Source organism: Prionailurus viverrinus, chromosome C1, assembly GCF_022837055.1.
Source record: "Prionailurus viverrinus isolate Anna chromosome C1, UM_Priviv_1.0, whole genome shotgun sequence".
Classification (NCBI taxonomy): Eukaryota; Metazoa; Chordata; class Mammalia; order Carnivora; family Felidae; genus Prionailurus; species Prionailurus viverrinus.
Window position 1 is genome coordinate 116,650,094 of NC_062568.1, and position 70,422 is coordinate 116,720,515.

At 51.5% G+C, this 70,422-nt stretch overlaps 1 protein-coding gene across 4 annotated transcripts; it reads left to right on the top strand.

Moving 5' to 3' along the window:
• Window positions 1–1,125: 1,125 nt before the first annotated feature.
• On the top strand, window positions 1,126–60,333 carry SYT6 (synaptotagmin 6). 4 transcript variants are annotated; one of them, XM_047872181.1, is made up of 7 exons: window positions 1,126–1,288; window positions 12,307–12,655; window positions 14,180–14,738; window positions 47,676–47,796; window positions 52,429–52,600; window positions 53,818–53,968; window positions 60,262–60,333. In XM_047872181.1, the coding sequence occupies exons 1-7, from the start codon at window positions 1,126–1,128 to the stop codon at window positions 60,331–60,333; spliced, it is 1,587 nt and encodes a 528-aa protein (XP_047728137.1). The 4 variants fall into 4 exon arrangements, with proteins under 4 accessions (XP_047728137.1, XP_047728138.1, XP_047728139.1 ...); XM_047872182.1 differs by lacking the exon at window positions 60,262–60,333 and adding an exon at window positions 58,562–58,579; XM_047872183.1 differs by lacking the exon at window positions 60,262–60,333 and adding an exon at window positions 58,562–58,579 and having other exon boundaries at window positions 53,818–53,947.
• The last annotated feature ends 10,089 nt before the right edge of the window (window positions 60,334–70,422 follow it).

Sequence of the window (70,422 nt, forward strand, 5' to 3'; positions counted from 1 at the left end):
AGGTTCCAGCTAAAGTTTCCTTCCCAGCTCCGGGGAAGCTGGAGCTTCGGGTGAGCCGCACACAGGAAGGGGCCCATCCGCCGACACGCCGAGGACGCAAGATTTTCGTGACAGGGCCCCCGCAGGGCCGCACCCGGTGGCGGCCCATAGATCGCCACGGCTGAGTGCGGTGCCTCGGAACCCCTCAGCCAACCTGCTCCTGGACCTCACGCCATAGTTCCTAGAAGGGAATTCTGCCTTAAGTCTAGCCTCAACCCTCCCGTTTTGTTTTCCGTCTTTCTGGCCCTTGTTATGCTTCATAGTAAGATACATTATCTCCGGTGGTGTTCCACAGCTGCGGGGAGGTGGGTCTGGCGGGAACAGAGCGCTCTCTTGAAATGCCCCCCATTCCTATTTGCCAGAAACTTTCCCCTCCCGTTGCCATGGAGAGAGACGGCCGCTGCCTCCCGTTGCCATAGCAACGTGCGGGTACCGTGGACCGCAGGATTGCGGGGCTCAGAAAGTCTTTCTGCAGTTCGAATAGCCCCGCAGTCTTGGGGTCTTCTGCCTCCAAAGCTGAGGACCTGGGACCAATCTGACTAACTTCTCCCGTTAGGAACCTTGACCGAGGTTCTCCCGCCCCCAGCCAGGTCACCCATCTTTCTGTTAATGGGTTTATCTATTTCGTTGCCATTTGTGTGGCATGTGGCAATTTACCCAGTGTTTTCGCAAACACTATCTTTGTATTCCCAGGCAGCCTGTGCTGCACTCGTTATCATTATACCCCTTTTACAGAGTGGGAAATTGAGGCTCAGAGAGGCCCAAGGTCACACCAGGCAGTACGTGTGGGGTCAGATCCCAGGTTCCACCCTCCAGGGTGCTGGACAACCGGGCTCCCCTGCCTCGAACCCGTGGGGACTCAGACCTGTCCCCGGGTGTGGAGGGGGCGGCCGTGAGGCGCCAGACTTGCCAGCTGCTGCGGGATACCACGTGAGGGGCGGAGACCCTGCGGGGAAATGATTAAAAGCTGAACGGAGCCGCAGGGGGCCGCTGCGGGGAGGGTCTTCTTGGGGCCGCCTTGCCCCGCCCCAGTCCAGCGGCAGCACGGGTTCAGGCGGCTGCTTGGAGAGCCGGGGTGTCCCGGGCATGAGCGGGGTGTGGGGGACCGGGGGGCCTCGGTGCCAGGCGGCGCTCGCGGTCCTGGCTTCTCTGTGCCGGGCCCGGCCGCCCCCTCTCGGGCTGGACGTGGAGACTTGTCGGAGCTTCGAGCTACAGCCCCCAGAGAGGAGTCCGAGCGCGGCCGACACAGGTAACGGGAACCCCGAGCCCCCCTCTCTTCCTGGGTTCTCGCCCTGACCATCCTCTGCCCCCAGAGCCCCGGCACTGGGAGCCCCTTAATCTAGACAGAGAACTCCAGCTCAGGATCCTGGATTCGGAATGAGCCTCAACCTGTGCCCCGTTCCACTGCCCACAGGGCAAGCGGAGAGACGTGAAGGGGACCTGGGAGGCAGAGGATCCCTGAGCTCCCTCCCGTGTGACTCTACAGGACTCCAGCGCAAAACCGCGCTCCTCGGGCGCGGTGCCCCTCGGGGGCCTCAGTTTCCCTGGCGTCTCTCCGCTCACCCTCGGGCTATATGCCAGGGAAGGGGTCTGTGGAGCGAGTAGGAGACCAGGAAGTAGCAACTCGTCTCTTGGGTTGTCAGGGTCCCAAGGTCCGTCTGTCGGTCCGCGCGTCCGTTTGTCTGTTCTCTCGGGGAACCCGTCCGAGCCCCCTGGTCTCAGGGAGAAACTTAGGTCTGCGAGCCGCACGAGGTCTTTGTGTCCGGACGTCTCTCCGGCTGCGTGCGAGTGGCTTTCTGCGTCTCCGCTGGGGGGAGGGGGGGACGGGGGGCGGGGTGGGGGAGGGTGTCTCGGCATCCTCCCCCACCCTCACCCCTATAACTCGCTCCCTCGGTCTCTCTCTGACTCACTCGGACTCGGGGCCGGTGCGCGACCGAGCCGGTGCCTCCCGCCGACTTTGCCAAACGGGCGCCTCCTGCCCGAACGGCGCGGACCCTGCGCTGGACGCAGCCCCCGGCGGCCGCCGAGCCCAGGCGGGAGCCCGAGCCGAGGCGAGCTCGCCGGAGCCGGTGAGTCGGGAGCTCGAGCCCCGCGGGGCCCGGGCCCGGCGCGCACGGCTGCGGGGTCTCTCGGGAGTCGCGACAGCGGCAATGGCGTGTCGCGCCCTGGCGGCGGGAGCCGCGGGAGGATAGGCGGCCGGCCGGCCCGGGTATTTACTTGCCGCACCAGCGGCGTGCGGCCGCGCTCGCCCGCCGCAGCCGGGCTTCTTTGTCCGGATGCCGACGCCTGGAGGGTCCTAGGCGGCAGGGAGCACCCGGTCGTCCTCCCTCCGGAGGGGAGGGGCTGGGGGGCAGTGCGAAGCCTCGAGAGGATGCAGAGTGGGGGTGGGGAGATCCTGCAGGGACCGTGGCGCCGGGATTACTTTGGCTCCGCAGACACCACCCCTCCTTGTCCCCCGGACTCTGACCCCGGTGGCGCTGGGCCTAGGGGTAAGCGAGGGTCGCCCCTGCGGTTCCGCACCAACAGCGCGGGAAAGGGAGGAAGGGGCCGCGGGAGGCGGGAATTTCGTCTCCAGGCGAGTCTCAAGGGACCAGAAGCCGGGGACTGGAACGGCGGTTCCTGGAGCAGGTACAGGTGGGGTAAGCTCCCCGAGGCTACAGCTCTCAGGGCCCTGTTTTCAGTTGAGGTTAAAGGTCAGAGCTCTTGGTAGGTCCTAGGTTAGCAACAGGGCCGCTGAGGGAGAGAAGGAGTAGGTGGAGGGTAGTGGCCCAGGGGAGGATTGTGTGTGTGAGGGGGTTGTGCCCAGCCTTGGGCGCATCTCAGCCCTGTGGGGGTTGTACGGGGCGCTGCTCTCGCGCAAGCGCTCTCTCTGGCCTTGGCAGTGTTTGATCAATGGGTTGATTACTGCAGCAGAAGGGACTGAGGTTAGACATAAAGAAGAACTTTCAGAGGGTGGTACAGGGATGGATGTTGGAGAGGTAATTCTCCGTCTTTAAGAATCTCCGAATAGATTTTAGGCCCAGCAAGTATTAGATTTTGGTTCTCTGGTGCCATCATCTACACCACCCAACTCCCCATACCCCCCCAGATACACAATTTTCCCCAAGTTAGGGAGTCTCTTCCTGCTTGCCTATCCAGGTCCCTTCCTCCTTTCCTGCAATAATTCATTTCCAGTGGGGCCCTCTATGTTGGTTCTGACCCCTCAAACTCTAAAGGGGATCATTCAAGGTGAGAACACACCTGTCGAGTTCCACCTGGCGTGGAGGCTGCCCCCCTCTCCTGTCCATCCAGAGCAGAAATACCACAGAGGGCAGGGGGCAGTGTGCGTTGTGGGGAGGGTGTATGTGTGTGAAACATTCTGATGCAGGTGTTCTGGTGTTCTGACTCCAGAGGGAAACCCCACAGTCTGGAATGACAGGTACCTGTGGCCAGGCTGAGGGTGAGAGAAGGTTGAGAAAGGTGAGCAAGCAGGCCCAGATGAATCAGTGTGCCTTCCCTGCAGGCTGCTTGAGAAAGCGAGCTTGACTTGTCAGCCCTGGGTACTTTAACTTTGGCTGCTGAGTCACAAGCCTCAGGAAGCCCCTGGGGGGCCAAGTTAGGGGGCTGAAAGGAGGAGGCAGAAGGAGACCCTTGGTCATAGCAAAAGAAAATGGTTGAGAGTGGCTTTGAGTTCTTGGGGTTTAAGTGAGCACAGGGTCTGGGGAGATGCTGTTCAGCTCAGGACCAGGCCCCCAGGTATCCTACTTCCTAGCTTAGTCCCTGCATCCCAAAGCCACTGCCTGGGTCCAGATTCTACAGTCAGAGAAATGCTGGATCTTTTCATTTGTATTTTAGTGAAAAATGCAAGTGACTAGAGCACGCCTAGTTCTCTTTACCTCTGTACGTTTTCCCCTGCCATCCTCCCACTCAAAGTCTCTAGCTCACGGGATCTCTAGTAACACCCCGAGAGTCAACAATTGAGATTCGGGCTCTGCTGTCATTTACTGGGACCCCCTCTGTATATGGTCCGTGCTAGGAGTTGCACAGGAAATCTCAATCAGATCTCCTTAGCTTTCATGACTTGGGAATACCTCTACACAAACTGTCCCAGATAAAAGCAAGTTCCATTTTTCTTTAAAAATTCTAAAGGCAAAGTGTCTGCTTTCTTCCTTAATACACACCCCCACCCCTGCCTCAAGTGGACACTGACAGGCAGTTCCCTACCTTCTTCATGCCATTTGCCTTGTGGAGATGAAGGAGTTTGCTCCACAGGCCAAATTGCAGAGTGTTGGGTGTGGGTAGGGAGAGTTCTGGATTTGAGGTAATAAGCAGAGGTTCAGAGGTATTCCAAAAAATTCAGGGGCCTGATGGGAGATCCTGAGCTGCCCTGCCCCTTCCAGGCTGGCAGCCAGGAATGGTTATTCTCTAGGTTATGTGTGGCCATGAGATGTATGTAATGTTTGTTCATTTCTCTAATGACTGGAGATGTTATGTGACTCAGCTACCTGGATTTTAAGTTGGCCTTTTGCAGCACAGATATTATTATTTCTCCTGCTTGTGATGGAAGGTTAAATGCATAGCACTTAATCAAAACAGGAAAGTCCTGTTTCTATAACTAATCAGTTACTCCCTCACTCCTTGCTGGAAGGAAGAAATTCTGAGGATTTTGCCTTCTTTGAGGAAAGGTGCAATGTACAATCCTTTAGAATGTACATCCTTGAGATAATGTTCTGATTTTATGGAGTGTCTTGAGCTTTAAGATTCTAGAACCAGGGGAAAGTATCTAGGAGTTGCAGAGTGCTTGGATTTACGGTTCTAGAAGTTTTCTTCTACCTCTGACTATGTTCTCTGTCCTCCATGTCCACAGAGTTGGGGGTATAATGTGGCTGCAAAAAATTAGGGCTAAGACTGAGCCATCTGTATCTAGCCAGGTTTCTTTAGGGTCTGTGGAAGGCTGTCTGGAGTGTACAAAAAGCAGGGTACGAGAAAGTCCTGCCCGAGCTAGCCAGCACCCCTGCTGGTCCTGCTTAGGAAAAGAGGTCTCTGAGCCCTGAAGGACTGAGTCACACTTAGGAACTTTAATCTGAGAGGGCTTTGAAAGCGGAGGTGAACAGGACTTCCAGCTGTGGACGCTCTAGGTATATGACAGTGTCATCCTTCCCTTCTCTCTTTGTTGATCTGTTTTTCTTGCTCCATGTGGACCCAGGCAGACCTCTCCTCTCAGTACTTGCAGGTATAAACAGGAGGGGGGGGGGTGGGTAGAGGGAAAGACTCTTTCTGGCTTTCTGTCTGTCCCCACCCCAATCACCCCAGCCTTGATCTCCACACATCTCAGAGGGGCCACAAGCCCTGACCAATCAAGCAAAAAGGTACAGTTACCATCTGCCAAAATAATAATACTAATAATTGCTAAATTAATGCCAACACTCTGTTAGCTATAGCACTCGGCATTAGCCTCCGATTTATCTCTGAATCCCCTAATGATGGTGGAAGCCGGTGCCCAGTCATAAAGCTTGTGCGGCCATAATTAGCCCAGCATTGTCTCTCCTCATCACAGCTTTTTCAGGAGCGTTAATTCCTTCTCTGTTTGGACTCTGCTAATTATCCCCATCGGTAGTTCAGCCTGGATCTCTGAAAGAAGGAATGGAAGCACAGGTTCTCTGCTCCCCCCTCCCCTAACCCTGAATTTTAATTACACCAGGTTCTCCTAATAAATTTACAAGCCACGGAAGAGTTTATTATTAATGGACCACGTCTGTAAGCCTTAGAACAGAATAGCTCCTGTTCCTGCAACACACACACACACACACACACACACACACACACACACTGTCAGGTATTTCTTTGCTACATCTCTGGATGAGGTGTTTCCAGGGGCCACTGGTTATTTGCCTGGTGCCTGGTGGGTAACCTGTAGTGTCTATACTTTCCAGGGAAGAAGGAAGAGATGGGGGGTGAGGACGTTGTTCATAATCCTCGTCTCTGGGTTTTTACCGAGGTACAGAGGATCAGGCCAAATAGTTGAGAATGCCTCCCACACTCTCCTGGTTATAACAAAGAAGTGCCTGCCCCCCCTCCCCCACAGCTTCCCTGCCCAGCTTTCCACTCAGCCCCCAGCCCCTTCAGGGGCCTGGCTCAGAAGCTTGGACTTTGGCATCAGAAAATCCCGGGTTTAAATCCCAGTTCTTCTGCTTAATGTGATGTATCCTTGAATAAGTTAGTTAATACCTCTAAACTGAGTTACTTTATCTTTGTGAGGTGCATGCTCATTTCTTAGGGAGGCTGTAAAGATTAAATGAGAAATGTAAGGGGCACAGTGCTAACCATGTAGAAATAAATAACAAATAATTATTAATATTAATGTATTAATAATATTAATGGTTACTAATATTAATTAATATTAATGGCTCTGCCGAGAGTCTTTTCCGTTCCCAGACGTGACACTATTCTTTCCAGTCTCTTGGGTCTCTGCATTTCTTGCTGTTTGCTCTCTGGGTTGTATTTGTCTATGTCTCTTTCTATGTCTAAATGAGACCCCCTCAGCCCAGGCAGCCTCTGCTCTGCACAGGCCAGCCCTTACACCAAATGGTTTCAGCAACCCCAAGCTCTGAAGCCAGCTTTCTCCAGCTCTGGAGGAAGCAGAGAAAAGGGTCCTTTCTTTTCACTTCCTCTCCCCAGTTTATCTTTTCAATTACAGTCTGTTAGCAAAACTGCCTGTTACTGTTACAAAATGGGTTTTCCTGACATGGAAACCCATTAGAAAAATGGGAACAATAGCAAGTTGTAAGAACTGCTGATGAATCTTAACACTATGGGTGGAGAGAAGGGGAGGGGGCGCCAGGGCTCTGTCTTTGGAGAAAGAAGTGTCAGTGAGGAGAGATAAGCAAGCTCTGGGTTGCTAATTAATAACCCAGCATTTTCCAGGGAGAGAGGGAGGCCATGAGCCATTACCCCTGCCGGACAGTCTCACTTAAGGTGACAAGCAGTTCCTGCCCTCATAGGCTTCAGGGAGATCTTAACTTCTCTGGAGAGAAGAGGGGCCTGAGGTGTCTTAGATGCTTTGCCCTGTGGTCTGGTGTCCCCCTTCCCTGTCTCTGCAGGCCCAGCTTTGGGTTCATTCTGCATGGAAAAACAAAAAGCAAAACATGAAATAAAATAGTTGACATTCGGGGGCATTTACCATATACCAGGAACTATGCTCAAAGTCTTAGTTTATTTCATCTTCCTAATGACTCTGTAAAGTAGGAATAATTAGAATCCCCATCAAATAAAAGAGGAAACCAAAGTTTGGAGAAAGTTAAGTAACTTGCTCAGGGTCACACAGTTAGAAATGTGGATGAATGCTCTCTGTGGTCATTCTGGTGCTGGCACTCACCTAAGCTATCTGCCCAGTGTCTGAGCCCTCAGTGAAGTCAGCTTCCCTGCCACGGTTAGAAGCCACACGCACCTGTGCCACGCCAGGTCCAGGTGTGTTTCCAAAGCCTAGTTCCACGGCTCCTTGCTCTCCCAGAGGCTGCTGGGTAATTGGCCAGTCAGATTTCCCAAACCAGGTGCCCATGGAATACTGGATTCTTCTGACACCTGAATAAAGATGTTTCACACCTAATGTTGAGTAATGGACCAGACTTCCTTTTCCAAATTTCCAAGAAAACTTTGCAGAAGCATGGCATGTTCTTGCAATTGCTGGTTTTTCTTCCATGGTTTTCTTTCTACTCCTTTGGAGCTCCCACCTGTGGACAGTAACAACGAAACTGGACACATAGCAAGCAAATGGGTATTGACAGAAAGACTTGGAGATGTGAGATCTTTAATATAGTACATGTTATGTCTTGAGATCTAGCTATATGTGAAATATTTATATTCTTTCTGCTAGTAAGATCGTCCCTAGTTTGTAAGGATAAAGTTAAAGCTATCTCTATTAGCGTTCGTGACTTGCAGAATATGCCTCATGCAGTTCTGCCAACAGAACTTTTCCAAACTAGGGTATATTCAAAGCTAGACTTGGCAGAATTAGGTGATTCTAATAGAACAGCTAATATTTATTATATTTTTTACTACTTTCCAGGCACTGTCCTCAGCACTTTTGATCTCTCTCTCTTTTTTTTTAATGTTTAGTTTTAGAGAGAGAGAGACAGAGTGTGAGTGGGGGAGGGGCAGAGAGAGCAGGAGACACAGAGTCTGAAGCAGGCTCCAGGCTCCAGGCTCCGAGCTATCAGTACAGAGCCTGACGAGGGGCTGGAACCCACGAACCGTGAGATCCATGACCTGAGCCGAAGTTGGATGCTTAACTGACTGAGCCACCCAGGCGCCCCTGATCTCTTTTAAACTTCACAATGACCCTATGAGGTAGATGCTATTATTATACCCATATGACAGAGGAGGAAATTGAGGCTTCATTGAGAGATTAAGTGGCTTGGTTTAAAGCCGGTGGAGATGGACATTGAATGAGTCCAGTCTGACCCCAGGACCGTGATTCTTTCCCTCCAGGCTAAAGAGGAAATAAAGAAGGAAGGAGGGAGAGAGGAAGAATACAAAGATTTAGGAAGTACTTTCTAATTTTCAGTGCTATAGTAAGGGCTTCCTCCCTTACTGGAGGGTTGCCTCTCTCTGGTCGTGAAGCTAGTGCCTGATAGTGCTATGAAATATGAAGAACACCAGATCAGGACTCAAAAGACGGCTGTGTTGCCATCAAAACACTGTGTTGCCATCTGCCTCACAGTGTCAAGGTTCAAACAAGATGAGTAGGAAAAAGGCTTTGAAGGCTACTTGTGCACCTGCGATTTGCTACAGAGCAACAGGTCCTGGTGGCCTGACCCCAGCAGGCCTGGGGTAGGAAGGCACACATCATAGCTGATCTGGGCCTTGGCACAGTCCTTAGACCATACAGGAGACTATGCCTCCCAGCCCCAGTGGACCTTCAACCAGGATATGTCGGCTGGCTGAGCTCAAGGCCACGTATAGTGATTTTACAGGGGCTAAATCCTGTTCAGTCACTCCCTGCCCTGGCCTAATTCTGCTCTTACCAGCCTTGCTAACCACCTCGTATCGCCAGTGAGGGTGAATCCACTCAGCAACAGGACCCGGTTCTCCTGCAGTCAGTCCTGCCAGCAAGGCATCCTGGAAAGAGCTTCTCCACGCAGAGGGAGGGCTTCTTGGTCTTACATAACCGGTATTGAGTGCTGGGTGCTGATTCCCAATAATCCATACCTCTGCCTGCCCTAATCACAGCTCCGAGGGAACTACAGCGGGGGTCACGTGCACAAGTATTCAAAATAGCAACCACACCGAGGAAAAACTGATTCCCTCGGCCCACCCCTTCCCCCACCTCTCTTTTCATTTATGAATTCAGTTTTTTGTCAGGCTGAACATTTAAATGCACTCTATGCTCTCTGGATTCCCCCATTTCTCCCCCTTTCTCATTAAAATTCTAATTATTACCAGAGCAAGTAAGATGTATGATCAAAGGGAAGCAAAGCCCTAGAAATACCTTTTTTTGTTTTAAGGTGACTCATATTGTAGAGAATGCCTCCAGAACAGCTGTAACCGAGAACAGGTGTGAGGGGTCTAGAGGTGGCTGGATACTCAGAATAAGGACCCGTAGGATCTGCGGTAGCTTTCCTGGTGAACCCCAGGGCCATAAAGGCCTAAAGAAACAGTCTCCAAACCATTTAGGTAATGAACTCATAACAGCACCAATTATTTCATTTAATGCCTCCAATGTATATTTGTTCCCATGTTGCCTACACATCTGGGCTGTAGCTCCATTCTACGGCTTCCTAGCTGTGTGACCCTGGGCAGTCTAATCCTCTGTGCCTCACTTTCTTCATCTGCAAAATGAAAGTAATAATTACACCTATTTCACTGGAGACTATTCAATGAGCAAATGCATAAAAAGCACTTTGTACCTTGGACATAGTAATGTTCAAAACTAAATCCAATAATAAAATGCTATCATTTCTATTACTATCAACCTGTATATTGCAGTTGTGATTTATTGTCTTTAAGATAATAAATAAATAAATATTAGAACAATCTGGTATTTTTTCTCTTGTGCCCCCGTGACTCACGCACACACACTAGAAACCTTTACTTTAGAAGCTAACTTAGAATCAGCTTTCTGGATCCCTGGCAGTCTCTGTGTGGAGGACTAACCCCGGCTCCTCTGACCAGGGAGAGGCCCCGATGTCTCTGTGCAGGGGCCTGGGGTAGGTGGCTGTAGTAGTTGGTTCAGGCCAGTACCCTGCATCTGGGGAGTCAGGAGGCAGTGCCGGCTCCCCAGAGAGGATAGCTGATGTTCTCGCTTCCTTCCCAGGTCCCTCTGGATGGGAGACAGCTTTTCCTGGTGCCTGTGTGCATGAGGGCACTCTGGATACCCCCCCCCCCCACCCCAGGAGGGTCTCGGCATCTCGGTACTCTAATCTTAGCTTAGCACCTGACACATGCAGGTTGCTCAGTAAATGCTGGTTGAGAGATCATTATAGCCCTTTTATGCGCCATTCATTCTTGCGCTCATTCATTCTCGCGTGTGTTTCTGTGCTAGGCCACGAGTCAGACAAATATAAGAACGCAGAGTTACAATGGCCTACAGTTTAATCAGGGACAGACAGGCTGGGACAGTGTGAAGAGCCCCAGGCTGGGTGGTGGGCATCTGCACCCTGGTCCAGGCTGTGTGTCTGAACTGTGAACCCAGGCAAGTCCCTTCTCTGGACCACTGCTCTTGTCTGCAAGAGCCCAGCCTGGCCCCAGTATTTCTAGGGTCACTTCTCACCTTCGATCCTAAGATTGCTTGGCCACTGGGCCAGGATAATCCAGAGCCTGCAAACCCACCAGCCTGCAGGGGCTGTGCGGGTAAGGTCATGCCCCTCCAAAGGCAATGCCGGTTGCCACCAGCCAGGAGCACGGGTCTAGTGACCAAGCCAGCTGGCCTCCCCCAGAGTTTCCAGAAATTTGATGTGATGATGATGGCGGTGGAATTGCTCAACTATTCAGTTGCCACGCAAGCCATGCAAGACTCCTCGGCTGGCTTGTTCACAAGTTCGCAAATGACCTGTGTGCACACCCTGCCAAGTGTGCCACTGGTTCAGAGCCTTCTGAGCTCTCTAGTCAGAGTGAGAAGAGACCTTGGGCTCTAAGGGTCATTCCTTAAGGAGGGGTAAGAGATCTGCTTCTTCATTGCTTCCAGAGGGAGGCATTGCCCACAGCTCTCCTGGGGTGATGGGCATCCTTCTGGAGGCAGGGTTGGCTGGGGGCGACGCAGTGAACGCTTGCCTCAGAACCAACCACGACATTCAAAATTACCAGTTGTACAGGGGCGCCTGGGTGGCTCCGTCGGTTGAGTGTCGGACTCTTGATTTTGGCTCAGGTCATGATCTCACAGTTCGTGAGTTCGAGCCCTGCATCAGGCTGAATCCCTGCTTGGGATTCTCTCTCTTCTTCTCTCTCTCTCTCTTTGCGCTTCTCTTGCTTACCGTGCTCTCTCTCTCTCTCTCAAAGTAAATAAATCACCTTAAACAAATTACCAGTTTTACAGCAGAGCTCTCAAATAGCTACGGGATGGGAAAAGACAGTTACAGGAATCACTTGTATGTAGCTTTGAAATACACCGTGTGGGTCAAATTCCAACTTAATCCAAGTATTTATTGAGCCTACTGTGTGCACAGTTGAGCGTACAGAAGGAACAGGAGACCCACTCCCGGCCTCAAGGAGGTTATGCTCCGTCTGATTCGCTTCAAGCTCCCGACTGTTGAGCTCCTGCTCTGGGCTCGATGGGGGTGGGGGAAGGGAAGAGATTGAGTTGGCCGAGCCTCTGGTCCCCAAGGCCGCACAGCCTGTTGAGGGAGAGAGCTGTATACCAAAAACGACTCCGCTATAAGTCTGGCCATAGTAACAGCTCTAATAGAAATTCAAACAGCATCCAAATGTGAACGCTTCACGAATTTGCACATTTGCTTAGGCTGCTATTTAAATTACTTTCCCTTCCCCGTGCACATGCCAATAGGCAGTAGGGGAGGCAGCGCAGGTGCTCCCCAAGCTGGCGGTGGGGGAGGGGGCAATGCTGGGGGGCGTCAGACCGAGGTGGGCGCCAGGCTGCAGATACTACACAAAGTGGACTGTGGAGCGTCAGCCCTAAAACCGCCTCTCCCGGCTGGCAGCTTTCTCATGACCATTCTTTTCTCTTCTTCCGTCTTTGTCCCTTCTGTGTGCCCCCTTCTCCAACCGCCCCTTCCTGCTTCTCCGCCGCCTCTGTCTGTCTCTGTCCCTCCCTGCCCTGGCTCATGCCGCGCCCAGGCACCTCTGTCAGCCTCCTCGCAGTGGTAGTTATTGTGTGTGGCGTGGCCCTGGTGGCAGTTTTTCTCTTTCTCTTTTGGAAGCTGTGCTGGATGCCCTGGAGGAACAAGGAGGCCTCCAGTCCCGCTTCTGCTAGCCCTCCCCCGGAGGCCCCCCAGAGCCCCAGCTCCGGAGGCAACATGGCGGACAAGCTGAAGGACACCAACAGCCTGGGCTTCCTAGAGGCGGCCGTGAAGATCAGCCACACGTCCCCAGATATCCCGGCCGAGGTGCAGATGTCGGTCAAGGAGCACATCATGCGTCACACGCGGCTGCAGCGACAGACCACAGAGCCAGCATCGTCTACCAGGTGAGGGTGGACGTCTCCCTTCCCTAACCTCCACGCCTCCACATTCTCTTATCCAATACATTGATGTGATTCCAGCCTGTGGGGTGCAGAGACCGGAAATGAGAACACCTATGGTTGGACTGGAGACTATAGCAGAGGATGTGCTCTGTGATGGGTAACCGACAAGGGGGTGGGCACCGGGAAAGGCTGCAGGCAAGGGGAACCTTTGAGGCAGGGAGCTGTGCTCTGCAGTGTGCACTGGGACGTGTGTGGGTGAGGGGTGCTGGGTGTTGGGAGCGAAGGCGAGATTGCCGGGCAGAGGGAAGAGAAAATGCAAAGGCCCAGAGGCATAAAAGTTCATGGTGTGTCTAGGGATACGCCAGCAAAGCCTCACAGAGTCTGCGGCGCATGGGAGAGGAGACAAGAGGTTCCTAACACTTTGAGAATGAGGATTCCTCTGTGACCTTCGACAGAGTCCCCTGCAAGACAGCAGCTGTATACGCGGCATTCTTTAACTGAAAACAGAATAAAACGGAACAATAACAAAAAAAAAAGCCACCACCACCACATAATGACAAACACCTCTTCAACATTCAGAAACAGTTTTAAAAGAAGTGGTGCATGTAGTATGAGCCATTGTACTTATCTAGGGCTCTGGTGGGCTCCCGGGTCCCTGCAGTGTCTCCCCAGGCTCCCAGGCGACCAGCCGAAGGGAAGGAGACCTGGTCTTCAGATGGGAGTCCAGGAATGAAAGTGCTGGGGGTCACATTTTCAGAGTTTATCATCTGACTTTGGGCAGGTTGCCCACCTTTCTTAAGCCTCACTTTTCCCGACTATACGGTAGGGCTAAGGACGCATAAGGTTGCAGTGCGGGGCCGATGAAAGAATCCGTGTGATCATGAGAGCTGACGATAGATGGCTTATTCTACACCTGGCTGTGTTCTAAGTACTTGTTGTATGTATCAATCCAGTTCGTGCTCACAGCAATCGTATGCAATTGCTACTTTTATTATCCTCATTTTGTGGCAAAGAGAAGTTAAACGACCTGACCAAGGTCACATGGCTAGACACTCACAGAGCCAATCTATGCAGTCTGGCTCCAAAGCCCAATAAATGTTAACTACAGTGGCAGTGGTAGCGGTGGCGATGATGACGAAGGACCAGGGCAAGCAAGGATGGTCCTTCTCCTAAGGGATCTCGTGGTGTCAGGGGGGAACCAGGGTCACATCTGCTAGGAAAGAAACGTAGAAAACAGCAAGCAGGAAAAAGAGAAAAGAAAATAACAGCAAAAGGCAGCGTGTATCGAGCTTACGATATACGAGGCCCCATTCCAAGTACCTCACACATGCTAAGACTTGGGACGCTCACCGCCACCGGCACAACGCGTGTGCAGAGAGAGAAAGGGTCCATGAGCAGGAGGAAAAGGCCCGCCCCTCCCCGCCCCCTGCAAAGGGTAGGATGAGCCAGGGCCGCAGGAGGTGTCGGCTTGCATGCCCTTCCCCCGCCCCCGAGCCCTGACCACGCCATCTCTGCCCCCTCCGCCAGGCACACGTCCTTCAAGCGCCACCTGCCACGGCAGATGCACGTGTCCAGCGTGGACTACGGCAACGAGCTGCCCCCCGCGGCGGAGCAGCCCACCAGCATTGGCCGCATCAAGCCCGAACTCTACAAGCAGAAATCGGTGGACGGGGACGATGCCAAGTCCGAGGCTGCCAAGAGCTGCGGGAAACTCAACTTCAGCCTGCGCTATGACTACGAGAGCGAGACCCTGATCGTGCGCATCCTCAGGGCCTTCGACCTCCCCGCCAAGGACTTTTGCGGCAGCTCTGACCCCTACGTCAAGATCTACCTCCTGCCTGATCGCAAACGCAAGCTGCAGACGCGGGTGCACCGCAAGACCCTGAACCCCACCTTCGACGAGAACTTCCACTTCCCCGTGCCCTACGAGGAGCTGGCAGACCGCAAGCTGCATCTCAGCGTCTTCGACTTCGACCGTTTCTCCCGCCATGACATGATCGGAGAGGTCATCCTGGACAACCTCTTTGAGGCCTCCGACCTGTCCCGGGAAACCTCCATCTGGAAGGACATCCAGTATGCCACCAGTGTGAGTACAGCCTTGCCTCCTGGGCTTCTGGAGGATTCCTAGTGCTGGGTTGAGTGGGGTGTGTGCCCGTCCCCCTCACCCCTGGAGGTAGGCGGGCCTTTGCCCTTCGGGATGTGAAGCGGGGACTCTGGAAACTGAGCAGTGGCTCAGCCCACCCTGGGGAAGTCCTTGCACTCCGTCCCAGGGTGGGGTGAGGGCAGCTGAGCTCCCACGTGGGTTGGCAGGGAAGACAATTTTTGCCCATTGCTTCTGATTACACGTTCTGGGGCGGTTCCCTCTACCTGCTAGGCCTTAGGTCTACCACCCGTAGGGTTATCTACCTCTCTGATCATGGGTAAGGACTGGGCCATGTCTCTAGACTGAATCAGACAGCGGCATCTGCCAAGGGCATCCATGTGTATGAGAAGCCTGGAACAGGCAATCAGGAACAGGGCATATTAGTCGGGGTGCACGACGTTATGCTGCAGCAACAAATAATCCTAGGATTTGGTAGCTTAAAGCAACCAAGATTTAGCTCCTGTTCAGGTTATACACATTCTGCAGCTTGGCTGGGTTTCTGCTTTACCTTGTGACTGAGGGGTCCAGGCTGACAGAGGCTCTGTTTGGAGGTGTGCTCCCGTAGGTACCGTATCAGGGCAAAGGAGGTGGCGAACCATGCACAATTTCTTAAAGCTTCCATGGCGAAGCGATCCATGTGACTTCTACTCACATTTCATTAGCCAAAGCAAGACACACGGCAACTCAGGAGGGCAGGGCAAAGAAGTCCTACTGTGTGCCCAGGAGGAGAACTTAGTGACCAACACTAGTGACTGCCACACAGCCCCTGTTCTCAGGCATTGCCTGCCCGGGCCAGTGTGAGCGATGGCGGAGGCCAGCCTGGAAGGGAACCCAAGTCCACACGTAGGACAGGGGGTGCCGAGCTATTCACAATCAACTGCAGTTAACCAGGGAAGAGTCCAAGGAGCTGAGGCTCAAGCTGGCTTTTCAGAGGGAGGACAAGTTTGGCACAGAGAATGAGGAGGGCATATCCAGAGCCCTTTGGTCCACCCAGTGTAGATCCCACAAGTGTGGGTGATGTGCCTCTCTCTAAGCCCATCCAGGCAGCTAAGAGCCAGTTTGAGTGTACCCATCAGATACCAATGGCCTTACGTCTGGGTCTTGAGGGCTAGCTGGTTGAGTGTCTCCCAGGATACTTCTAGCACTGTTTCTCTGGGACAGGGATGACCCTACTCGGTCTGCAAACTCTCCCTTTGAACAGCCAATTCTCACTATCTCTATGTGTTGAATTTATGAGGAGAGAGGCCAGGAAAATCTGCCCTGCTCTGATGGGAAAAGTATAAGAAAGTTGATTTGTTCGAAGCTTGGTGGGCTCCGTTTCTGCCCTAGGGAAGGACTCTGAGACACCCCGTTCTCCCAGCTGGTGCTGACTCTGACCAGATCACTCTGATCCCCCAGTGCATCCCCCACCTTTGCTTTCATGAAATCCCCAAGAGCAGCACCAGCAGCGGGGCCTGGCAGACGGGGTGGGCAGACGGGGTGGGCTGGAATAGCAGCTGCGCGCCGGCGAGCCCAAGAGCTCTGCTCTATAAATCACTATGAAGTTTACATCTGGTGCAGCTCTTCCCTTGTGGTCTCATCAGGCAGCAGATTCATTATGGTGACTGCACAGGTAGAGAAAAGCAGCGTGGTCCTTCCCACGCTGAGGTGGAGGCCCAGAGGTTCCGAGAGACGGAGGAGTGAGGGCCAGTGGCTGGGGAAGCAGCCACTTCCCTCTCCTGGTTGCTCCCTCTACTGGACTTTAGCTCCAGGTATGGTGCAAGACCTGGGCCTGGAATGGACAGTTGTTGCCGTAAGCCCACTCCTCATAGGGAAGCTAACTTCCTAGACACTAGAACTCTGTGGCTATCCTTGCCCTCATCCCATCCCCTCCGCCCTCCGGGCCCAGCTTTAGAAAATGGCAGATCACTGGGCGCCTGGGTGGCTCAGTCGGTTAAGCATCCGACTTCAGCTCAGGCCATGATCTCACCGTTCGTGAGTTCGAGCCCCGCATTGGGCTCTGTGCTGACAGCTCGGAGCCTGGAGCCTGCTTCGGATTCTGTGTCTCCTTCTCTCTCTCTGCCCCTCCCCTGCTCGTGCTCTATCTCTGTCTCTCAAAAACAAATAAACGTTGAAAAAATGTTTTAAAAAAAGTAAGAAAGAAAGAAAATGGCAGATCATCCAAAAGGTGTTGGGTAGATAGTCACCATCCTCATCATCCTCAGTTAGTACTGTTCCAGTCCTCTTCCTAAGCAGAACACTGTGCCAGGCACTGGGGAGTGAGTGGGGCTGGGATCGAAGGCAGCCCCTTCGACCCACACAGAAATGTACAATCGAATTATGGAGACAAGAGACGTCCCTGCAGCAGTTAGTAATGCTAAGTAATGAAGAGTGTATTCTGTGTGAAGTTGGAACTGCGGGTTGGGACAGCCCGGGAATATTTCCCGGATAAGGAGGAATGAAGATAGATGGGGAGGGGAAGTATATCTAATCTGATTGAAGAAGGGCTTGCATAGTCACCAGGAGCACAGGGAGGCCGGGAGCGGGAGTTTCTGAAGGTGCCTGGACTCACACACCCTGTCCTGCTTGCAGTCTGAGCTGATGTTCTGCCAACAGGAGGCCCTTGGGGCCCTCCAATCTGCAGCCCCTCCCGTGGGCCGGCGTTCAAGAGTAGGGTGAGGAAAGGGAAGTAAGAAGTAAGAAGGTTGGTGCTTTTACCTGTTTTTTGGATCTGACTCTGCAATTGTAATTATTTGGGGGCCAGAGAGACACAAATCATAGTCACTGTGAATGAGCGCTGAGTGCATGTGAAATCCTGCAGCCAGCGTGGTGGGGGCGGTACAGATGAGCACAGGGACTCCCATCTCCCCTGCGTGCCGGATTCCATTCCTAGAGCGGCGTTCAGGCCCTGCTCTGCTCAGAACTCTGGCAGCACCTCTGCCCTGCAGGCTGCTCACCTGCGCGTGCTAACATTCCTGTGTCCTGCATTTGCTCACAAGGTTCCCACTGTCAGGCAGGCCTTTCCCCACTGCTCTGCCTGGCTCAGACCAATCCCCCTTCCAAAGTTCTCTGAGTCCTTCCGCTCCTACCAAAATTGCTCCTCTAGATATGTCCCGAATCATATTCGGTCTTGCAAAGTCCTCCGCATGGCTCAGGAATACCCTTTGTCCCACATTTGACTTTCTCTTGTATTTTTCCTCAGGGCTGAGTGTGTCATTTTCTGCAAACGTGAGAATCAGCACTTTCTTGTTGAATGACCAGTGGTTTAGTTAATTCCATCAAAACTATATACTGGTACACCAAGAAAGGATTCTTGAAGAAGCAATGGGAATCGGGTATGGTTAATCTGGGAAGGCTTCCTGGAGAAGGGCAAATAGTATTTTGAAAACTGGGTTAGAGGGGCGCCTGGGTGGCGCAGTCGGTTAAGCGTCCGACTTCAGCCAGGTCCCGATCTCGCGGTCCGTGAGTTCGAGCCCCGCGTCGGGCTCTGGGCTGATGGCTCAGAGCCTGGAGCCTGTTTCCGATTCTGTGTCTCCCTCTCTCTCTGCCCCTCCCCCGTTCATGCTCTGTCTCTCTCTGTCCCAAAAATAAATAAACGTTGAAAAAAAAAAAAAAAAAAAGAAAAGAAAACTGGGTTAGAGCCGGGCTTGGTGGGGACAGAGGCAGCCTGTCCAGCCCTTCAGAGGTATGGTTCAGGGAGACGGTTTGTGTCTGGAGCAGCAAGTTGATTAACCTGTTGGATCAGAGGGTCTGGACTGAAGTTGGGGGGTCAGTGACCCACAGGTTAGGGAGGATAGGCAGGTCATCTAAACCTGGGATCCAGGTTTAGGAGGCTGCTCTGAGGTCGCGTGAGTCTGTGAATGCTGTCTCCTTGCTGGTCCTTACACTTGCATTGGGGTATCACATTCAGCCCTGGTAGGTAGAACCAGGTGTGTCCCTCGTTTTGGCTCCAGCCCAAGTTGGTGTGAAGTAGCAAAGCCTGGAACATTCCTACTGTTTTCTCACAACCGCTGAAATAAGAAGTTCCCAGGCTAGTGAAAGGGAGGTGTACTTCTGGGGAATCTAGCTCTTGGTTCATTGCACATCTTAAGCCACGAGGGACATTTGCCTCACCACCCCCACGTTGTTCTGGAGGGAAGCCTGGGAGCAATGGAGGTTGCACACACCTGGCCAGGCTGGAGAGTGAGAAGCCGGCAACCCGGACGTGCCAGAGTCATCGGAGGCCTCTTCTGTTCCACTGAATCGAGGAGCTCAGAGGGGGAAGGAAATTGTGGAAGTTCATTAAATCCACTCCAGCCCCAGGCAGGGGTCCCCCCCCCCCCCCGCGCTCTTGCTGCCCCCCACTCTTGCCTGGCTTGACTAAGAGCCCCTGGTGGTCTCCTGGGCGTTCCTGTTCCCAGCGGCTTGCCGGTTTCCCTCGGCCTAGAACTTCCATTGGCTGAAATCCCTCTGCCCTTCCCTCCCCCACCTTCTACCCCAGTCTCATTATTTCTATATAAAGCTGTAGATTTATCATTATAATAGAGCCACCGTCACCCGGGTTTGCTAACATCCCTGTAATCTTGTAGTTATTGCTACAGAGGCCTCAGACCCCACTGCACACAACTGTTCTGTCGCTATTTCTGCTCCTTGGTGGCGGGGGAAGGTGAAGCCTGTAATTGGGGCCATAAATATGTGTTGTGCTTGGTGGCATTAACGGACTCAGCCATCTTCCTGCCTTACCAGATCCCTGACAGGCCGGAGAGAGCAGGTCTGGGTGTGTGTGCGCATGGGTGACAGTTGTTTGGGGTGATGGTGTGCTCTCAGGGACCCTGGGCTCAGAGTCTGCAGGGAGGAAGAGAGGCCATATGTGGCAGAACAGTCTCCAGCCTGGGAATGAGCAGGGCTGTACAGAGCGAGCTCAGGCTTTGGTGCCAAACAGACCTGGGTTGTATTCTTGCTTCTGCTCTTTCTGGCTTTGAGACCTCGGGGACTTTACCTAAATTGTGCCTTGGTTTCCACATCAGCAACACCGGGATAATACTGGTAGGTCGATTGCCTGTAGCGATATTTATGTAGAAAAGTCGGGGCGCCTGGGTGGCTCAGTCAGTTTCTTGATTTCAGCTCAGGTCACGATCTCACCGTTTGGTGAGTTTGAGCCCTGCATTGGGCTCTGTGCTGACAGCACAGAGCCTGCTTGGGATTCTCTCTCCCCTTCTCTCTCTGTCCCTCCCCCACTTGAGTGTGTATGTACATGCTCTCTCTCTCTCTCTCTCTCTCTCAAAATAAATAAATTAACATTTCAAAAAAAGTAAACATACCTGAGATGCCTAGGTCAACACTGTCACAGAGCCCCTAAGCCCCATTGTCACAGTGACTTCCCTTCTAGCTCAGCCTGTAGGTCACTGTACCACTCTCAAACCTAACCTCCCACTTGGGTCCAGACCGCCTATTCTGACAGGTTGTTGGTTATTCTCATTCTTATTTCTTGTCTTAGCCATGCCATATGTGTTCTGTGTGACCTTGGAAAAGTGACTTGTCCCCTCTGAGCTGCAGTTAACTCAGTGTTAAACCAGCTTCAAATTTCCGAGATTCTGAGATTCTTGGCTGGTCTTACTGAGAAGTGTGGGGCTCTCTTGCTTTCAGAGCAGAGTTACCCAGTCCCTGGGAGTGTGCCCATAGGAGAGGCCTCAAGCTCAGGTTAATTCTGGGCAGAATTTCCAGACAAATTCTCCTCCCTGAAGTGTCAGTAAGAGTCAGTCCTCTCTTCAAGCCCCTGGGAGATGTCTTTCCTCCAGGGGGCTCCTGCCACAAGGAAGCCCCACTCCCCACCAACAAGCTGTCTTCCTCCTTTTCCCATAAGGCACAGTCCCGTGGAGGGGACTTAGCTCCCTCCTCATCTACCTCCTTTCACGTCCCTGTTTAGCGGGGTGGGGGGTGGGGGGTGGCCCTTGACTTGAGCTCCTACCAGGGGCCTAGAGCACAACTTTATCACATTTTATCCTCACCACAAGACTTATTGTCATCCCCTTTTTGTAAACAAAGAAATGAAGGATCAGGTTAAGTGACTTACGAGCGTCACCCGGAGAGAAGGTGGTAACCAGCCAAGATTCAGATTGGGATCTTCAACCAAGCCTGTGTTCCTTGCACAGCTGGAGCGGAGCAGGATTACATTGCTCCCTGGGGCAGAAGACAGATCTTGAGATTGTGTAGCTCATCAAGGGATCTGGAAGAGAGCTTTGTTTTCTCCTTGCCCTGGTTAAGTTCTCTCTTTCTTCTGTTTCCGGGGGGCGGCTTTTGTGCTGACACTGGGACTCCTTTTACCATCTCCCCAGGATTCTTTCTGTGGGAAGTGGCCTGACATTCACGGCTCTTTTGTTCAACCAACATTTATGGAGCTTCAAGTGTGTGTGGTCAGTTACATCACCGAGCAGTTGTTGGGTGTAGAAGCTTGACCTGGCTGTGGAAAGGGTGGCAGAGAAAGAGCCCTTCGCCTCAGAGTGCCCAGGCTAATGGACACCTTAAAGCAAACCCAGTGGCCCCTCAGCCCCCTTGCACACACGGCACATGCTTGGGGACAGACAAGTTCAGGACACTTGCAACAAAACTGTGCTCTACTACAAGCCCTGTGCAAAAATGTTGTGGAGAAGTGGAGAAGAGAAATCAGAGTCAGAAAAGGAAAGTTTTAGGCTAGGCCTTGATGGCAGTGAGTGTAGGGCATGCCAAAAAGTGGGGGTAACAGAGGTAGGGGAGTGTGTTTCTTTATTTTCTCCAGATTGGGGGAAGGATCCAGAAAGAACTTCTCTCACATCAGATTGTTGTTTGTTTGTTTGTTTTCCCTTCGTGCCAGACTACTTGTGTAATTAACTATATACCGGGCACCAGCTTAGCATTGGGATTTCGATGACTTAAACTCCAGTCCTGTCCTAAAAGCCTCATAGTCTGATGGGGGAGGCAGCTCTGCCATCCCAAGGGACGTGCAGGTCCTCACTAACCCAGCATGTTGAGGAAGGCTCGCCTCCTGGAATGCAGTTGCCTCTCACCAGAAAAGAGTTCAGTTGTATCCCCTTCTCACGCCCACGTACTCACGTCAAATGAGATCCAAGGGTAGCCACAAAAGGCCTTTTCAAGTAGAGCTAAAGAATCAGCGAAATTGATCCACAGTGACTCATTAAATCACCGTGGGATGAAGCCTCCCCAAGGCTCATTGACCGGCCGTTCGATGCAGCTCGCACCTTGGATCTCAGGCCCACGGGGCCATCCCGGCTGGAAGGTGGGCGGGACAAGAGGGAAGCGTGATGAATCTTCATCTGCTCAACGTACCTTCAGGGATCCCTCACAGAACTTATGTGGGTCTAAGAACAACTGAAAGGGCAAATAGAGGCCTTGCTTTCAAGGAACTTATCGCTTGCTGAGTGAAGGAAGGTGTCAGAGCAAGTCGATGTAATCAAAAGAACACAATAGTTTGAAGTGATTATGGAGGGCGGGTGATTGGGATGAGGGTACGGTCGGCAGAAGTTGGGAGCAAAAGCTGAGCTTTGGGGACACCCACAGTCACAGAGGAGGAGGCCAGCAAAGGGCAGGAATCAGGAGGAGACCCAAGAGAAAAGAGGACTGAGGAAGCAAGGGGAAGGACACTCAGGCAGGGATCTATCCCCACTGTCCACGAGGCACCGAGCGCGGTCCAGGGCCCTGGGACTGCACTGCTAAACAAAGTCCTTGCTCTCAAGGTGATTACACTCGGGTTGGGGGACACAAATGGGTTGGTGAGGCAAACAGTACGTCAGAAGGATACTGTGGAGAAAGCAAAGCAGGGAAGTATGGTGGGGAGGGCGGTCTGAAGAAAGGATTGTGGGCGGGGGAAGAGCGGGGGGGACAGGCTGGTCAGGAGAGACCTCCCCGAGAGGCGCCCTCTGAGTAGATCCGAACGATGACCAGGAGAGAGCCATGCAGATATCTGGAAGAAGAGAGGTCCAGGCAGAGAGCAAGGCAAATGCAAGGAACCTGAGATGGGAGGGCGCCTGGCTTGGTCAGAGAGCAGGTGGCTGAAACGGAAGTGGGCGGGGAGGGCGTGGAACAAAAGACGAAAGGAGAGGAGTAAAGGGGTGGGAAAGCTTAATGGGGCTCCACAGTCACACATTTTTAACTATCCCTGTGGCTGGCAGGTCGGGTGCAGACTATACAACCAGGGCGAAGACAGAGAAATCAGTGGGGAGGCCACTGCCGTAAAAAAGAGACAGCGGTGACTTGAGCAAGGATGGTGGAGACCTAAGACCTGGCTTGACTCTGCATATATTGTAAAAGCGGAACTGGCAGGCAGTATTTGCTGGCAGATTGGGCATAGGGTTTGGGGTATGGGGAAAGAGAAGAATCAAGGTTTTCAGCTTGAGCAGCTCGGGAGGGACTCACCATTCACAGAGTTGGGGAATCCTGGAGGAAGGATCCATTTGGAGAGAAGATCAGAGGCTCAGGTTTGCACACATTATATTCCCAGATATATGTCCCAGATACTTCTGGGACATCCAAACGGAATTGTTGGATAGGAACTTGGATATAGAGCCTAGGGTCCAGAGAGAGGCCTTGGCTAAAGAAATAAATGTAGGGGCACCTGGGTGGCTCAGTCGGTTGAGTTTCGGACTCTTAATTTTGGGCTCAGGTCATGATCCCACAGTTCATGGATCAAGCCCCATGTCAGGCTCTACACTGACAGCACGGAGCCTGCTTGGGATTCTTTCCCTCCCTCTCTCTCTACCCCTCTCCTGCTATCTCTCTCTCTCTCTCTCTCAAAATTAATTAATTAATTAAAAAAAATAAATGTAGGAGAAGTCAGCATATAAATGGCGTTAAAAGCCATGAGACTAGTTGCGATCCCACGTTTAGAGACCCACATTTAGACTGAGCCTTGGGACTGTCCTCTCTCGTTGTGGGGACTGGGAGGAAAAATCAGCAAAGATGATGGACCCCTAAGGGCCAGTGAGGTAGGAGGAAGAGCGGGGAAGAGCAGAGAAAGTGTTTCCAGGATAAGAGGGAAAGACCAACGGTATCAGGTGGGCCCAGTAAGAGACACCCTGAGGCCTTCCCGGTTTTCCCAACATCATGTGACAAGAGCCCATCTGGGGAAGAGGTCACGTGTGGAAGATTGGGACATGGGATGTACCGTTTTAGGGGAATTTTCCAGAGCGACTGGCCCTCCCAATGTGATTTAAAGGACTAAGAAGGTTTGGCAGTGTGTCGTCAGGCTGGCTCTAGGCATGGGTCATGCCTTGGGGAAGGCTAGGCTGGGATGGCAGGCGGGGTGAGAGGCGTCAGCCCATGCAGGGCAACTCGGGCCAAAATAAAACACTCCATCAGGAGTTTGCGACAAAGGCTCAGTATCCCTAGAATTCTGCCTTAAATTCCCAGGTGTCTGGACTCTTGCAGGCAGGACAAAGCCAGGCTAGAAGCAGAGAGGGAGAGCTTCCAAAAAGAGGCCCACGGGGCAATTTGGGGTCACAGAGAAGGCACGGGAAGTATGAGGGAGCAAGCCTCGGCCTGGGCTGCCTGCCCAAACCGCGAAGACTGCTCCCCAAGCCGTTCTGCCGGAGATGCTCTGAATAATGTATGAAGCCCGTCATCCCTGCTCGCTGTTTCAGCGGCCAGGGCCCCAAGTGAGCCCTCCAGGCTGCCTGACCTGCGCCTGGGTCAGAGGTCACCTGGGTCGAGAGGGGCTGCAAGGCTCCCTTGTTTGAATGCTGCTCCCTGGGACTGCTAATGTTCATTTACCCCCACACTCCCTTGGGCCTGGCCCCATTATCCTTACTCTTCTCTGGAATGCTGAGCCCCGAGCTCTCGACCCGCACTCCCTCCCTCGGGCAGGTACGCAGAAATGTCCAGACCTCGCTCCTGTGTGCCAGTGCAGAGGACAGCTGGGTAGGGTCTTTCCTTTGCTCTCCTCCATGAAGAAGGGAGGAGAGGCAGGGCCTGGCCTCCTCCCTGGAAGGACGTCTTGATCAGATGAGGGCATCAGAGCCAGGAGCAACGTTTCTAGCTCAGAGCCAGGACCGCAGCCCTACCCTCCGAGCTCATGTCGGGAGGACGCTGGAAGGGCGTGCACCCAGGGGTCCTCCATGCTCAGAGCTCAGATCCTGAGAATGTGGCTCACCCTTCTAGGTCCCAGGTTCTGAGGCCAATAGGGCCGAGGCTTTCCTAGACAAGGACTGCTGAAAATCCATCAGGAGTCCAGCCAGGGCAAGAGGTGGGGCGTGGGGTCCGAGCTCCATTGCACAGGCAGCGTGCTGGGGAGACGGCACACACTCCCAGAGCAGCAGCAGGGCCCCTGCATGCCCGTCAGTGCTCCAGGTCTGCGAGTTCTTCCAGCAGAGGTGCTGGGCGCGCACTGCCCCTTCCACACCCCCTCACTTGAGCCAGCTGGGACCAGGAGCCGTTCTCGGGTATATGGGGTTGAAGGTTTCCCCTGTGGTGCTGCGAAACAAAGCTAATTGGTCCAGACAGGGCCCTGACCTGGCTGTAAGCAGAGTTGCTCAATAACCGCTTCACTGGCCTTGGGTGTTCTCTCTTGGTAAGAGAGCCTTCCCCGAGGCTTCAGAGGATACAGCCTTCAGAGGCTGCCAGAGGCTCAGAACGGTGGAGCTCACCCTTGATAAATTCCTAGCATCCAGACAGCCCCGCTGCCCACTCCGCTTCCTGCAGAGCCCAGCTCCCACTGGCAACTGGACTGGAGCCTGCTCTGCCTCCCTCCTGCGCTCACGGCTTCACCCCTGCCCTGCCACAGCCCCTTGTGCACTTCATTAGTATGCTGCGCATCTCAATAGTATAAATATCTAATCTTTGCCTTACACGAGAATGAATGGGAAATCATTAGGCAGTGAGCTCACGCATCAACCAAAATCTATTCCGCTAACACTGGAGCACTTTCTGCGCTTCCCCCACCTTGCCGCACAGAGCATATGCACGGGTCTTGTCGCTTCTATCACCTGATAACCCACAGTGACATTTTCTCCTGGAGAGAGATTATTTGGTCACAAGGGAAGCAACAGCCAAACCTTCCCTCTGGACACTGTCAAGGACATTCAGACTCCAGAATTCGTTCAGGAGGAAGGGACTGTACTGGGTCCTCTAGATCGGCACAAGTGCAGAGACTGGGGTCACTAGATGTAACCATGAGCAGAATAGCAACCACCTTGGGAGAACTGGGGCAGCCTCTGAGGGGTTTCTGTGGACCACAGTGCTAGCACTTCATGTTCTCATGGACTTGGGGAAGGTCAGAGTTGGAAAGGGCCTCAGAGATGACCTATCTGGCCTCATGTCCTCTTCCTCCAGATGATCAAGTCATGACCAGAGAGGTCATGCTTGTCTGGGGTGGCTTGGTGAGTCCATGCAAATCTGGACCCCAAACCCAAGATCTCATCCTGTGCTCTGGCTACTGCCCTTTATGGGGAATTCTCTTGCCCTGGTTTCTGTTACTCACTTGTCATCTCTCCCCTTCCCTTCCAAAGTCATTGCCTATTGGCTGTCTTCATTCTATGCCTGTGAGTCTCTGAATCCTGCAAGGAAGAGGGTCAAGAGATGACCAGGAGTCCAAGGCACGAAGTGTCAAAGGGCACATGGCAAAGACCACATTCTCACTGCCCACAGTTAGCCTCTTGCTTGGAAGAGACTTCTGGTCTCCACTGAGACTGGAAATAGGGAAAACCAACAAGCAATGTCAGCACAAAAACCAAGGAGGAAAGAGAGGCCATTTATCACAGTGCCTGAGACCCAAAGTCAACTAAGCCCGACTTCAAAGCCTCCCCATTGCACATAAATATTTATCCTTTGGAGGAGGAAGGAGGCAGGGCTAGCCGTAGGGGGTCTAGGTCAACCTTGTCCAGTTGCTAGCATGTTTCTAGGGTATTTTAGCATCAACAACTATGTAGAAATATGTGGCCTCTCCAGCAGACAGCATTCCCCACCCTCCCTCCCCTGCAAAGCCCGTGCCCATCTGGCCCCCATTCATCCTCATCGGTTGTCCCTGTAGGCACATTTTCCTCTTATGTCTGAGTTGACACCTACTCATTCTCCATGAATATTCAATGCCTTCCTCTCTGGACAAAGTCTCTGAGACCTTGAGGGTCTCTCTAGGGCTGTAGCGAAACTTGGGATTGAGAGTTTCTGGCACAGTCCACTTGGCCTAGAGACAAGGACTCAAAGCAGGGAGAGCACCCCGGGCACAGCCTGGCATTCAGGGAGTGCACAAGCATCCCTGACTATGACACTGGTTTCTCTGGGAGGTAATTTATATTGTGATCAGAAAGCATGTGTTTGAGTCTGTGCAGTGGGGTCGAGGCGCCAGGAGAAGGGACGGAAGAACAGGGCTCAGATTACTGTCTGTGGGGAGTCCGATTACAGGTGTAAGCGGGCATCAGCTAGGGCTTCTCTGGCTCTTATGTGCCAGGCTCCGGGTGACAAAGCTTACCTTTCATCCTCACCACGTCCCTGCAGGGTGGATACTGCTGTTGTCCCCAGTTTTCAGGAGGGGAAACTCAGGCAACCTGCTCAAGAGCAAAAAGCCAGGGAGATACAGAGCCAGGAGCCAAACCCAGGTGACTTGGCCGTACTGTATGTGCCCCAGTCCTCCCCTCTGCTGCCTCTCAGGAGCTGGCTAGGGAGGGCTGTCCCCAAGGTCCTGCCTCTTCGGGGATGGGGAAGCAGATGTCCTCCCTTTCACTCTAATTTCCTGCCTCTTCTGAAATGTCCTCCTCTCTGCCTCTGGTAGCTCTTCCTTCACTGACCCAGTCATGGGACATAAGCCCGGTCCACCCAACCCCAGGCGAAACAAAGTGAGTAGCCACACTTTGGTTGGAGGTTTGCTGTCATGGGAACTGTATGTCTCCCCCCACCACCCAGTGGAGAACCCGGCAAAACCCTGTGGACTGCTGGTGAGCACCCGCTCCGAGGGCCTCTCCCACCAAGCCTCCATAGACTGCCGGCTCCCGTCCTTCTCTGGGCTCCTCTCCATCTTCCTCAGCTTCCAAGACTCAAAGCACAAACAAATAAACAAAGGCCCTCCTTAAATTGCCCTGGGCAATTAGTTCTCTCCAGCTCCTATGCCTGGGCCGGATTCCAACTCCATCTTCGAACATTCAAAACCGTCAGAGTATTCAGTTGAGTAATGATGGACCATCTTCTCCAAGAGCAGTGGAAGCCTGAGACTGGTTTATTGCCTTTCCCAGGCTCCACCTTCCAGAGAAGGCAATTGTGGTTTTCAGTAACGTTTGCTTTCTCTTGTTACCTAACAACTGCTGTGGCCACTGGCATTCTGTGAGTCCATAAAATGGCATGTGGGGCCCTCCCTGTGTATGCGGGAAGAAGTCCTTCCTTAGCGGGCTAGGCGGAGGGACCACCAAGATAGGAAAGGGGAAGACACCCTCCATCTCAGCCCTCCCAGTTCTGCCAGTGGGTTGAGCTCTTCCCACCAAGACGAGGCCTGAAAGGGAGGCCCCAATCTGGTAGACGGCTTGGACGGGGTCTCAGCCAAGAAGGATACGGGCTGTTAGGAGACCATAGATGAGTGTTGAGAAAAGAAAGGATGCCACTCCCCAGAAATGGGCAGAGAGTTGCCATCCCAGGGGAAACCCCAGGGATGGGCCTGCGAAGCTGTCCCAGCCCTTCAGGGCTAGAGCCCAACGATTAAAGACCCCAAAAGCATTCTACCTGCAAGCCTTTTGCATTGTCTGTGGTTATTTCCATTTAACTCTTAGTATTTAGAGAAGTTCCTATAGGCCATTTCAGGGATGCTGTGGGAACCAGGAGTAGACAAGATTTGGGTCTGCACTTGAATTAGAGCTTTATTTTTTAAATTTTTAATTAAGTTTATTTATTTATTTGAGAGAGAGAGCAAGCAACGTAGGGGCAGAGCAAGAGAAAGGAGAGAGAGAATCCTAAGCAGGGTCCGCATCATCAGCACAGACCCCAACGTGGGGCTCAAACTCACGAACTGTGAGATCATGACCTTAGCCGAAATCAAGAGTCGGATGCCCAACCAACTGAGCTTTAATGAGAGTGCACAGGCAGAACTCGAGGGGGCAGCTAGACCCAGAGAAAAAACCCAGAAGAAGGGGGAACTCAGAGGGAACGAAGGGAGCTTCAGTCCCTCCTCGCCTGGCAAGTCCTCTCCAGAGCCCCTTTCTTTGAATAAGGGAGTCCTGTCTTTGTGGCGCAGGATGGGGAGAGATTGTTCCTCCCACCCCCTAGAAGAGCACTGCGTGGGGCTCCTTCCCTAGGGGGCTGAGTGAGTCCATTCCTCCCGAGAGCCTTTGGCTGACTCACGTCTTGGTAGTGACACATTGGACCGTGTGCTAGGAACAGTCCAACATCCAGAGAGAGAAAACAGCTCTGGTAGTGTATCTTGCAAACATGATGAGCATTGCCCTTCTTGAGAAGCTGGGGACAGGCTGGCTTTGTGATTTGAGGCACCTGCTGGAAAACGCTTCCCCCCGCATCGCAGAAACCATCTCTGGCTGAGTCACCACCTGCCCCAAGGTCCCCGCTGAAGTGACACTCGGAGGAGCCCCCCCTACCACGTCCTCAAATGTATCATCAGATGCATCAGATTAATCATGCGTCAGATTAGCTGCAAGTTAGCAGAAAGTGGAAGAGCAGGAAGGAAGGCCATAGAACAGCTGAGTTTTGAGAGCCTCGAGGGCAGCGGGGAAAGGGGGTGTGATTCGGCAAGTTGTCCTGGGAGGGCAGACCCTGGACAGACAGTTTGAAGGTAGGGGTTAGGGCTCCAGGGTGGCTTTTAAGGGGGAGAAACAGGGGCACTACCGTCTTGCTTCTGGGCCTTTTTGGTAGGTCTGAGGAAAAAAAGAGGCCAGGGGAAAAGGCAGGCAGCGAGCGCCTTTGTAATTCCAATTCCTGCTGACAGGACCTTTTTTTTTTTTAAATATATATTAGTAAATCCTATCCAAGTCTGGGCAGACACGCAGCTGTCTTTAGGGAGTGAGTGTTCCCTAAGGAAAAATAATCACCCAACACTATTTGGGCGCTGTTTACCAGAGAAACTCTGGCGGAACAGTTGTTTCTTCTTGCGTGAGATGGGAAGGAGATTCTCAGCAGTGTCCTGCCGCCTCCAGTGTGGCCAGCTGGTATCAGCAGGGGCCTCCCTGGGCCCGACCACAGCAGGCAGCCCTGCACGCACACACACACACACACACACACACACACAGTGTGGGTCCCCGACACGAGCTTGTTTGATTAGCTTTTTGTCATTTCCCCTCCTCAGAGGGCTCCAGCTGCCCGGAACAGGACACTTCCGGTTGCCCTAAGAAACTCCCTTTGGAAAAGAATATTCTGGGGAAGACCTTGGGTCCTAAAGATTATGCAGCTTACTAATCAATGCCCATACGAGTGCTTATAATAAGCCCACAACTGCTCCAGGTTGTGTCTCACACAAGTCGAGAAAAGAGGATAAAGATTATTTCTTGGTTTCACTCGTGGGGAAGCTGAGGATAAGGGGGTACAGCTGTTTTAAGGCCACACAGTCAGCTCGGGGCTGTCGGGCAGGCCCCACGAGGCATTTAGCAGATATGGTGTCAGCCCTCAAAGACTTGCAGGTAAGCAGGACTTGGAGTCGGGAGATCAAGGCTTGAATCCTTCTGCCTCTGCTGTGTGGCCTCAGATGGATCATGTCCCCTCTCTGTTTCCTCATTAGTAAAATTGCAAAACAACCTGTATTTCACAAGGTTGCCGTGAGGCTGTGTTAAGTATCAATGAGAAAGGACCTTCACAGCTTCTTGCCATAGGTGATTGCTCCTGATGCCAACAGCAATAATACCTAACATGCTTATAAAGCACTTTCCAAGTTTATGACCGCATTCCAAGTTCATGACCCAGTAAGAAATCAGTATTTCTATTTTATAGATGAGGCAAACTGAGGAAATTTCTGGAATCACATTTTTTAAACTCTTTTTTTTTTTTTAATTTCTAAAACAACGTTTATTTATCTTGAGAGAGAGATAGAGAGAACATGAGCAGGGGAGGGGCAGAGAGAGAGCAAGACAGAGCATCCCAAGCAGGCTCTGAGCTGTCAGCGCAGAGCCCAACGTGGGGCTCAATCCCACGAACTGTGAGATCATGACCTGAGCCAAAATCCAGAGTCGGATGCTCAACCGACTGAGCCACCCACACATGGTTTTAGCACAGAAAACCAAAACAGATCCTTTTCTTTAAAAGGCGTATGGCTGTAATATATTTCATCCTTCCTTGCCTCAAGGCAAATTATTACAGTTGTGTTTTAGATATTTTGGAAAATACAGAAAGCCATGCAAAACAGAAATACTGTTCACCATAAGCCCATTGTCCTGAGATAACCGCCGTTACTATTTTGATGATCTCCAAAGTCCTCCTGTTGCTGAGAAAAAATCACATGGATGCGGCAGAGACTCAGACAGTGCTGACGCATTGACTAGACGAGGCCTGGAAGTTCTGGGGTTAAGTGATTCTGGAAGAATGCTGGAAGGAAGGGAAGGATGTGTGTGGAGAAGAAGAGGAAGGGGATGGTTAGACGTGTAGGTCCGAGGCTCAGAGGTGGAGTAGTCAAGCCAGACTCACTGGTCTGGTGGGCCCCAGGCCTGCCTTCTCACCACAGACCACGGCCACTCCTTATCTATTATTAGCCAACCCTGAGCACCCTGAGGTGTGAGCAGGAGGAGGGGCTGCTGGTCACGAGGCTGACACATCCCTGGAGGGTTCTGGGGAGACTTAGAACCTCACAGTGAACTGCTGACCTTCCCATGGGGGACCCCAGTCAGCTCCTCCGTGGGCAGTGCAGCAGGGACAGCTTCTACTAAGGCCTGCCTCCAGATGTGGCAGGTGTGAGGTCTGGTATGGGTCCATTCCCCTACCCAGGAAGCATCAGGCCGCTCTGAGAATGCAGGATGGCTGTGGGAGTCTTCCACCATGTTGGACTGGGTGCCATCCAGCTAGACCCTCTTCACCAGTCCCTGGGTCCAGACCATACATGGTGCAGGTGCCCCGGGGCACGGGCCCGTCTTGTCATTAATAATAGTGTTACTGACAGGTCTTGCTTGCCTTTATATGGCACTATTGGATTTAAAGAGCTTTTTGCACACATTGTCTCGTTTAATCCTCAGCAAGTCTTGGTAGGGGCATTATCCTAAGTCTGCAGATAAAGCAAATTAAGCTAAGAGAGACGAAGTGAACTGTCTGAAGTTTGTACCCCGAGTAGCAGAAACTTTCATTTATTTTTGTCTGTTACTTTGTGTTGCTCCCAAACGGATTTAGCTAGCTCGTAAGACTTATACCATGATTAAAACTAAGTTTAAAACATCATACAAATATAGCAAAAGGATCCATGAAGGACAGTCAAATGAAGTTCAGAGAAGCCTCTACATAGCACAGCAGGTCCTGCTGTCCACCGTCCAGAGTAGGCACACATTTGACCTGGAGTGTTCTAGCAGCTAATGCAAAGAGGGAAACATAGTCCCAGAATTCTGTGTCCATGAAAACAGACCAGGTGCTTGGGGGAAAGCAAAGCTATCCCTGGCCCTAGCACAGGAAAGAATAATGAACATCATGGGGGCTGTTCAAAGCGTGGCCTTCGAATTCCAAAACTGTAGCCCTGTAGGCCTCAGTTTCTTCATCTGCAAAGTGGGGGTAATCATAAGACCTAGTTTTGACTAAATTTGTTTTGACAAATGAGATGCTCTTTAAAAGATTGATGACAATGATTAACTGGGGGCGCCTGGGTGGCTCAGTCGAGCGTCCGACTCTTGATTTTGGCTCAGGTCATGATCTCATGGTTTGGTTCATGGATTTGAGCCCTGCATAGGGCTCTGCACTGACAGCTCAGAGTCTGCTTGGGATTCTCTGTCTCCCTCTCTCTCTGCCCGTCCCCTGCTTGCACTCGCTCTCTCTCTCTCTCTCTCAAAAATAAATACACATTAAGAAAAAAAAAAGAAAAGAGTAACTGAGATAATATATGTAAAGCTCTGTCACTCACTACTTAATCAGGAATCCAGAAGCATTTGGGGGAATCTCAAACATTGGGTAATGAGTGTGACGAATTTGATCCCTATGGCGACCTTTCGGAAAATCAAGCTGGTTTGACTTGGTGACTAAGAGGGTGTGTGGGTTCAAGCCACATGCCCCTGCTCTTTACTTGATATCTCTGGTTTATATCTCTGTGACTCTCTCTGTGCTTGCTTCCTCACCTGTAAAATGTGGGTAAGAATAATTCCTATTCCATAAACACACAGAGGGCTTAGCCAGTGCCCAGCGCATGGCAAGCTCTCAGTGAATGCTGGCTATGGGTAGTGGGTTGACTGTTTTTCCTTGTAATCATCCTTAACTGTGGTAGAGGTAGGCAGTCCCTGGAATCTGGGGATTTTGACTTTCTTCCTGCCACCCGTTGGTCTCATCTGTTTGTATGTCCCTTGTAGCTCGTTACCCTTAGCCCTTAACCGGCATCTAGTAGGTCCTCAATTTATACACGTGGGGTGAAGTTGGAAAGTGAGAGAAAGGGGTTCCAAAGTGGTCTAGGAATTGGGGAACTCCCGCTAGCGTCACCTGGGCCACACAGTCTTTCAAAGCCTTGTTTCCCTGATCTGTAAAATGAGAAGAGATCTTTGTAATATCAAGGCCTCCCGAGCTCTTACACTGATTACCACAGAGAGGGCTTTACTCTGAAACTACTCACTGCAGAAGGTGCTTGGTCGGGAATCCTTTAAAGAGACCCAGCTCCCACCCTAGTCTTGAAGAAGGCGCGGGGCGAGGGGAGTGGCTGGGCGCTCTGCAGAGCCCAGGGGCCATGTGGACGTCAGTGAACATGGGTTCTGTCAGTTCCCGTTGCCTGGCCTGGAGGTCAGGGGCCTGGGTCTGCCTGGGAACACACTGTTTCCACTCTCGTTTGGGGCCTCCCCCCTTGAGGAAGAGTGGCTTCCGCCGACAGGACAGGAGGTGCTCTGTGTGGTGTAAGAGGAAAGGCAGATGGGAGTCGGGTAGGGAGGAAGGGTAAGAAGGAAGCATTGGCTGCTGGATTCCTTCTGCAGTGGAGCCGAGGCCCCCACTAGCCGTGGCTCTGTTACACGAGCAGGTGGGAGCCTGGGCTCCCCGGATCCCCACTCTCCAAGTTGCCTCCCAGCCCAAGCCTCATCCTGTTTTTGCCCACTCCACACTTGGTGCCTAGAAGGGAGGAAACACCCATTAGTGTCACCTGCTCATGGGTGGGAGACATAAGCTGGCTCTGGTGGAACAAGCGGCCTATAATTTGTGGAGTTACAATAATGGAGCTAATTTGGTGTTTCATCATTGTACTCCTGGGTGAGCCGAGGGGGAAGAGAGGCCTGGGGCCTGGTTCAGAACAATCACCGGCGCAGAGCGCCGTGGGCGTCTTTAGGGGCCTCAGAGACGTGCTCCCTGGTCCCTCGGCCTCCTCCCTGCTACCTGATTCTCCTTCCAGTGATGCATTGTCAGAGTGCAGCTTGAAGATGTCAGAAGCCAACCCCAGTCAGCTGCCGGAGACAGCTCCACGGCAGGACAAAGCAGAAAGGGGTTTGAAAGTGTGCGGAAATGCTTGAAGAGTCGGCCTGCAGCGGGTAAAGTGCACACAGGCATTCAGCCGCACAGTTAATCCCGTTTTATGATGAGAAGGCAAAGTCACCCGGTACAATGCTTTCGTTTTACAGCTGAGGAAACCGCAGCTCAGGGAGCCACAGTGACTCACCCTCGATCATTCTGCTGGTTAGCATCAGGGTTGGGATTTGAACCGAAGCTTCCTGGCTCTAAGTTCATCCTAGTGCTGGGGATACCCAAGCTGGAACCTGCGGCCTGAGAAGACCTACGAGATGTCTTCCCCAACCCTGCTTGTTGAAGGTGCTTATGGGTGGGGAAGCCCAGGCTGGGATACAGGATAAAGGCCACCTATAAACCAGCACAGCTTTCTGTGGGCCCTGGAGCCAGGAGCTGGTCTCTAAAAGCCAGGCTAAAAGAAGCCCTCGTTGTCGCCCTCCACCCTGGGACATGGCGGCCCTCCTTCTCCTCTTGCTGACCCAGACATTCAGGGGGCACACCTGGCCCTTCAGGCCACCAGGTGGGTTTTGGTCAGCCTGCCCAGAGGCTGCAGGGCTGGGAAGTGAGGTTTACAGACTGCATGCTTACCTCATGTGCGTCGTGGTTTTTCTACTAGCAGCTGGTATTTCTACTGTGTGGTCTCCTCATACTCCTCCAACTCAGGGGCTCAGAGCAGCTGCCCTGTAGGAACTCACCCTGAGGATGGCTGGTGCTCACGGTCAGACAAGGTCAGAGAAGTTCGATGACTTTCACAGTCATGCAGCTGGAAAACAGAAGAGCGGGGACTTGAACCCAAGGTTCTGCCCCAAACCCCATGTATTCCCCCACTCCCTCACCCCCACCAGGCCTGTTTATACGAATTCTCTTGAAACAGACTAGTGATTCCCTCCCCTCTCGTTGGATGAAGAGCCAAGACCCCAGCTTCCCACCAGACCCCCAGTTGAGAGTTCTTTGTTGATTATTGTGGGCTTCCATGAGGAGCATTAAAATGCCTGGAAGCTTTACAAGACCGAGGAAACTGAATTTCTTGGCTTTGGAGAAGAGAATTCAGTGAAAATTGAGATAATCTTCCAGACTTTGAAGGTGTAATGTCTGCATCGTGGTGAAATAGTAGGTGGGAACTGGGAAGAAAGGGCATACATGGATTGGACATCAGGAGAATTTCCTGAGTTCCAGGATGGTGGACCACTGGGAAAAGTATGAGTGATATTTTCAAAAGAGGACTCCATTGTTCAGTTTAGTGTAGTCCTGTTTAGAAGCTAGGACTGGATGAGTTGACCAATCACTTGTGGTTTCTCTTGCTGCCTAGAGACATGTGATTGGGGTTGTCTTCCTTACATCTGCAAAGATTCCTCATCAAGGGGATGAATCCCCACATAGGACACCTGCAACTCTCCCAAGAAGCCCACAGGGACTGCAAACCACCCCCGACCCCCGCCCCAAAACCTAAGGAAGCAAGAAAATGAAAGTGAAGAAAATACCTCCCATTCTGCAAGAGACAAACTTCTTCATATAAAGGTTTCCCCCCACCCCCACCCCTTCCACCAGTCTTGGTGTCTGCACCCTGGAGAAGCTCAGGTGGGAAGATCTGTGCAGAGAGAGTGTAGGGTCCTTGCATGGAGACCAGAACTTCCGGCCCAGGGGTTCTGCCTGCCACTGGCCCGGCTTCCTCCTCTCCCAACCTTCTCCCGGACATGAGACAGTGTCCACGGGGGCAACTGAGTACCTCATGAGATGTTGACGTACAGGTGCATTTTGTGAGGATAGGCAGGCTGAGGGAAGGGGGGCAGCACTGGCTGGTTTAAGTGCTCATGAGATGGATCCCCTCACAATCTGTAATGTTGGCTGACACCACCCACTTGTCTCCTTTCTAGAGGAAGCAGCAGAGGGAGGTACCAGAACAACTGGAAGTTTCACATTCAAGGCCCAGATAGGTCCTTAGCCCACCTGGTCCTTAACAGCCCGGGGCAGAAGGTAGGGTGGAAGGGAGTTAGTGGTGCACGCACAGTTCCAGAGGAGGCTCAGTGACATGGTGGAGAAGAGCAAGGTCGTTAGAGTCGACAGACAGGAATCTAAAATCCAGACTTGGTCAATCACTCCGAGAGCTTAGGCAAGTTACTTAACCTCTCTGAACCTCAAGATGGCAATGAGTATGGGCTTCTCCGAGGAATGTGGTATGAATGAGATGAAGTAGATGTATGTTAAGTATCCAGGGGCTCCATATCTCTTAGTCTCCTCCTCTCTTGACTTTGGTTTTGGTCACCAAGATAAGTAGGTTAAAGGAAGTCGAAGCAACTTCAAAATCCTGGCCAGAGTGTGCATTCTCAACTGGTTCTTGTAAACAGAAAAGGCAATGGTTCTCACCCTGGTGAGGGTGGGGCCCGATAATTTTCCATCTCTGGCAAGTTCCTAATGGTGTTGATGCTGTTGGCCAGGGAAACACACTTGGAAAACTACTACAATTGGAGTATTTTCAGAATAGTGTCAGACATTTTTAAAACCCTATCCAGGTTTCCTAAACTCTCTAAGTTTGGGGGGAAGCATCTTCTTGTTAAAATTTAGCTATCCAGTGTACCTATGGTGCGTCGAGAAAAGGTAAAGAGGGAGAGTGAGCACGCCACCCCAGGAGGATCTGGCATGGCTTTGATCCATCAGAACCCTTGTTTGCACCCAACAAAAGAGAGCCCTTTCATCATCCTAACTTTAGTTTGGCGGCATTGATATTGAATGACGCTGGTTATGTTCCACGCCACCGCGATTCTACTAGGGTTTGATCCAGGGCAGCCTCAGAATCCCCTCAATTGCCTTATGTTGCAAACTGAGGATATATAATAATCACCTGGGAAGCTTCTCAGCCACTCACACATCCATGCCCCAACTTCGGAGGTTCTCTCAGTAGGTCTTGGGCACAGCTCAAGAATCAAGCCTCCACTTCCCCCAAGGGAGGTCCAATACGGGAGATTCCCGTGGTTCCTCAGACCACACGCTGAGGCTCAACCCTGGAGCCGTCTCGTCACCCGCAGGGATACTCCTGGACAGACCAGAGGCTGAAGTTAACAAAGGGTCCACTCCTCACACCAGCCCTTTTCACCACCTTCCTAACCAGGTGCATCCCACACAGCTAGGTTGTTCATTCATTCAACAAATATTTGGTGAGTGTGTTACATACCAGGCACTGTGCTCAATCCTGGGAATATAGCGGTGAGTAAAATATAGAGCCAAGACCAGGGTACAGGAAACAAGGTACCTAGGGGGCAAAATTTAAGGAGGCCCACATTCTTGGAGGCATGCATGAACCTCCTTCACTTTTCTACCCTGGGCACCTGGTTTGCCTCACTCCGGTCCCACTCTTGATAAATCAGATCCCCTCCCTGCCCTTCGGGAACACACAGTCCAGAGCGGGGTGTGGCTTTGGAGGAAGAGGCCTGAGGGATGCCATGTGAAGACTTGGGGGAAAGAATGGTCAAATGGAGAGAGCAGAATACGCAGTCCTGGGAGCAGGGAGACCCTGGAATATTTCAGCTCTTCTGGGAGGGTGAGGAGGAAGGCTTGAACTCTAATCAGGTAGGGCCCTATGGGTCTTGGCAAGTGTTCTGGATTTTTTTCCTAGTGCAAGGGGGAGCCATTGGAGGGTTTTAAACAAAGGAGTGACGTGCTTCACCTTATAATTTTGAAAGAGCACTCGCCGCCATGTGGAAAGTGGGGCAGGTGAACACAGGGAAGCAGAGAGGTCCGTTAGGAGGTGGCTGTGATTAGGCAGATGAGAGCTGGTTTTGCCCTTGGAGACGGAGAGAAGGGGCAAGCTTGAGACTGAATTTGGAGGTGGCATTGGCAGGGCTCGGTGGTGAGCTACTTGTACAGGAGAGAGGAAGGCAAGCATCGACAATATTGCCTTGTTTCTGGTTTGAGCAGCCGGGTGGATGGAGGCGCCATTTGCCAAGTTAGGCAGAAACAGAAGAGGATGTAAATAGCAGATCAAAGTCCACCTTTGAGCATCTGAGAGATTTTAGATTTCTGTGAGACATCCACATGGAGATGTCAGGTGGGATGTATGAGTCTGGAGTCTAGAAGAGAGGTCCATGAGGGGCCATACATTTGGGAGTCCTGAGAATAGAAATGGGCATTAACATTACGGTTGATCAGAGAGAGAGAGTATGTGTGTTTAGAAGTGCACTGTTTAGAGGCAGGGATGGGAGGATGCTGCTGCTACTGGGAGGGAGAAGCCAGAGGAGTGGGAGAATGGAAGGAAGTGGGTGGTCCAGAGCGGGATGGCCAACCGCAGGGAAGGCTGCAAACAGAACAGCCACACCCTGGTAAGACCAACAGATTCCTGCGTGTTGGAGCAGGAATCGGTGAAGCCCTCCACCCTCCGGTCAATGAGGAAGATAAAGCCCCTGTCACTGGCTCTTCAAGTATGTGCCCTTGGCTGCAACCAAAGCCCTGCCGGTTTGGCATCCCCCGGAGGACCTATTTACAGACATGCCCCTCAGCTGCTCCAGGAGACTAACCCCCTGGGACCAGGGCATCTCCCCTCCTGCTGAGAGCCCCTGTTGCCACTGCCCTGCCCAGGGCAGAGATCAGATCACTCACTGCTGAGATGCCCACCCTTCCCGGGGGGAAACTGACAGCTGTTTGACAGCCACACAGCAGGACAACTGGAGGCAAGAAATGAAGACAGATTCTCATCGTTAACTTCATTAATGTGCCATTTATTCCTCTGTCTCATTAATGAAGTGCCAGTGGAAGGACCAGAGCGGGGGCCCTGGCCTCCCGTAGACAAGCACCCATGGAGCAGACTTTCCAGCTTGACCAGGCATTGCCTCCCTCTCTTCTAGAACTTCCCCAAATTCTGCTCTCCTCAAGCTCCTTCCGCCCCCTCGCAGCCCCTCTCCCTCTACGCCCACCTTTTAAAAAGTCATTAGGAAGAGATCTGTACCTCCCAGTGTGATTCTGACTCACGGATATTTGCCCAAAAGTAATGGTGCATGTGAAACACTAAACCTCTTTTCAAGGGCAGGTTCACGAAGGAGAGGCTGAGAAAAAGTTTGCTAAATAAAACCATCTGTTTCCCTGAAGATGCGCAGATACAGTAACATTTGCCTCCTGCTGATGTACTTTAATCTCTCGAAGGTCCCAGAGACCCAGCCCAGCCCACGGATCTCACCTACTTCCTCCCACGTGCCCCACGCAAGCTGGAGAGTCTCCCTCCTCCCGGGGCCATCCCTGGCTCTCAGGGTCTATGCCCTGGAGTCCGTGGAGTTCATTTAAGGCACCTCTATCCTGCCAGATCATTTATTCATATCGCTGCAAAGGCCTTGGAGCAGAAAGCACTTGAGAGAAAAAGAAAGCAGGGATGGAACCCAGAACAAATGGACCCTGCCCCACAGGGAGCCGGTGCATCCCAGCCCTCACATCCGCCCTTCCACCTCGGCCACCCCCAGCATTCTCCCCAAAGCCCTGGAGCCCAGGCCTGAGGAGGGGCCAGGCCCAGCGCTCACAGCGGGAATCCTGGCAGCACTAGGAAGAAGCGCCCCACCCCCTTGGCTTCCAGCAGAGAGTGGAGTCAGCCCTGGGGTGCTGGGCGGCACGGTGTCAGTCTCCACTCTCCTCCCCTGCAGCCGGTCACTAGAACCTGCTGACTATGTCTCAGAAACGCCTTGCCTCTGCTTCAAGGCATTTGTAACACTTGATCCCAGGCCTTTAGACCCAGGGGCGATGGGGACCCCCAAGCCAGACCAGGGGAGTGAGGGGGAAGCAATACAAGAGGAGGGAACAGAACAGCTGGCCAGGAAAGACAAGTGTCATCCAGGACCATCAGAGGTAGGGACAGATTGTTTCAGGCAGTGGAAAGAACGGGGCCAAAGCATGGAGGTGCAAAAGCATCTGGAGGGTTTGGGGAAGTAGGGAGTCATGGGGAGGCAGGATGGTGGGGTGGCTAAAACTGTGGGCTCTAGAGCCCGGCTGCCTGGGTTCAGACTTCAGCTCTGCCATTTACTGGCTGTGTGTGCTTGGGCCAGTTGCATAGCCTTTCTGTGCTTCAGTCTCCCCGTGTAGATAATGGGGACAATAATGGTGCCTATCTTGTAGGCTTACATGAGGATTATATGGCTTAATATGTTTAAGCGCTTGGGACAGAATGGCCCATATTACGGCACCTGAACCAGAATGGCTGGCACAAAAAAAAAAAGGCAAGGGCCAAATCGTGAAGAAACTTGAATGCTACTCCATTCTGCATGATTTTCAGGCTGATTGAAGCTCAAGGAGGTAGGCTGAGGGGCTGAAGGTAGGAGCCCTGTGTGCCCAGGCTCCGAGCCACTGTTTATCTGTTGTATATATTTGTGCTTCTGGATAAAGAAGAGGTTTTCCAGTTCCAGAATGGATTGAAATGGGGAGCCATTGGAGGATTCAGAGCAGGCGAATGGCCCCCCATTTACAGCAAGGAGGCTATCAGAGGATAGGCAAGCGGAGGTGGGGGTCAGAAAGCTCGGAGGTCCAGGTGAGAGGTGGCGTGGGTCAGAGCAAAGGTTGTGCAGAGGGGAGGGGAAGAGAGAGGGGAAGAGAGTGGGGACACTTGGAAGGCAGAACAGCATGTACAACTGGGTATGGATCCTGCAGGAGGGCGTGGAAGCTTGCTCTCTGGCTTGCTCTCTCCCCCTGTGCTCCTTTCTCCAAAGCCTCCTGAGGTCTCTGCTTTTCTCAGGGAATAAAATGCAAACATCTTTCAAGGCCTCTGAGATCTCGCCCTGCCTCCCTTGGCTCCCCCCCAACTCTTCCCCTGCCCTGTCCTGGTCCCCGCTGCTCTCCAGCTCAGCTGCCCCGAACCAGTGTGTCCAGACCCACGGCATGCCTCGCGGTCTCCTCTTCTTCCTCGTGGCTGGCCACCCCCTCCCTCTTTCAGGTCTGATGGCCTTTCCAGCCACTCTGTCTAAAGTGCCCCCCCCCCCCCGCCCCCATCATGTCACAGTTTCATTCACCGCCCTCGGAGCCTCTCTTGCTTAGTTTCTTTGTGGCTCCCTCTCCTAGAATACAGACTCCTGGAGGGCTGGGACCCTGTACGTTCATATCGCGTATCCGTGAACGTTTAGTAGGTGGGTAACCAACGAATGACACCCATGAAATTGGTCTCCGGTGTGGGTGTCTGGATGGAAGGTGACACTGCAGACTAAGTGGGGCAGGAGCCAGGGCGGACTCCTAAGTGGGGGCCGTGAGACGGATGGGCAGGGCCCTGCCCTGTTCCCAGCCTGCCCTGGGCTATTCCAACCCCCACCCTGCGTCTCACCCTCTAACACACAGACACTCTCACGCCGCCTCCCTCTGCCTGGAATGTCCTCACTTGTTTTTCTCTGCAGCAAACTCCTTTTGCTCACTTGCCAGACCCTGTGGAATATCACCCACTCTGGGCAGTCTACCTATAACCCTGGGCAGTTTATTATTCCTTCCTCTGCTCCCCCACATCTTGCCCACACCTCTCTTAAAACACTGATCAAAGCAACATTTCTCTCCCCTGTCCCTACCGCAAGACTGTGAGGTCTTTATCATATTTGTAATTATAGAAGTAATAATTATAATAGCAGCTAATATTTTCTGAGAGCCTACTCTGTGCCAGGCACCATGCTTAGCACTTTACACAAATTAGTTCATTTAATCTTAACAACAACCCTAAGAGGAAGGTACTGTTATTTAGCCCCATTGTACAGATCAGGAAATTGAGACTTTGAAAGACTTTCAATTTAATGAAAGACTTAAATAAACCGCACTGCTCATAAACATCAGAGCCAGAGTTTGGACCCAGAGCTGCCTGACTCCAAATCCATATTCTCAACCTTGTGCTCATCAGCCAGTATTTATTGAGCACATACTGTGTATCAGGCACTGGGTAAGACATGGCAGGTATGATGATGAGGAAGACTAGACCATTTCTGCCTCCAAAGAGCCCACAATCTAAAGAGAACACAGGATTCGTCACATAATCCCCACAAGCAACAGGAGAGTTATGGCGGTGACATGGGCTATGGAAGAGGAGGTCTGTGGTACTTTGAGGGCAGATCCCAGAGGAGATGGCCCAGCCCCAAGTGCCCGCCTCCACATCTGACTCAGCTCTCCCCTTCCTCCGTCCCTGATTCCCCCACCAATTCCAAGCCTCAGACCTTCGCAGAGGGATTGCTCACTAGATGTTATTCTCTACCCATCAGAGCCAGATTGGCTTCCACCCTGTCTCTCTTCCAGGCCCCCCTGCCCAAGGGTAGCTTAACAGCACTTCCTGCCCCGTGCTTCAGAGATCCTTTTAGGTCTCCTGTGGCTTTCCTGAAAGGGTAGCGGATGCTTCTCTGCTGATGATGAGAGATTCAGACAAGCCACTTAATGATTAAGAGACTAGAAGTGTTCTCTAAGAGATGGGGGAGCATGGTTCTTACTCTGCCCAGCCCGGATTCCCAAGACAGACGTGGAGGCATTGACACCACTCATTGCCTCTTTGGGAGGAAGAGAAGGAGGGTAGCCCTGGAGAAGAACAAAAACACATGGGGGCAGCAGGGACTGAAGGAATGAGAGCATTTGGATCTCAAAACGAAGTTGCTGGATTCCTTGCGGCCGGCAGTGGACGCAGTCAGGCACCTTTGGACCCTCCCAACTGGCGATACTGATGTTAGGTCTTTCAGTGTGAATCATTGGTCTTTTCCGGCTGGCAGGGACAGATCCAAAGGCTAGAACATTTAGAACGATCATCTCATCTTACAGATTGAAGCCTAGAGATGTGAAATGACGTGCCCAAGCTCTTGTGGCTTGTTAGTGGCTGAAGAATTAAAGCCGGAGTCTCCTGACTTGTGCTTTTCCCCAGGGCAGCCCACAGATAGGAATTCTCTTCTATGCCTGGGGCTATGTGAGTGCATCAAAGGGAAGGGAATCTTCAGTGAGCTGTTGCAGACAAGAGCAATGGTGTGCAGTGGACGGGACTTTGAGAATCTTACTGACCAGTTTGCACCTAAGGACAGACTTCTCCAGGAGCCCACACCCTGGCTCTCCCTATGCTGACAGCAGGTCTGCTCCCTCCAGACACCAGCCAGGACTTAAAGCCAGCTGCTACTGGGCCCGGATCCGCCCTATCGGCCCATAGGTTAGTAGTCAAGAGAGCCAAGTCGGTCTCTGCCAATTTCTGGACAGCAGTGACCTCTCCATCACTGGGGAGCGCATTACCATTCAGGGGCCCTAAGGCAGCCTCCCCTGACAGCAAGTGAAGATGAAAACAATAAAGTGTGAGCTGTTCCACAGCCCCTGGTCACCCTGGTTTTATTAAAGCCAAAGTCTCAAGCATCACTAATGAGGATAAAAGGCTGGCGGGGAGCATAGGATCTGGGGCTGAAGCCTCCAGAGAAAGGGGGTGGGGCAGAGCCAGGATCTGGCAAGGTGGCCCGAGGGTCCAAGCTGGGGCCCCAGCTTTCCAGAGAGGGAGGTGGCTGCCAGGAGGTGCTGACTCTGTTTGCTTGGCCCCCATCCCTCTATTTACTCAAAAGTAACCTATTTATTTTCATATCTCAGATAAGCCAGTCCTCTGCTGTGTGCGTGTGTGTGTGTGCAGGGGAACAGTATCTCCCTTGATCCGTTGAGCCAAGGGCAGCCAATGTGCAGTCAGGCCCAATGAGGCTCAGTCACCCACAGCAGAAGGTCTTGGAACTAGCTTCTTGGCCTCTCTTTTCTCTCTTCCTGCAAGTCATGGGGGGGATCTTGGCCCGTTCCCTTTACCAGTGATGGAGAAGGAAGTTCACAGTTGGGAGCAGGGACCAGGGTTGGGGTTAGGGGCCCCCACAGCATGCCGCAGACTCAGCCCCCCGCACGCTCCCCAGCTGCCACAGTCCTGTCAAGAAAGGGCACCCCTGCCGAAGAGGGGCACCCTGCTGGGTTGGTGATCCCCAGGAAGGAGCCATCCTTGGGACCAGTGCATACAGCCCCAAGTGATTCCATTTACCATGAGAGATGCCCCACACCCCAGGCCATAAACAAATCCACTTGGACTCTCCCAAACAACACAGCCCTCGAAAGTGCCACTTTACATCGTAGGGGAGCCGCTCCCTTCAGAGGGGCCACAGGATTCCTTCTCAGGCCCTGCCTTGATTGTAACATTGACACTGAGGACCACTCCGTCTGGGGCTCTCCTGGCTGAGATACAACCATCTGTTTCTACATGCATTCATGCAGCTCCTCTCATGCTTGGCCACCTCTGAAGCTCGAGTAGGTGTAAAGCAAAGCCTGGCCCCAAAGGGCCTCCAGTCACTAGATGCTAGCGGGAGGGCACGGTGGCAGCAGAGGGGGGACTTGGTAATGCGTCTGAGGGGCTCAGGGGCAGAAGGTGCCTCAGGGGTGTGTTGGGGGGGGCAGAGGGGAGAGATGCTCTCTGTGGGCTGGACCTTGGACGAGGACCCCTGCAAGATGCATAGGTTTGTCCACACAGAGACAAGAAGAGGCCCACCAGTCTTGTGGAGCAGGGGGAGTGGCCTAGAAGAATAGGGAGAAATAATCAGGTGAGGAAGTAAGACAAGACCCCGTTGCTGAGGGTCCTTAGTGCAAGCTAAGAAGATGGGCTTTGATTCCAGAAGTGGAACAAGGGGAGCCACTGGGGGTGTTTGAGCAGCAGCACATCTGTGTAAATCTGGCACCAGAGCACTCACTAGGCATGTGACCTCGGGCAAGCTACTTAACTTCACCAAACAGTCCTTTTCTCCTGTTTGCAGTGGGGATAATAAGAGCACGTACCTCGTAGGGCTGTGGCAAGGCTTCCTGAGATCATTTGGCTTTGAAGGACTTGGCACATGGTAGCCACGCAGGAGTGTTAGTTCTCATTGCAGTTGCTCAGTCAGAAAGGCTTCTCTAGCTTTGGGCAGGAATGAACTGAGGAGGGTTATATGGGACATGAAGAGAACTGGGGGCCCCCTGGTACCTCAGCGCCTTGGTCAGAGATAGGACTTTCAGCCAGGTGCGCTGGGGACCTGCTGCAGGAGGGGACCATCACGCTCCCTCAACACCATGTCGCAGGGCCGTTTCCTGTGTCTCCCTCCCTCCCTGGACTAGAGGGCTAGGGAGACAAGAGACACCCCTGAGGGAGGTGGGGATCCTGGCACCTTATTTTAACTGGTGACACCCTACTAGACCGTGTGCGTGTGAGGGGGAGACTTTCTACTCTCCACAAAGCACAGTGCTTCCGGCAGGTTCTTGGTCAACGTGAACTGACAAACAAATGGACAGCTGCAGGAAGCTGTGGTGTAAGGTCTAGAGGAGCCAGGGTCACCCTGAGGTGCTTCCTCAGTGAGCTGGAAGGTGCTCCAGGATGGAGCGAGTGTAAGGAGCACTCTCCTAAGAGTCGGGAGTCCTGCTGTGTCTCCCACCAGCTGTGTAAGCCTGGGCAGAGCTCTGAGATGGGAGTTTGAACCCTGAGCTCTCCGTCTGCGAAGTGGAGGGGATGGTGACAGCACTCCCTGCCTTGCAGAGTTCCTGCAAACACAGGAGCTGGTGGGTGTTGGTCTGCGGTTGCTGGGTCCTTGGTGCCACAGGGTTCTGTGTGCTGGAGGGGGTCCCGCCTCTCCAGGGTGTCCAGCTCTGCCCCAGCCAGACCCCCTCCTTCTGCTACTCTGGGATTTAATTGTGGGGCGAGTAAAATTACCAAGACAAATCTTGGGCTAGGGCAAGGGTCCATCTAGAGGAGGGCATGGGGCCCACAAGCTCGGGAAGGGGTTGGGAGTGTCTTACGTTATTCTCCAGTTGGGCCCAGGTATCAGGTGTCTCTAGGAGTGCACGGTCAAGGGGAGTTCTTTGTCAGAAGGGACAAAAGCCTTGCTGTCATCCTTGACTGCTCTCCTTCTCACAAGTGCCCTCCTCAAGGAGGCCCTCCCTGGCCAGCCTGTCTAAAACGTCAAGAGCTATGGCTTCCCCCACGAACATTAGCTGTCTCCTTTACCTGCCTTACTTTTTCCTCCTTGATACTTTTTTTTTTTTAAGTTTTTATTTATTTATTTTAAGAGAGAGAACACATGCATGACCGGGGGCGGGGGGGGGGGGGCAGGGGGAGCGGAGAGAGTGGGAGACAGAGAATCCCAAGCTGTCAGCGCAGAGCTGGACAAAGGGCTCACGCCCACGAACTGTGAGATCATGACCTGAGCCGAAATCAAGAGTTGGATGCTCAACCCCCTGAGCCACCCGGGCGCCCTTCTCCTTGGTACTTTTTACTGACTTATTTACCTTTGTTTCTTGTCCTTTACCCAAGTAAAAATGTATGCTCCGTGAGGGCAGGGGTTTTTGTGCATTTTGTTCTTCCCCAGAACAACACCCCGCACACAGCAGGTGCTCAGCGAACATTTGTTGACTGAACGAATGACTGAAGGAGCGGATGGCCCCATCTGAGATCAGAGCCACCCCCCCAAATCCTGCCTTCCTCCTCCACCTGGGGCGGGGTGGGGGGTGCACCAGGCCAGCCCCAGGGCCTCAGGGCAGGTTTCAGAGCAACAGCATTCTCCTTCATCAAGTGGGGGGCAAGAAGAGGAAGCAGTCCAGGAAAGAACTATGTAACTGACAGACGTCTTTACCCTGTTTGAAGTTTTCCTCTTCCCTGTTGCTCAGAAACTTCCTAGGATTAGGACCCCTAGGAGAGACAGCAGAGCGTGTACTCTCCTGGGGTCATTTTTGAAGGATGACCACATTTAAGGAAAAAGGACAAGGTGGATCCAAGACCTGGCACAAACCTGGGACGGGGAGTATACACCCCTCGGTCTGCGGCATGGCCAGCTCTGGGCTCAAATTCCAGAATTCCCAGAAGGCCAGAGGCCTGGAGGCGAGAGAGCTGGGTGGGTCTCCAGAGAGGCGAGGAAGTGGAGGGACTGGTGAGGAACAGCTGAGCTGAGGGCTGGAAGCAGATATACTGGGAGAGAGTACCGGATGGCCGAGGTGGGTCTTGTGCAGGACACGGTCACGACCACGAGCCAGGCAAGGGGCTGGGGTGTGGAGTCAAGGGGACCAGTGACTCAGAAGGGCGAGCTGGAAGGGAACAGGGCCGGGCCACAGAGGGGCTGCTGGTCCCGAGGCTGCAGCTGAGGGGCACATGCAGGGCCAGTCAGGACAAAGCAGGACCCTGAGGTCCTTCCAGAATCCGAGCAGAGTTCAGAAGGAACAATGAAGGGGGCAAATTCTACTGAAGAGGCGATATCGTGATCGTTTAGTCCCAGCTACTCCTAGCATGGAGGCCAGACCCTCGGGTCCGACAGACATGGCAGTCTGCCTCGAAGAACATTCTCCTGGGCCCCAGAGTGGCCTGCAGCAACTTCCCAGGGGCCTGTGCACCCCTCATCTGCCCTCTCGTCTGCTTCTTTGCAGGAAAGCGTGGACCTGGGAGAGATCATGTTCTCGCTGTGCTACCTGCCCACAGCAGGCAGGCTCACCCTCACAGTGATCAAATGTCGGAACCTCAAGGCGATGGACATTACAGGCTATTCAGGTACCTCTCCTACCCAAGTAGTCTGCCATGTGGCCTTCCAGCCACCCAGACATTAGGACTTGGAAAGGTGTTTAGAGAGAAGGGAGAACTATCAGTGTTCTTTTTTTTAAATGTTTATTTTTGAGAGAGAGACAGAGACAGAGAGCATGAGCGGGAAGGGGCAGAGAGAGAGGGAGACACAGAATTCGAAGCAGGCTCCAGGCTCTGAGCTGTCAGCACAGAGCCCGACATGAACCCTGAGATCGTGACCTGAGCTAAAGTCAGACGCTCAACCTACTGAGCCACGCAGGTGCCCGGAACCGTCAGTGTTCTTAGAAGAGAAGCCCCAACTCTGGACTTGAATTCCAGTTCTGCCACTCCCTTGCTGTGTAATGCTTTGATTTTCTAATCTGAAAAAAGAACTTACACAGTTTGCTTTAAGGATAAACGTGTTGATTCATGTTAAGTCCTTACACTTGTGCCAGACACGCAATAAGCAGTCAGTAGATATTAGCTACTCCCATCGCTCTTTCCCTCAGAGGAGGCGGAGAATAAGGAATAAACACAGTAGGAGAAAAAAAAATAAATAAGGAAAATTTTTCTAGTTATAGGAGGCCCCAGGACTTTGAAGGGTTATGTCAAGTTTGAGTGTGTAAATGTTTGGAGGTCCGCACAGCCCTGTGGCGGCCCCGAAGACCTAGTCAAAGGAGCGAGGCCACTGAAAAGCAAAGTGCATTTGTATTTGAGTTTTTCCTGCAGGACTCCTGGCCCCAGCCTCAGTGCCAGGAGAGCTGCTAAGTAGAGCAGGAAGCATGAGTCCTCTTCCAGAAACCGAGGAAATGCTTGCTTGGGGCAGCTACAGAGACAGGTCCTTTCCCATGACAACGTTGTTGTCAGAGAAGGTATTTGAGTTTTGATAAAGCAGAGGAGTAGCGTGGGTCCCAGGAGCCTCCTTCCCCCATCTGCTGAAATTAGCCCGAGAAGCGAAATGGGGTGAAGTGTCCCAAAGAGCAGACTTACAGAACAGTCTGAGCTGCGCTCAGAGTTACAAATGGAGGAAAAGGCTTGTTTTCCAAGACCCATCACTCAAGAGGCGCTTGTGATGAATCTGGTTTCCAGCGGAAAACCACTCCGGAGGTGCCTCTGAACCTGGGTGGGAGTATACGGGAGATTTTCGCTTTTATCCATTAATTATTTGTTTCCTGGAAAACTCCTTAGTATTGTCACAGGGGCCATAAAGAGGGGACGGTCCAGCTGCAAACATCTGTGCCCAGGTGCAACCTGGTGTAGGTAGAAGAAGATGAGGTATTAGACCCCGAAAAATGAGGCTTTGAGGAAAGACGGTTGGAAAACACTGAAGTAATGTGTACTTCTTGCCGCTCTGAATCCTTCGGAGCCTCTGCTCCCAGCCTCCACTGTCTCTGAGCGGCACTCATGTCTTCCAGACCAAAAGCTCCCCAAGATGGCACCCACCCTAATGCCTCTCCTTCCACTGAAGCTACCACTGCACTTTGCAGGGCGGGGGGCGGTGGGGGGGGGGAGTTGTGGTGAGAAGCTTAAAGAGCCTCTCTCGACATGTGAAAAGCTCTTAGGTCCCAGCAAGCCAGCTTCCTCCAAAAATACAGCCGATGTAGATTTCATTTTAATATCAAAATAAGTGCGTGCCAGGGACAGGAATTCACCGAGGACTCTCCAGCCTGCTGAGGGAAATAGGATTTTGCTGCCTAAGTCCCCACACTATCTTCTCCGGTGTAATTAAATTGATGTGCTAGAGAGAGAGCTTATGCTGAAGCCACTGAGGTAATCATAACGGCCGTTCCACATCAGAAGGTTGTGGGGGAGAGATTTTTTTCTCACACCAAATCCTAATCCCCTCTCGCAACTGACCCTCTTTTCCACCTGGGTTTGGAATCTGGCATTAAATCTCAACTTGACGCGGAACATTCAGGGGTCCTCTTTTTGTCAGAGATTTCTGTCTATTTGGTTCACAGATGTAAGCAAATGTCTGGAACGGTGCATGGCAACACAATAGGCATTGCATAAATATGTTTTGAATGAGTGACTGAATGAATATGTAGCATGAGGAGCCTTGTCAGCGGGTGATACCGTGGGGGCATACGTGGCAGGGGCCTCTCAGACTAGATCTCCTGTTTTTGAGGATGAGTTTGAGGTTGCCGTCAGCTCAGACTGCTTTGATGTTGGACTAAACCAGGGGGCGAATAGAGCTTATTGCCTGTTCTTGATTTCTATGCCATCGACCCCTGAACCCATGGGTCTTCCTATTCTCCTTGATTTAACCAGTCATGAACCAATTCTCTAAGCCCATACACTGCAATGATGACAATGAAAATAACACAGAATAATAATAAGGGTCCGGATGCCACAAAACCCACCCATCTCCACCACATCCGGTCTGTACTGATTGGAGTCTAGTGGTTTAAAATGTAAACTCTGGAGACAGACAGACCTAGGTTCAAACCTGAGGCAAGTTCCTTAATCTCTCTCGCCTCAATTCCCCTACCTATAAAAGGGGGTGAAGATGATAAATATTTTATGGGGGTGGGGGGAAGTTTAAAACACATGATGTACATAAATCTCAGCACAGTGTCTGGTAAATGCTGGACTATGATGGCTCTCACGACAACGAGGCTGAAATACACTGCCAGCCTTCATGCTCTCTCCCTCAGCCGCACAGCACATCAGAGGCTATTAGAGAGGAAACAACTTCCAAGGTCTTGTGGAGCCAGCACTCCACTAGAAGCCACAAATTTTTGCCCCAGAGAATCCAAAGGAACAGTCATCTCTCCGCTTAGCCTCTTGGTCGGTCATAAAATTGATGATTTCTTCAAGGGAAATACACCCACTGAAATTTGTAAATGGACATACCTCGGAGAGGTAAACAGAGTTGGGGAAAGAAGCTGAGAATCTCCCAGTCGGTAATAAGCATTTGCCTAGTGGCCATTGGGACAGGTGGCTCTGCCATATTTTTCCAAGCCTGGTGACATGGGAATCTGTTGTCTAGGAGGTACATGGAAATGGGCGTGGCAGGCAACAAGCCAGCACTTGAACGGCCTCAAGCCTGAAGACACTTTCCAGGGCAGCGTATACCTTATGGAGTCTAGAAGTTGCCATGTTAACGACAGGTCTTGGGGCAAGCTTTCCTACCTGACCGCCTGGACCTGAACACTGTCCTGGGCACATCCCTAGACAACAGAGCCTATAGAAACCAGAAAGCTGTCTCACAGAGGTTCTAGAAACTCTGCCTTCCTTTTTACTGAAAACATCCCCAAGAGTGGGCCCTTCCAAACGGGTCACTGGAGACGGCGGGTTGATTAAACACCTACTATTTAATCATGGTCCCCCCCAGAGCCCCCATAAACCTAAGTGCCCCCAAGGTTAAGGCACAGCTGCCGCTGTCACATTGGTTAGTTGGCTCTCTCTAGCTTCTGCATGGTGAGGTGCCCCAGCTGCCCCCTGAGCGATGCCCGGGGAGCGTGAGGGCCTGGTGGGTGCTCAGGTGCCCAGGAGATAGAACTGCATGCCTGTGCATCAAGGCGCCAGGCAGTGGCTGGTTGGCCCACAGCTGCTGACAGATTCACATGAACCCTGGCTTCTGGGCAAGAAGGTGTCTCGGCACATCAGCGTCTCAAAAGCTGTTATTACCTGTGAGTTGCCCTCCCGTTTCTTGAGCTGTGCGGCATAAATAACAATTATGATGGTGTCTAAGACACCTGTGCTATGAGATACAATAGGTGTCACTTCACTTGGATGAGTGGAAAATTTCAGGGTAGAAGGATGACCACAAAATACCTATTCAGAAAACGAAAGAAGAGACAGGGATGGGAGACACATGGAGGTTCAGTAAAAAGACATCTCCTCTGGGGATGGAGAGAATCCAAGATCCCCCTGAGAAATGAAATGTCAACTGGTTGCCCCAAATCTCAGGAAGCCGCCTTACTCACGGCCCCCGCCACAGCCCCATCCTCCTCCTCTGCCCAGCAGTGGGCAGGAAAGGGCTTCCGGGGAAGCAGACAGCAGGGCCTTTCTTGATGCCAGCTGGAAATGAGCTTGTTGGGACAATGAGACCCATAATCCTGTTGTCAGGTGGGGAGGACAGGACCAGCGTTGTGATTGTCGCTGTTCATTTACTCTGACACGCTGCTACTCTTTGGGTGTCATCGATGTCTATTTTTACTCCCTTATCCTTTGGCTAATAATGCTGACAAACCCCCAGAGAAAAGGACTCCAAGTCGGGGAAAGGAACTGAGTGCCTCGTTCAGCTTCACCACCCTTTGGAGCCAGCCGGCCATCATGGAGCTGAGATTTAGGGCCGTGATCTGCATACCCATGGGCAGGTGTCCTGTCTGATTTGAGGCCAGCTTCACCATTAGTGAAAGTCCATTAGGCACTCTCCCAATAATCCTGAGGTCGCTAAAGACTCTGTGTTTATTAAGCACGAAGTGTCCTCAGAGACAGGTGTGCTACATAAATACAAGGTGGTTTAATTATCTTAACAACCCACTGATACCATCTGATGAGCAACAGTAGGTCTGTGGCTTCCGTCCCTCTGCTGCAAATGATGTTCGAGGACATCTGGTTAACATGCTCCCTAACATGCCCCTTTCCCTTCCCATCACCCCTCCACTGGCACAGATCCATATGTCAAAGTGTCCCTGCTTTGTGATGGGAGGAGACTGAAGAAGAAGAAAACAACCATAAAGAAGAACACTCTCAACCCTGTCTACAATGAAGCCATCATCTTTGACATCCCCCCAGAGAACATGGATCAAGTCAACCTGCTCATCTCAGTTATGGATTACGATCGGTAGGTGCTGGTCCCAGAGGGCCACGATTCCCTGCCCCTCATGCCCACACCAATGCAGCACAGGGTGTCCTGACCTTGGACCCTGTGGTTCAGGGCTCGGGATCCCATTGGCCTCAAATATGGCTCCACCCAAGAAGGGTGCAGAAGTTTGAGGAAGAGTGTGGGTTCCCCTGAGCAGAAGCTCAAGTTTTGCTTCCCAGCAGGGCCCATTTCCATCAAGGGCCAATCTACCCGTTAGTTTCCCTGAATTTGCCCCTGACTACTCCTGTTGCTCCCCCTGCCACCAAGTCCTGTCATCTGTCCTCTAAAATGCCTCCCTCCTCTCCATTTCTGGTGCTGCTACCACTCCCACTCAGGGATGGCTGTGCAGCGTCCCAGCTGCCCCCTGCCTCCATCACGCCCTGGCTCAATCCTGCCAACACACTAGAAGCACGCCTTCCTAAAAGACTACTTTCTTTGGCACCTACCCTTCTCAAGAACCATCAATGGCTCCTGTTATATAGGCTCTTCCCCTAGCTTCTCAAGGCCTTCCAGAATCTGGACCCAACATATTTATCCAACTTAATTTCCCCTTTCTTGGATATATTTCTTCTCTTCCACTTATCCAAATCCTCTCTTCCGTCAGGGTCGGCTCAAAAATATTTTCCAACCACCCCAGCCACCATGACACCTTCTCTCCAGGTGTCACTCTAGCTGAAGGAAGAACAAAAAAAACATGCAGTAAACCCTCCATCCAGGATTTTTAGCACAAGTTCTCAGGCATAGTAGGTGCTCACTGAACATAGTTGAGTGGTGATTGATGTTCTTGCTGAGTGAATCAATCACATTCTAGCCTTTGGGGGTATGGAGAAAGAGTACTCAGAGCGGGGTGATTTATTTCCAAATGCTGAGATCTCAAGCAAGGCTGTGATGTCCTAGCAGAGTCCAATAAGGGATCAGACTTAAACTCTCCCATTCCCTAAAGTCCGGCCATCTGCCTACCATTTCCTGTGATTCCAAGCAGTTTGTCACCTTTTTCTCATCTCTCTGTGTCAGTGTCCACCCAAGGAGGGTGGGCAAAGTTTCACTGCCGCCGGCACCCCGAGGCCCTGCCAAGCATCTGTTTTCAGAGCTCAGCATTCTGAGTTAGATCTGCTGGGCAGAATCCCAGGCCCCAGGACCCCCCTTTCTGACAGCGTGTCTGGTCACCAGCGCCAGGCCCTTTGTTTCTCCCTCAGAGTGGGCCACAATGAGATCATAGGAGTGTGTCGTGTGGGGATCAATGCCGAAGGCCTGGGCAGGGACCACTGGAACGAGATGCTGGCGTACCCACGGAAGCCCATTGCACACTGGCACTCCTTGGTGGAGGTAAAGAAATCCTTCAAAGAGGTGGGTGAGGTCGCGCTTGGCCCTTGGCAAGTTTGCCGCATGGCAGCGTGGGCTGGAGAATGGCAGTCGGCGGCTGTACGACCTCGCCTTCGTGGGTCCTTCCCGGGGTGTGCGGGGGCTACGTGCTTCTCACCCAGTGCGGAACAGGCAGGAAGGAAATGGAGGAGGACAGTGGGAAGCTGCCTGACAAAAAGCCTCTGATGTCGAGCATATTGAAAGCGACACTGAGTTCTAAACGGAAAATTAGAACTTGGAGGAAGCCTTCCCAGCAGCTCCACTGTGCCAGGCCCAGAATGCTTTCATGAAGCCCCCGGGGCCGAGTCAGTCCTTTGGGAGAAAGCCCCAAGAGGCTGAGATCAGAACGTGGCCATGGAAGCACTAGGTTCCCTGAGGCTCTAGCCAGGTGGTCCCAAGGCAGTCTTCATTGCCTGGATGCAGATGGCCAGAGATCAGATCCTGCCACCACGAATGCTGGTTCTCCCGTTGTTGGACGGAGTGTGGCTTCAAGGCGGCACACCGTGTGACCGCATCCTAACAGAGATATGATGGATGGAGCACTGCCCAGGAGTCCTGAGCCCTGGGCTCCAATCTTGGCCCCTTTGGCCTTGCTATATAATAATCTGGAGCCAATCATTTCTCTCAACCGCGAAGAAAATGTCCCTTCCAGTGACATTGACAGTTGGCTTCCCTTCCGCCAAACTCTGCCAATGTAAGATCCTGCTATGTATCACCCTGGTGGCTCCCAGGCCTGCTTTTTCTCAAATGGGTTGAGATGCGGGGGTCGCCAGGTGAGCTTTAAGCCTCATTTTGAGTATCTCATGCCCATTCCGTATCCTAAACAGCAGGTGATTGGTTGTTCATCCTAGCCTTCAAGCCTAGGAAGTCTAGAGCATAAAGTTGGAAAATCTAATGGAAAAAATAAAGCTTTAACCCTTACACCACGTGGCCCCTCAGCTGAAAAGCAGTCACCTTAAAAACAGTACAGTTGACCTTTGAACAACACGGTTTGAACTGTGTGGGTCCAGTTAGGTGTGGACTTTTTTTTATATATACAAATACAGTACAGTACTGTAAATGTATTTTCTCTCCCTGATGACTTTATTTAAAAAAAATTTTTTTTAATGTTTATTTATCTTCAAGAGAGATGGAGAGACAGAGAACAAGCAGGGGAGGGGCCGAGAGAGAGGGAGACACAGAATCTGAAGCAGGCTCCAGGCTCTGAGTTGTCAGCACAGAGCCCGACACGGGGCTCGAACTCATGAACTTCGGGATCATGACCTGAGCCGAAGTCAGATACTCAACTGACTGAGCCATCCCGGCACTCCACCCAGATGACTTTCCTAATAACATTTTTCTCTCTAGCTTGCTTTATTGTAAGAATACAGTATAGAATTCCCATAACATACAAAATATGTGTTAATTGACTGTTTGTGTTATCGGTAAGGCTGCTTCCAGTCAACAGAACGTGAGTAGTTAAGATTTGGAGGAGGAAAAAGCGATACTCAGATTCTTGACTGTGTGGAGGGTCAGTGCCCCTAATCCTGATGTTGTTCAAGGGTCAACTGTAATCCCTTCTTTAGGCTCTGTGACACAGGAAAGGTGTGGGAGCCAAACCCAGAGGACCTCCCAGCTCCCTTTTCTTTTCGGGGTGGACAGGTCTGTTTCCACCTATTTCCAGTGTTTCTACTGTTTCCACCTCAGAGCAGTGTGAGGTGTCTTTTTTTTTTTTTTTTTTTTTTAATGTTTTATTTATTTTGAGAGACAGAGAGAGAGACACAGAGTGCAGTGGGGGAAGGGCAGAGAGAGAGGGAGACACAGAATCCGAAGCAGGCTGCAGGCTCCAAGCTGACAGCACAGGGCCTGACTCGGGGTTCGAACTTACAAACCGTGAAATCATGACCTGAGCCAAAGTGGATGCTTAACCGACTGAGCCACCCAGGCGCCCCTGCAGTGTGAGGTGTCTTAAGAGAGACTGGGAGCTGAGGGGATTTGGACATGTGGAATCATGTGGGGGTAGAAGGTTCTAGGAGCCAAGCTAATTGATTTACCTACTCAGGTAGGCGTGCCTTCAAGGCCAGTGTGGAGAAGTAAGTCATAGACACAAAGTTCCTGGTCATCTGAGGCCTCATGTTTCTGTCTTGTGGTTTCCTTGATTCTACCACAGCTTCTGTGAAGCTTAAATGACTGAGGCCAGTCCCATCCCTCACCTCCCCGGCTCCCTTCCCCCAGGAGATCTTCTGCCTCCTCTTATCCAGAAGGCTCTGTCTACAGGGTGTGTGTGCGGTACCCACGACCAGCCTCTGCCTACTCAGGAGGCAGCTCCTAGACAGAACAGTAGGTGCCCAGAGAGCACACCTGGTACCTCACTTGAATGCAGGGTTGAATCAACCAGGGGAGGGTGCCCTGCCCCCTCCCCCATTTTTAAATCCATTGGAGATACATTAAGAGTAGAATAAGTACACTGAAGTGTTCAGGATGGATTAGGGGGAGGGACACGTAAGCTGAGAGGTCCCTGACGGGCTGCAGGGCTTCAGGCAACTCACTGCCTCTTCTGGTTTCCCGTTTCCTCGTTGGTAAATGAGGCGGTAGGCTCCTGTCATCTCTGCTCTTCTGGAAACTCGGACCCTTAAATGATCACTAGTGGAGCCAGTGAGCCCTCACGTTGCACCACCTCAGAAAGATAACCGGCATTATAACTGGGCTGGTCTGTCCATGCAAACTGGAAGCAACCGGCCGGAGGCGGCTGGAGTTGGGGGTGGGTGCAGAGTGGCACGGGGGTGCCGGGACTCGGTTCCAGAATCACTCCATGATGAATACAACCTAATTAAGCCAAATAATTGATTCCAAGTCCCGTTTCTTTGAAAACCCTGACTCACTAGTCCAGACTACAAAAGAAAGAAAGATAAAGTGGAATCAAGCCCTTGAAAATGAATATTTGATGAGACAGTGAAGGGAAAGTAACAGTATATGGAAAACGAAAAGAGAATACATTGATTCCTATCCTTTGGGCTTACTTTTTTCTTGACCTCACACACCAAGCTCCCGAGACTGCCCCTCCCCCACTCATTATCCTACCATTTTCCCCTCAGCTGATCAGTTCTCTGTATGAAGAAGCTGAAAATGACATTCATCTTGGCAACTTAGGATTTCACCTACACTTTTAGCACCCACAGTTTGAGAATCTTTAACAAAAATGCATCTAAAAGCCTACCGGGTAGATATGAAGTAAACCCTCTTTGGGCTCACGTGATGCATCGTACTTGAACGTTTATCCCCCTCAGTCATCCTTAGAGCTCCCAGCTCGCCTCCTCGGTTCTGTGCTAGACACTGAGCAAGAACCTTGCCCCTGGAACCTGTTTCTCCCATTTGTATAGTACATAAAGAAATCTTATTCTCCAGCTCCCGGGCAGATAGATGGCATCGTCTCTGTAAAGCGCTCTCTATTTATATTGTACCTTTTTTTTTTTTTTTTCAACGTTTATTTATTTTTGGGACAGAGAGAGACAGAGCATGAACGGGCGAGGGGCAGAGAGAGAGGGAGACACAGAATCGGAAACAGGCTCCAGGCTCTGAGCCATCAGCCCAGAGCCTGACGCGGGGCTCGAACTCACGGACCGCGAGATCGTGACCTGGCTGAAGTCGGACGCTTAACCGACTGCGCCACCCAGGCGCCCCTATATTGTACCTTTCTTAGAAGAGTTTCAAGCGCTGTGATCGTTCCTTTTTTATTAATGAGAACAAGAGGGCACCATACTTGCTCGCTTGTTTGGGGTTTTAAAATAAGGTTGAGGGGAACAAACTAACCGAAAAGGTATTTTTCCCTGCTGGGATGTTTTCCTGAGTAGAAATTGATTAAGCCACAGCGAGCATCCTTCTCTGGCGGGGGCTGTGGCCCTCTTCTCTCTGAGCACTCCTGCCCGGTGCTGCGGATCATTGATTTCACCACACACAGAGCCCGGGTTGACCAGCAGCCTTCTCCAAGGCATTTTTATCATGGAGCACCAAGTTTAGATCAGCTTCCGGAGATTTTTAGATCTGTTGGAACGTGACCCATTTCAGAACAATAAAAGGGCTTACTGGAACACAGCCGCCCTGTGTGCCAGGGTCAGTTCTTTGCTATTTCAGAGACGCCATGATAAACCTGCTAGAACCATTCACTTTCCCATCGTCCACGGACACCATCTCCCTCCTCTGTTTATCTTCATAGAAAAAATCAGGGGCTGACAGGGGAGCGAGTGTGCCTTCTTCATTTGTCCCGGATTAACAGTTACGCTCCGTGTGACTTCTCTTTGGGCTATTACATACAGAAAAAAAGGTACTCTGTATAGCCACTTCGTTTTTCCCCTCTGAACTGGCCTACCAATCAGATTGTTTAGGTGGCATGCTTCCCCAGGGGAGAAGCCGGCAATTACAATGTATCTTGCACCGACATCAAAAGTCCTGGCAGAAAAGAGTACAATTCCTAAAGTAAAGGTGTGTCGAATGCAAGCATTAGTAATCATCTCGTGTCACCTTCTGGTTAGGAAACACTTGAGTCAGAGGTCACAGCGGGCTCAACAACCAGGCATTCATGTATTTAAAATATTTCACCAGGGAAACCCTCGGTTGTGATTTCATTCACGTGGATGCTGCAAGCAGAGAGACTACCACCTGGAGTTAGGAGTAAGTACCCGGTGTGGACCCAAAGAGGTTAGGTTTCTTCTCACAAGTCGCATCTCCTTCCCCTGGTGTGGCCAGATGCTAAAGCGGTGGCGGAACGGAGCAGAAAGAATGCCGAGCTGGGAATGAGGAGACCTGGTTTCACATCCTGGCTCTGCCCTTGACTAGCTGTGTCTTGACTTCTCTGTGTCTTGATTCTGTTATCCGCAAGGACGAGATTCCGGACTGGATGACCCCCTGGGCCTGCCTCCAGGTCCGGCATGCTAAGCTCACTCAGATCTAGGACACGTGGCAGTGGTCATCAGTACCGGATTGTCCGGTGTTTGGCTAGTCATGAAGATCTGCTGGTTACCCAGCACAGGGAGCACTAAGTGACCAAGTCCAGGGAAGGTGGCAGGGGCTTTCCGTAGAATTGGGAGCATGGAGGTTCTCCACTGGTCTGGGTCTCTCCTCAGCACGGTGGGTTTCCAGTAGGAAATGCTGGCTGGCAAATGGTCTGCTCCTCAGGCGGCTCAGCTCTATCTAGAAATGGCTGTGCTGTGGGGAGAACTGCATCCTTCCCCAGCCCTCCCCCCCTTCATGCATAAATGCACAGCATAGCTTCTACTCGGCCCATCATTCCACGGTGGAGACCCCCAAAGTTCGGGGGAAGTGGAAGGGCTGTACTTCAGTGCCGAAGGGCCATCTCGACCCCCTCCCTCCCTGACTCTCTGGAGCACTGTCCCACGGGCACCTGGGAGAGGTCTGGGTCTTCCCAGCTCACAAGAAAGATGGAATGAGCAGTGGACACTGCCTCACTTTGAAATTACACAGCCGCAAGACAGGTCAACAATATGCCCGGGGTCAGATCTTTGCCCAGAATGCATTGCTCCAGCATGACTGGCTTTTCAATTGAAGGAAGGGTCGAATGGCTCAGGCGCGGGTCCATTCATCCTCAGCCCTCTCCTTCACTCCATTACGCCTCATTACATCACCGACTTTGACAGCAGGGGCAGGGTGGGGCTGAGAGGGGGCAACCTGTGAGATGGGAGAAGGAAGGGGATGCCCCAGAAAGGGGAACGGGCTGCCCCCCTCACACTGCCACCTCCTCACAAGGTGGGTGCGAATGCCCATAGGAAGCATTAAGCCTGAGAAAGAGAGCACAGAGCTAAAGCAATATCAGGTTTGTAGCTGTGCTAACAGCCCCCAGACAAATTGCTAATAATTCATGATCATGGGTTCTTGGCAATAAGGGCATACTCTGTAGACTGCCTCTTTTGCTGCTAACATAATCTGATTTTCAGTGTGAGAAATGGCTGAAGCACTCAGAAATGGCCCAGTCATAGCACCTCATTAACACACACGCGCACACACGCACACACATGCACACACACACACACACACACACACACACACACTGCACAGTGGAGAAAGCTTTAATTATCTCTGCAGTAGGTCTTTTGTAAAAATCAGGTATTCCAAACTAGAAGCCCTACAGCTCTTTTCCTTCTGTTTTTGCATGGCTGACAGCAAAATTCCAGAAAGCTTATGAAAAGCCGGGAAAGGTGAATTCAGTGCATGGGCCAGAGAAGTTTTGAAAGTTGAAATGCAAACCCCCTTGGCGATCAATAACCAGCCTTCTCCCCTCTCCGCAGTGGCAGGGCCGGGCTGCCAGCTTTGACAGTGAGAGCTCCTGCCCGTCCCCGAAACCACCTCCCACACCATGAGCTGCGCGGCCGGGCGACACCGAGGGGACTCCGCGACGTTCTTTTTTGCACTTGTTCAACTGTCCAAACACAGTGTCACGCAGGAGCAGCGGCAGCGGTAGCACGAGTCTTAACCGCTCCTGTGTAGGTCAAGGCCAAGACATTTGTCGAGCGGCCCGACCTGTCTTAGTCGTTTTTGTCTCCCAAGGTGATGTTTTCTGTGGTTTTCACTTTTTATGGATCTGCTGCCAAGAAAAGAAGGGGGAAATAGTAGGAAAGAAAGAAGAGTGGAGAGCCCAGAGGTTGGTTCATATAAAATACAATGTAAAATAGTCGCCTTTTCGGGGAAGGTGGTTTGAGTTCCTGAAGTTTTGTGTCTCCACCAAGCTCCACAACCCTGGAGACGAAGGAAGCAGACTGGAAGAATGACTGCTTCTGCAGTGGCCCGCTGAAGGGTGCAGATCAGGCCACGAGCCTTTACGAGGCGAGTTATGACCCTTGGAAGCTCTTCCCTGATGCGACACAGACCGAGATGAAGACTCCTGGTCCTGCGCTGAAATCACTGGCGCTCCAAGGTGTCTGTGCACCTTCCGCTGGTTGTGAGGGCTCCTTCCCCCACTTCCTTGTTGACTTTCCTCGTGCATTGAACGAATGTCTTGATTCCTCATGGGAACTTGGCCACTTTCTTTAGGAAGGATTCTGCCGACACTAAACATGCCCTATGTTTTCTGGCACACCACAGTTAATGACCACCGTTGTTTGAAAACAGATCTTTGTTCTCAGAAATAACCTTCATGGTAAAGAAAAGAAGGCACCCAGGTTCCAGAATGACTTCTGTGTTATGCATAGCTTTAAAATGCCATGAAGTATCAAGCAACTGTTTCAAATGCCTCAGTAGATCAGAGAAGAACCTGGATAAAATGTTCTTTGGAAAATGGGGAGTTTTAATCCAAGTCAGAGCTGGAATCCATTTTTCTCTGAAGGGAATCTTCTTGATTGAAACAAAGTCAACTTAAGAGTATTTCAGCGCCCTCCACCCCCTCTTGACTCTGGGACAATGTTCATCTTCAACTTTAGTTCTATAAATTACTAAGTACTTCAGTGTTTGTTTCAGTGGTAGTGAAGGTTTCGGTTTTTTTCTCCTTTAGACCTCTACCTTAGGCCAAATTCAGTTTAGGAAAAAAAAAATGTTTCAAGTGTTCGGCATTGTCATAGTACGTTTTTGTTGAGTTACTAGTGGCCTTCCCACCAACCCCCTATAATTCAAGTTGGTTTGCTTAATCTCAGTCTGTATAGCCCTGGTAAATTCCTGGAGGTGAGTTGCCACTGTATCTTGTGAATACACAATGCCAACTTCCAGAGTCGTGTGTGTGTGACTTTCAAGAGGCAAGTCTGCTGAAGAGCCCCTTCTTCTGCCATTGGGAAGGTCAAGAACGGAAAAGCTACTCACACACCTTGTGTCTTATTCTTTGTATATGTCACGTGCTTTAGGAGCAAAAACTCAATAAAGTAACCCTCACTTTAAGCCAAGTTTTCAGATTTCTCTGCTGATACGACTTTGGGCAGTGTCTTCTACCCAGAGTTCAGACTAGACATGAGGATGACCAGGATATTGTGGCCAGAGAAGTTTTCAGCTCATAAAAGTAAAGGCAGATAAACCCAAACTCTACTCTGTACTGAGCCTTAGGCTAGGAGCTAATGTGAGTCATTGTATAAAGATAAGCTTTCTCCCCAAATGTCTTGTGATTGATAGGCCATCCTGGTCGGGCAGTACTGTGGCTGGATGTTCTTTCCAGAAGGAGAAAAAACCTCATGTCATGACAAAAAAGGACAAAAAAACCTCTTGTCATGACAAGACTTCCAACAGGCCATAAACTTTCTTCTGCCTCTTGACTCTAGACTGATTCCATCAAGAGGGCCATCTCAATCACTGGGCAGATGCTGTGGGTCCTGCAACTAGGAAGGGAACAGCTGAGTTTCCTGGGTCACAGCCCAGAAATTAGTGTGAGAGGATCCTTCCAGAAGTGAGCTCAAAACACATGTCCAGCTGCCATCCTCATAACCCTTAGGCACATGAGAATGACCACTGGACCCTTTGGGAGGAGGGAGTGTGATCGGTGTGAAGGGTGGGATAGTGACTGCTCTCAGACATTCCTTTTATGTCCAAGCAGCTGACCCACACAAGCGAACCTCCCCGTGGTTTTGGGAGATGGTTTCCTGAGCAGATTGTGGTCTGCCCCCCACCACCGACCCGGTTGCCACTTCCACTGTCGCAGCCTTGGTAAGTTTCTACAGCCTGGGAAGCCCAGGCTAGGGAGGCTCTCAGCAGCAGGAGCCTCACCCCCCAAGCATCTTCTGGGGAGACTAGTCCTCAACCCACAGCATGAATGAACCTGAATGTCTGCCAACGTCATTATCTAGCCCAATACCTCTTCCTCGCGGATGAGAATAAAATGAATTACAAGTTTCAGAACAAAATGAAATACAAAGTTGATTCATTTGTTAGCTTCTCTGCCAGGAGAAACCTCTTTCCTGTCTTGGCGTTTTGAGCTTTGCTTAAGTCATGATAATCAGGGCCTTTTGCATATAGAAGTGTTTTGTTTTTGTTTTTGTTTTTGTTTTTGTTTTTGTTTTTGTTTTAAAGCAAAGTTCCCTTCTTTGTTTAGCAGTGTTTCTGGGCGAAAAGATGCCTCTCCCCCTTCCTTCACATATTCAGGATGTTAACTAATTGCATCGTCATTTAAAAAATTATGTTGTTCATTACTGCTTCGTGTCTCCCCGCCCCTGTCACAGCCTGGAGTTTTTATTCAATTAAATATCCGTCTCTCCCCCATTTCTCTTGTCATTGTATGTTCCTGAAGTTTAGCTGTCTGCATGCACACAGGACACTGCAGAGCTTTTTTACCTTTAAGCTTTGTTTCACAGAGATAACCACTTCCCTTCCGTCCGAGGTACAGCGGTAGGGCTTGTTTGGTTTTTGTTCCGCCCAAGGAATCCCTGCATACCCCACGAGCCTGGAATACACCTGCGTTTTGCCAGGCTGATGGCTCCCAGAGCATTTGGTGCACGGGGCTGTGCTGTCTCCTGAGCTGTTCAACTCCACAAGCGAACGGCCCCTCCAGATGCCCAGGGAAGCGGGTTGCACGCTCGAACCTGGAAAGTGCCATGCTTTCGCCCACCCAGAGAGGAATCCTGCTAACTCTCATGAAACACCACTTGGCTGAATGAGGAGAAAAATCCTACTGCAGGCTGGAAATTTTAAAAAGAACATTCTGAATTAATAGAATATCCTCTCCACTCACCCCCAGCTTTTAATTAATTTAGGAAGCAGCCCACAGAGAGGAGAGTGGAAGGTACTGTCCTTTCCTGCGCATCCTCATCTGAATTACTGGCGCTCCTCAGTGAGATGCCACCAAGGGAGCCGAACTGCTGAGAGAAGCACTCTGCTTCCTAAATGCACAGCCTCCCCTGGCTTCTGCCTCCCGTCAGGTCACCTGTCAGCCGCGGGGTTCGGTGATGTGTAGCTTGGCTCGTATCTACAGCAGACCAAGCGAAGGGGTAAATGTGTCTGGCTGGCCGGGCTGGGTTATGCAGCCATAGCATCCTTCAGACCTCAGTGGCCGGAAACAACAAAGGCTTGCTTCTCATTCGTGTTCCATGCCCGTCACAGGTCAGCAAGGAGTTGGGGGGAATGTTCTGCTCATCGGAGGTATTCAGGGGAACTTGGGACACCAGAGCAGCCAACATCTCAAACATTGCCTGAGGGAAAAGAGCTCTCTGAAGGCTCTCCTGTTGGCCTCAACACTCTGGCCCAGAGGTGACACATGTCCCTTTCCTTCACGGTTCATTGCCCAGAACTATTCATGTGGCCACCCAAATTATAGGCATTCAAGTGCCGAGGGGATGAAGACCTGGAAATAATCGGTGCGCACTCAGGATGACCACAGTGAGGTTAGCAGACCCGTGGGGGGTGACAGCTACTGAATATCTGATTCAGAGAAACTCATAAAGAGAAGATCTAGTCTATTCGTTGTCAAATGACATCAAGGACTATATTGAGCCACATAACTGTGCTAGCCTCAGACTTGAATCTTGCCCACAAACAGCTCCAGTCTAGTAAACTGGCAATGTAAGTAACTATAGTCCAAGGTAGAAAGTGGTGTGTGCGGGACAGGAGGTGTGGACTCCGTTTTGTTTTTGTTTTTGTTTTTTATGTCCATTCACTTTTGAGTCAGAGAGAGAGACAGAGAGAGACAGCAGGGGAGGGGCAGAGAGAGAGGGAGACACAGACTCCGAGGCAGCTCCAGGCTCTGAGCTGTCAGCACAGAGCCCGATGCGGGGCTTGAACCCACGAACTGTGAGATCATGACCTGAGCCGAAGTCAGACGCTTAACTGACTGAGCCACCCAGGCGCCCCGAGAGGTGTGGACTTCTGTGGCCACAGAAGAGTATCATAGCTCGGCAGAATGACGGCTTTGAGAAGGAAGGGGCATCTGATCTAGAGCTTTAAAGGATGGGTAGGATTTGGGGATGTGGAGGTTGTGAGGGGGGAGCACATTCCAGGCTGAGGGGTCCATACTGGTGAAGGCCCGGAGCTGAGGAATCCCCAGGGCCACCAAGCACTCTGAATCTGGGGGAGAGACAAGGAACCCCTGAGCACAGCCGCCACCTTGCTGGTGCTGGTCAGCCCCAGCCAGACGCTGGACGCCTGCCCGGGGAGGCTTCCCTTCCCCTACTCTGAGCCCTGCACCACCAGGCTCTAGACCTGGCCCCTGCCTCGTTCCTGCCAGCTGCCTCCACAAAGTGGGCTCGCTGCCCTCCTTCCTCCACTGCCGGCTTGGCCTCCGCTCTCAGACGGGCTGATCACCCAGAACTGCAAGATTTGCCTGATTTCAAGAATCTTTCTAGCTGCCACACCTCATCCCCTCGCCCAGCCTCATCGCCTCAGGCTGTTTTGCAGCTACAGGCCACTCGGGACTTCAGGATTTGTCCCGTGTCCCACCCCTCTTTGCAGTGAGCCCCATCCAGATGTCTGATGCCCTGGTGCAGGGCACGGGACTGGCCTCCCCCAACTTTCCTCTGGCTGGTTCACAGCAGCGCCACCGGCAAGGCTGTGGCAAGCCCACAAGCAGAGCCTGGAGGCAAAGGGGCTTCCAGGCAGTTGCAGCCATCCATCCAAGAGGGGGCGAAGGGCCAAGCTAGGCCTAGGCCACACACAGGGAGACAGGGGCACCTGTATGGGACATGGGGAACAGGATGGACAGCATGGCAGGGCGGACAGCTGAGCAGATCTGGAAGGCAGGGAGACGAAAAGGGCATTCAAGAGTGTTGAAGGCTTTCACACTTGAGGCACCAGAAAAATGATGGAGGCTTCCATAGAAACCAGAAACTCTGCAGAACAAGGGAAAACAATAAGTCTGGTTTGGCCAGCTGAATTTGAGATGCGGGAGGGATGTGCAGCCGACAGCCGTAGTTGGAGATGCGGCTTGGCAGAGAGGTCGGGCGTGAGATGTTAATTTATAGAAAGCTTACACACCCAAATGAGATGTGGACAGGAGGCTGACACGGCCACGTGGGTACAAGCAGACAAGGAGAGTCTCAGAGAGGGCTTCTTCGGGAACCATCAAGATTTAGAGGTCAAGGAAAAAGAAAGCAATGTGAATAATAATGGAGGTGTGCCCAAGCAAAGCTGATCGATGAGGCTGCGGGTGAACAAAAACAGATCAATCAAGGCCTCATAAAACGATTCTTCACAAGTTAATCCAAAGCGCTTGAACCTAACTTGATTCGCAAGTCTATTTTCACCCACATTCGCAGGGACCCGCCTCTTTTTTTCCCCTTGCCTGTGCTTGCCTTTTGTGTGTGTGCGTGCATGGTAAAATACATTTACCTTCTGTTTACCCTTTTAGCCCTTTTTAAGCGTACGATTCAGCGGCTTTAATTACGTTCACACTGTTGTGCAAGCATCACCACCAGCCATCCACAGAACTTTGTCCATCCTGCAAAGCTGAAGCTCTGTGCCCATTAAACAGAGCTCCCCATCCCAACCTCCCCCAGCCCCTGGCCACGCCCATTCTACTTCGTGTCTCCATGAACTTCACCACTCTAGGTAGCTCGTATAAGTAGAATCGTGTCATGCTTGTCCTTTGGTGCCTGGCTTATTGCACTTAGCAGAGTATACTCAAGGTTCATCCATGTTGTAATATGTGTCAAGAATTTCCTTCCTTTTTAAAGCCGAATAATATTCTATTGTATGGATATACCCCATTTGGTTTTTCCATTGATCTGTCAGTGAACATTCGGGTTGCTTCCACCTTTTGGCTTTTGTGAATAATGCTGCCGTGAACATGGGTGTACAAACATCTCTTCCTGTCTCTGCTTCCAATTCTCTGGGGTATATATCTGGAGTGGAATTGTTGGACCATGTAGTAATTCTATTTTTAATATGTTGGGGAACTGCCTTACCCTTTTTCATAGTGGCTGCACCATGTTACATTCCCATAGGCAGTGCACAAAGGTTCCAATTTCTCTCCATTCTCACCAACACTTGTTATATTTTTTTTATGTATTTTTGATGGTAGGCATCCTAATGGGTGTGAAGTGGTATCTAATTGTGATTCCGATTTGTATTTTCATAATGATTAGCGATGCTAAGTATCTTTTCATGTGTTTTTTTGCCATTTGTATATATTCTTTGCACAATGTCTATTCAAGTCCTTTGCTTGTTTTTTTATTTTATTTTATTAAGCTTTAAATTTTAATTCCAGTATAGTTAACATACAGTGCTATATTCATTCCAGGCGCACAATATAGTGATTCAATGCGCATTTCTGAATTTGTTTTGTTGTTGTTCTTAGGATTCTTCTATATTCAAGGTATTAATTAATCTCTTGTCAGATTTACGATTTACCAATACAGTATTGTCTTCCATTCTGTGGGTTGCTGTTGATGATGTCCTATGATGCACAAAAGTTTTAAAATTTGAAATTGTCCAATTTGTCTATTTTTTCTTTTGTTGCCTGTGCTTTTGGTGTCATATCCAAGAAATCATTGCCAGATCCAATCCCATGATGCTTTCCCCCTATATTTTCTTCTAAGAGTTTTATAGGGTTTAGCTCTTATACTTGGGTCTTCAATCCATTTTGAGTTAATTTTTGTAGAGGTTGTAAGATTAGAGTCCAACTTCATTCTCTTGCACATGGATATCCAGTTTTTTCACATCATTTGTTGCAAAGACTGTCTTTTCGACATTGAATGACCTTGGCACCCTTGTTGAAAATCATTTGACCATATATGTGAGGGTTTATTTCTGGGCTCTCTATTCTGTTTCATTGGCCTATATGTGTGCCTTTATGCTAGTACCACATTAATTTGATTACTTAGAGCTTTGTGGGAAGTCTTGAAGTAGGCAGTGTGAATCTTCCAACTTTGTTCTTTTCCAAAATTGTTTTGGCTACTCAAGGTGCCTTGAGATTCCATATGAATTTTAGCATGAATCTATTTCTACAAAAAAATGGGATTTAAAAAAAAAGCTTGTTTTGTGTGTGTGTGAGAGAGAGAGAGAGAGAGAGTGCATGAGCAGGGGAGGGGTAGAGACAGAGAGGGAGAAAGAGACTCCCAAGCAGGCTCCATGCTGGCAGTGCAGAGCTCGAACCCACGAGCCGAGAGATCATGACCTGAGTCCAAATCAAGAGTCAGACACTTAACTGACTGAGCCACCCAGATGCCCCCCAAAATGGAATTTTGATAGGGCTTGCACTGAATCAATACATACCTTTAGGTAGTATTCACAGGGATCCAACTTTTGAGGGCACTGTAAAGTGTCCTATAGGAGTCACCTGTAAGGTGCCATTTGCTGACATTCTGTCCACAAACCTATTCTTACCTCTGGGGTTTGGCTGATAAACAAATGTTTTGTTACTTGGTGCAGGACCAAGCATGGTGATGGAGGTTTAACCGGCTAACCAGACCTTTTACCCAATTCTTGCCAATTTCCTGTGGAATTCATCTCCCACAACTGCAGATGTCTTGAACCAACTCCCAACCTGCTAACCAAACTCAACCCCACAGCCCGACTTCTCTCTCTTGCCCTACTCAGCCCCAGAACACTCAAGAACTTCAGCTGCACTAACTCCTATGAATCCAGGTTAATCTCTTTTCCTTCATGCACATAGGTATTCACTCAATTAACATGTTGAGCACCTAGTATACATCAGATAACATGCTAGGGCTGAGGGCACGCACATTAGTAATAGCAACTAACAAACACTAAGCACTTCTCATATGCCGGGCACTGTCCTAAGCACCTTCCATCCATTGTCTCATTTAATTTTCTTTTAACCCTATGAGGTCAAGAAACTTGGCCAAGGTCATACAACTGAACCCAGATAACTAAACCCCATGGTTCACGTGCTTAAGCATGATGCTCAACTGCCCTCTAATAAAACACAGCTCTTCAAGGGGCTCACAATTCAGGGGAGACACACACGTAAATAGAAAATTACTCTTAAATGTGGTAAGCCTGGAGAAGATTTGCCTAACCCATCTGTCTATTCATATGCCCTTCATGATGCAATCCTAAATGTATCCTCTGAGACCTCAACTTCGTTCCTTCCTGGAGAGAGCCCTTCAGTGGCCTCTTTGTGAACGAGCACTCGTGCACATGCATTGATCCCTCACATCAGTTCCTCCTCTGGGAATAGCTAAAGAATTGTGGAGTCCGCTCATCACACCCAACCCCAGTCAGTCACCTCATAAACGTGTGCTGTGTCGGACAATGCCAGGAAGAGTGAAAGCTTGCTGTAACTTAGCAGCTCCGCTGGGAAGCTCAGAAACGGCAAGAGGGCTCATCGCTCAATGATACGCAGCTCCAAACAAAGCCTGTGCCATCAGACTTGATGAAAAGGGAAATCGACGGTGAGCTGCCATGGGAGAAGAACAGATAGAAGAACTCAGAGGGTTCAGAGGAACTCTACAAAGAGGAACGCATCCGGGCTAGCTCAGCTCTCTTCCCTTCTTACGTCTTTTCCTGTTCAGTACCAGAGGGGTGAGCATCCTGCAGAGGCCCCAGCTGAGGACAGCTCACTGGCAGTAAATTAGTACCGGGGGGCAGACTGGGGAGGTGTGTGACTCCTTTACCCTAGGGGACTCTCTTTCCTGCACAGACTGGGGGAGTTTGGTGACACATCAAGGACTGTCCCGAGAGACGCAGAGCACCGATGTGGGCAGGTGCCTCAGGCATCCTGAGACATGTAGCATTCCTTCTTTCCTCTGTCTGAGGTCTATGTCTGAGCCAGGTGTGTGGGGTCCCTTCGGGCTGTGACAATGAGGAATGGAAACCCATGGCTAGAAATTCTCAGTGTGTTTGGAAACGCAAGTCTCTGAGATGACAGAGGATTTGCTAATCACGGTGGGAAGGCCTACTGCCCCTTGGGACCACAGTCCTTCATCTCCCTGGAGACATTACTGACAATGACACTGCACAGTTAAAATGGATTGTGAAATCAAAGAACCAGAGAGCTTCCCAACTGTCTTCCTTAAATGACCGCCAACTCTCTCTTCCAAATGATCCAAACATGCCTGACCTCTTACGCAGAGAGGCTCTTCCTGTGCCTCCTGGTCTTGAACCCGTGGCTTCCCTGATGCTTCCGGCTTGCTCTCTCCCTGGCCAGGAAACTAAGGGTAGAACTGTCTTCTCCGTTCTCTTCCATCCCAGTGGCTACCCGACATGCCATGCTGCCTCCTACCATATGTGCCACATGAGGACGGAGTCATCTCTTCACCACCATCACATTTGGTAAACTCCAGAGCCAGGAGATCTGGGTTCAGCCCGGTCTAACCCGGGCAGGTCTTTCAACCTCTCTGAGCCTCTTTCCCCTATCCATAAGCCAGAGCTGTAGTTGCATCGATTGCGGTGGTCAGGCTCAGCTTCGGGTCTGCAGCCCGGGAGCAAACTGCAGCCGCCAGCGTCGCCCGGACCCCGTCCCCCCTCCTTGAAGGCCTGCTCACCTTTCACAGCTGAGTAACTTGAGAACAAAGGGAGTGACACTGCATTGCCTGCCGCTCCCAAGCCTGGAGAGGGTGGGAGGGAGCGGGGAGGGGGATGTACAG

Bases quoted from the DNA above. Each gene is read 5' to 3' on its own strand.
- SYT6 (XM_047872181.1), top strand. From the start codon at position 1,126: ATGAGCGGGGTGTGGGGGACCGGGGGGCCTCGGTGCCAGGCGGCGCTC. The intron at 1,289-12,306 runs GTAACGGGAACC...TGCCGCGCCCAG, and splicing joins TCCGAGCGCGGCCGACACAG to GCACCTCTGTCAGCCTCCTC. The intron at 52,601-53,817 runs GTAGGTGCTGGT...TTTCTCCCTCAG, and splicing joins TCAGTTATGGATTACGATCG to AGTGGGCCACAATGAGATCA.